The 72,089-nt window shown below is 46.6% G+C and overlaps 1 protein-coding gene across 1 annotated transcript; it reads left to right on the top strand.

The window, feature by feature from the left end:
• Nucleotides 1–33,728: 33,728 nt before the first annotated feature.
• Nucleotides 33,729–71,796, top strand: UBE2QL1 (ubiquitin conjugating enzyme E2 Q family like 1). Its single transcript, XM_037154371.2, has 2 exons — nt 33,729–35,030; nt 70,469–71,796. The coding sequence occupies exons 1-2, from the start codon at nt 34,254–34,256 to the stop codon at nt 70,598–70,600; spliced, it is 909 nt and encodes a 302-aa protein (XP_037010266.1). The 5' UTR covers nt 33,729–34,253; the 3' UTR covers nt 70,601–71,796.
• The last annotated feature ends 293 nt before the right edge of the window (nt 71,797–72,089 follow it).

The following is a 72,089-nucleotide window of genomic DNA, read 5'->3' as shown; positions in this document are numbered from 1 at the left end:
GGTTTTTTTCCACCAAAAATAGTGTCTTTGTCCCCTATATTAGCTCTGTTTACTTTGGTTTATTTCTCTTTCTGTTCATATAGTTAATCTCTCTAGTCACTAGCAGGGCTTTCCCCATCAACTGGTTATTCTCAGCAAAGAGCAAAGCTGCCTGTAAGCTCAGTATGTGTAGATGGAACTAGTTCACTTTGCTGGGTTGGAAATGGTCGGACGCAACCATGCTTGAGGGCCCTGAAATGCAAGAAGGCAGTGTGTCGATTGAGAAGCCAGTTACCACAACTAGCTACTTGAGTTCTCTGACGACCTTTCATTCAATGTCTTCAGAAAATAATTCTACTTTAGGGAAGGGAGGTGGATGGAGTTATGGGGATTGTTTGTGTTTGCTGTTGTTATTGTTGTTTTCGCTGGGAAATAAACCCCTGGTGATTGGATAATCCCCTCTTTGGGAAGACGAAGAACTAGCTGGTCATTTAAAAAAATATATAGCATACCCTGCAACCATGTCAAAATCCCTTACAGTAATGAATGAAGGACTTGAATTAGATATTTCTGATAAATCCACAAAACCAGTGGAATTCAAACACGTACTGAGAACTGGCCTGGCCTTCTCAGGTTATGATGATGTTGAAACTGCTGTGACATCCCCGATGAGTGCAAAACGACAGTGCCTTCTGGCATGTTAAGGTTGAACCCAAATGAAAAAGAACTCTTCAATCTTATAAAAATAAGAGTATGGTCTGTCCTCAAATGCACATTTCTACTATTCATGGCTTTCCCTGGCTTCTTAACTCAGCTCCTCAAACTGTGAATGAACCCTGATAGTTTTGTTTCCTAGTGTGCAATCTTAAAAGGAGACTGCCTTACTAATCACCAGGGATAAGTTCCAATTTTAAAGACAAAGAAGCTGAAGCCTAAAAAATTTTGGAGTGCAATATCAAAGGTCATACAACTAGCTGGTGAGATGATAAAATATGGGGCATGGGATTGGAGTAAGAGGGTCTGGGGCAGGCTCTAGTTTTGCTGGTTCAGACTGGCCGACATACTGGCTAGGATATGTTTCTGGTGGGTTCATATGAGAATACGAGTTCTTGTAGCAAAAATGTTGGGCATTCTAAATTCTAGCAAATCCTATAAGATATCAAAATTATCTGAGAAATGTAAGCTTAGTGTCTGGTTGGCAGAGAAGACACCCCTGACCACATTTGCCTAAATCCATTCTAGCCATTATTGTCTGAATGTTTAGGTAAGTTTTTTGGAAAGCCAAATGGTTTTCCTGCATCCCATGAGGCTCTCAGAACCAGTTGAGAAGGGTCTAAAGAGGGTCAGAGATTTGAATAATTATTAGGTTTTAAGATTCCTAACAGGCCTTGGAATTATCCGTTCTAATGCCTTCATTTTATGGGTAAAGAACAGAATGTGTAAGTAGCTTAACCAAATTAACATAGTAAGTTAAATGGCAGAGGCCACAAGAGCCATGCACTGGGGCCTCCCAGTCCAGTATTTTTCTGATCACTATGTCACATGACCAGCAGAACCACACCCACAAACCAGTCTTGTGGGTTTCAAACTGTGAGAAATGAGATGAGTGAACCAGCAAACACTCACTGACACACTCCCCAAGACTGTTTAGTCCAGATGCACGTGGACCATTAAAAGAAATAGAATCATGAATGGCCAGGATATCTCTGTGTGATTAACATGCTTATAAAGAAAATATATGGCTATACCCTAACTAACAATTTTTAACGTAATTCTGTAGTAATAAGCCTCTACAAGTGCTTCTTAAGATCTTTAAAGATGGAAATTTCCTCAAATAGCTGCTTTGAGAAATTATGCTCATACCATTTTCTCAGAAATACCTACTGCAGATTCCAAAGCTTTACGTATACTTTAAAAATTATTTCTATACAGTTTTTAAGTTTCTTCAATTTGTTTTGCAGTGATATTAAGCAAGGAAACAAAAGACGATGCTTCCAGGCTTTAGTTTACTTTGGGTACAACATCTTTTCTTTGGGTGTTTTAATGGGACCATAGAGTGTACATTTACATGGGCATTTGTTCCACTCATAAATGTTTGAAACTTTGTTGGCTTTTAATAAGTGCTCCTCGGGATACAGAATGTCAATGGTAAATACTGGCTTATCAGACCAACTGGCACAAATCAGTTCCTGTTTCCAGTGACCTGGCATCTTCCCATTGTGTTGTTTTGACACAGGGGCGGAGGGGGGGGGGGAGGTTGGACAGGACAGTATCACCTGAATGTCATGGAATTAAAAGCTGTTCATCAAAAAAGAAAAAGGACTCATGGACATGGACAAGAGTGTGTGATCGCCTGGGGGAGGGAGGCATAGGGGGACAAAATGTAATGGAAAAAATATAATAAAGATTAAGTAAAAAAATAAAAACAACAAAAGGTAAAATAAAATAAAAGCTGCTCATGATAATGGATCTTTAACTGTCCTATGTAATTTATTTCTGTCCAGCATTCTAGGAAGTAACTAGATATTGACAAACTATGAGATGGAAATTTCAAGATCTAAGAAAAGAACTTGGAGAATAACAAGGTTTGTGGTTACCGGTGGGGGTCCAGACCATCCAGATGTGATTCCTGAGGCCAGTAGAGGCCTGCATCCCCCTAAAAAACAGTGAACACCCCCTAGGGATTGCCCCAGCCCCAGCATTCCATGTTGCTATGTAGCAAACAAAAATGTATTTTCTGTGGAGTGTGGTTCAGGAACCAGCCACTTAAAACTCCCTCTCTGGCTCTAGCTGCAGAGTTCTTAACTGAAAACTACAGAGTTCTTTACCAATGTGCGATGTATTTCAGATCGCACAAAAGTTGAAAATTCTACATGCCTTGGTGCGAAGTGCACTGAAAATCTTTTGAAAACATTCATGTCAACCTCAGAATTCCTATGGCCTAGAGTCATATTTATCATGAATTATGATGTTGATATTGAATTTATAAATACCAGATGTGTGAATACGCACGTCCAGTTACATAATACAAATGGATAATCTTATTTAGATAAGTAAGTTTAATTAAAAAAACTTCATGCATGACCCATGGACATTCATATCAGCACTTTGAAATTGATATGATGACTCATTTTTGTGGCACAAGCAGCGTGAGCAGGAAATGTCTATAATAAACCCAATTCCTCCTTGACCAAGGCCCCACTGACAGACAGCCTGTCTCTGTCGTCCTTAGAGTTGATCATGTGACAGCTGACTTACTAAATGCAGGATATAACTTGTAGACAAAGCTCACTCCCTGGGGACTGGGCACCTGGCCCTCCTCTCGGGGTCGCATAACTGTGGTCACCTCTGCTCTCAGCAAGGACACTCAAAGAGACATTCTGGCCCCTGGCCTCCTGCCCCCTCATAATTCCAGAAGCTTCAGGAATGCCAGTACTATGCCAAAAGCTTCCCTGGAAAAACACACGTTAAACCAAAGCGAGCTGCTATGTGGGCAATGACCTGATTCACCTTAATGACAAAGGCAAAGTCAGGCAGGGGCGGGTGTTGAAAACAGAGAGCGATGGCCTCCCTTCTTTCTCTGCATCTTCTAAGTCTCCCTGGACTCTAATTTAGCTTTAGTCGTAGAGTTCTGTTTTAAAGAAGGAAATGGAGTCTAAAATGAAAAGCGTTGTTTACTTTAACATCAGTACAGAAAACTTTCGGGCACGAGCTTCTGGTCATTAGGAAGGAGGTGTGTGTTTTTAGGTGAAGAAATGAGTACAATTCTGAGCACAGATTTCTGAACCTCACCTACAGCCTGCCCTAGTCAGCTGAACCTCAGAGCCTTGGACCCTCCAGCCTGCCCAGCAGCCACAGGGCCCAGAGCCACTCTGCTCAACCAGCTCCCAGGACAAAGCAACGCCGCTGGTGGGGAGGGAGGCAGGGGAGCCCGTCTGCTTCCTGATGAAATGGGAGGAGAGAGTGATAAAGAAACCCTGGAAATGAAAACCCCTGAACTTTGAGTATTTGGAAGATCTCACCAAAAAGTTCATTTTTCTACCCCATCAGGACAGACCTTTGGAGAATTTCATATAATCTTATCTAAAATGAATTCTCAATATTCTAAGTCCAGAGCAACCTGACTTGAGAAAAAGAAATCCACCCAGACCCACGGAGATAACCAAGCAGGAATGAACAGAGCCACCATGCTGGTTTCCTGATGACCGTGATTGGTGAGGAGATGCCCACACTGTCCACAGCCCTGAGCACATCAAAGCACAAACCCCACCTCTTGTCTTTGGGACAGCACCACCTCGCCATGAGAGGAAATGCCAGCTCAGTCCTGGGCTAACCCTCCCAAGTGAATACAGGCCTTATTTCCTTTTGCCTTCTAGAATTATGGGCCCAGCTCTGGCCACATGGATCCATTGGAATAAGAAGTGCTTTCTCTCCTATAAAGAGATTCAACAATAAAGGAAGACTATAAGTAATGGTGCTGCATTGAGAGATTTTCTATCAGAGAAATAAAAGCCGAGGCTCTCTGGGCAGAGCTCACTTAATAATGTCCAGGCTCCGGTCCATTTTTTTTTATAACACTATCGATATCCCCATGAAAATAACCTAAAGGGAAAAAAACCCATCCCCAAAGTTGTATTTCAACAAGATTATCCCCAGCATGGGTAACTGAAATAATTGTTATATATTGGATTTGCTTTCCATTGGACTATCAAACTCTACCCCATCTTTCTAGACCTAGAAATCCCTTTAAAGATGTAAGGCTCTGCCAGTAAAAGGTAAAGGCATAAAAATGATCTGTGCAGCAGGTATCTGAAAGTGACAACCAAGATCTAAGAGGAAGTTTAACAATATGCTTGTGACAGGTAAGTTTGAACATGCCGAATGAGACAGATAACAGTTCTCAGCCGCTTCTTTAATTACAGCTTTGAAAGAGGAGGTTGTCAGTTCCACCTTCATTTGGGAAACTGTCTTGTGATGTCTCCATTAATTATTGCTATGTACTGTCAAGGAGGTTGCCAGTTCCCTGCCCTTGGGGTGTGTGGGTCTCGGGCTGGGGCAGAACCTTATCCATGGGTGGTCAGTGCATTTCTCCAAAGGAAGACAAGATCAACGGACCACGTACTCAGACTCGTGCAGCCCCAGCTGCCTTTGACAAGAAGTCCCATCAGCACAAGTGCCACACCACCTACACAGCACTGGCCCCCGGGCTCCTAGCACCAACATCCTTCATGGTCACTAACATTGCTGACGAGAGTTGTCTGAGTCATTGATTGTTTCTGTTATCTGTGGTTTGCAACAGGGTAAGTTCAGGAAACAATTGCACCCACCTGTCAAAACAACTCACTCCCAAACAACACATGTAAATAGCAGGAACCATCCAGGTCAAGAGGGTGGCACTTAGCACCACCTCTGCCCCCTCGAGTATGAACTTGACTTCATGACTGGTTTCAAAGGACAGAGCATAGAAAGGGGAGAGAGAAATGCTATGGTGGAGAAATTTGGCAGACTCCACCTGAACCAATTGGTCAAGGTTATCATACCCAGAAATGTTGCATCACATCACGTGCCCCTGTTATGATGTTATGCAAAAGGACCTTAACCTCTGAAGTATTCTTTCCAAAAGGTCCCCAGGCCCCCAGTGTAAACATGGAAAAAACCTCAGAGAAGCCAAATTGAAGGACATTCTCCAAAATACACGACCAGCCCTTCTCAAAGTTTCAAGGTCATCAAAAACAACAGTGAAAGGCTGAGAAGCCATCACAGACAAGAAGAGCCCAAGGACGCACGAAATGCAACATGCTGCCCTGGACAGGGGGGTCCTGGACCAAAAAACAGCATGAGTGGGAAAACTAGAACAATCCAAAGTCTGCTATTTAGTAAACAGTAATGTTAATCTCTTAATCCTGGTAAGTGCACCTGGACATGCAGGACTTTAACACCAGGGAAACTGGGGGAGGGGGTGCATGGGAACAGGCTGGGACGGGGCACAGGCGAGCAAGGCACCTGGGGTGCAAATTTAGGGAGTCCCTCACTCTTGGAATTGCACGTGCACAGCCAAGGGGGACCCTTTGTGGGAATTTTTCTGCAATCTCTGCAACTTTTCTGGAAACCTAAAATTATTTCAAAATAAAAATTTGAGAATTTTTGGAAAAGAAAAAGGCATTGGTTGAAATCTTGTCATATCCTCATTAGGATATTCCTGGAATAGTGATACTGCTGGAGAAGGAGGGAGAATCTGGCACAGTGACCAGACAGGGTCCACTCTGCTTCAAGCCCCTGAGTGTTGTTGGGGTCAGCACGGGGACCAGCGGCATAAGGTGTAGCACAGAGGGACCGTGACATCAGACAGTCCCAGCAACCCAACTTGGGCATAATACCCATCAGGAAGTCCTCAGTAGTATTCATGCTTAACAATACCCAAAGGGACTCCTTAACTCGGGGCTTTATAAACCCATCCAAAGTATCTGTTGAGCATGCTAGCCCACGTGCCATTGGACATGTATTAATGGACTATGCTTACTGTTCGTGGGGTTGATCAAGTGTGGATTCTGATAAGAATCCCTAAAAACCTGATTACAGAACAAAATCAGGATAAATGGTGTCCATTGGGTCCTGACCTGTGAGACCCATGGGATTCTGGCCACATACGGTCTGGACTTGTTGGAATGGAACTGTTGTCCGGAGGCCCCGTGGCCAGCAGCTCTCAGCCTTTCTCTTACCCTGGACATTCTGTGACGTTGAGTCCACTGAAGGATGGATGTTTTCATTGGCTTCGTCCTTGATAGATGGCAAGCAGGCATAGGGCAGGGTGGAGGGAGGTGGGTAGATTCAAATTCTTCTAGGGAGAAGAGTCACCTCCTACTTGAGAGCTAAAAAGCAGTCCTGCCGTTTGTGCTGTGTCACGTAATTTCCGCTGCACTGCCACAGAACACCCACTCGTGGAGCACTGATGCCAGCTCTTCCTCCCCCACTGCCCAGTGCCAGGGGAGAGCCAAGGGGAGCCAGCCACCTCTACAGGCAGCTGATGATGAGGTGGCTACCACGGTGAAGAAGAAGCATTGTTTAAAACTGACAAAGGGGAAAAAAGACTTGGGGTTGGGGAATCTTGCCTGAGGAATATCCGAATGTCACTGAGGAGAAAGAACACTGCATAAACCCAAAATATGTTTTCAGGAAGTCCTGGACGTGCCTTCTGCGTAACATTATCTCTCTCTGCTAGAACTGCCAATTTTGAGTTTCTCACTATTTTTATTTTCTCGAGAAATGATCGTTTTTATAAATAGCTTTTTAAATGTCAAACTAACCGGTTGAAAATTTTATTTCTATTTTTTGTGCTGCATAACTTAACCCTTCCTTAGTTTTCTTGCGTGTGTCTAAAGGATTAGGAGAAAGGGGTTAGCTGGAAGGTCACCTTTGTAATGTGCCATCAGCTCTGACTACTCACCAGCCACAACTCCAACCGAGGTCATTTAAGATAGATCAAAACTACCAAGAAGCCACAAGCCAGAGGCCTTGGGGGAGCATCCCTGTAGCTACAGCAAGACCTTGACCCTCACTCCTCAACCAGCAGGAGGCCACTGCCTATCATCTGCCCCAGCTGGGGCACTGTGGACACTTGTTCTCTAGAATGGCTCTGGGCTATGCTGTCAGGGCAAACCAAGCTGGAGAGACCAGGATGTTTCTCTTGGCCTAGAACGTTGTTCTCCAAGGCCATGCCAGCAGCATCAGGGTCATGTTCTTAGAATGTGTTAGAAATTCACATTCTTGCCCTCCCCCAAACCTACTGAATTGTGCACTTGGGATGAGGAGAGGGAAGTGCCCCTCGAGTTAACATGTCCTCTGGGTCACTCTTATGCTCCGTCAATTGTGAGGACCTTGATCTACAACCATAGTTCTCCAACCCAGCCATACATTTAAAAGAAAAAAATTGGCACCAGATCACCAGAGCTCAGGGCTCCACTGATGGGGTGTGGTATGGACATTGGGATTGTCAAGGCTCCTTGGGTGATTCTGATACACAGCAAAGTTAGAGAAACGCCAGTCAGTTCTGAGTCTAGGTCTTTGCCCTACTTGGCGCACTCTGGGAACCCGACTCTTATGAAAAAATCCATTTCTTTCACTGCAGGCGAGTCTAGAGCAGGGTTCACTGATCTGGTTGCACATTAGAATCTGGAGAGGTCACAGAAGTTCTCATTTTATTGTTTTTAAAATTATCCCATTATTATTTCTCAGGTAACTCTCGTGTCCAACCAGGGTTAAGAATCAAGGGCCAAGAACCCATGCCCCAATTTCATTTCGGTAGAATTTCTTCTTTCCCCACAAGACCTTGAACGATTTCAGAGATGGGATTGGGGTGGTGTGATACTGTGATTTCCAAGGAGAAATGCATATTTGGTTTTCACCCACTGTTGGCACAGATCTCCTAAAACCCTTGGAATTTCCTGTGATGGGAGCTATAAGAGTGTCTTTTGAGAAGACAAAGGTTAATGAGGTAACTTTGGAAAGCACCTAACAGTGGAGGCTGGTTGCCAGGAGTACCAACCAGGTGATTAGAGGGTTGGAACTTTCAGTCCCTCCCCTGATTTCCAGGGAGGGGAGAGGGGCTGGAGGTTGAATCAATTGCTAATAGTCAAAGATTTAATCAATCATTCCTACATCATGAGGCCTCCATAAAAGGGGGGGCTGAGTTAGTAGAGCTCTGGGTTGGTGAACACAGACTGGGGAGAGCGGTGCCTCTATAGAAGCCCACACCCCACCTCACCTACGTATCCCTATGCACCCCTTCCATCTGTCAGTTCCTGGGCTATATCCTTTTATGATAAACCTGTAACCTAGTGAGTGAGACACTTCTCTAAGTTCTGTGAGAGGCTCCAGAAAAGTAATCAAACCCAAAGAGGGGACTGTTGGCACCTTCCATTTGTAGTCAGTCCATCAGAAACACAAGTGACAACTTAGACCTCTGATTGGGGTCTAAAGTTGGGGGGAAGGGCAGTCTCCTGGGGCTGAGCCCCTCAACTGTAGGATCTGATGCTATGTCAGGTAGTGTTTGAGTTGAGTTGAATTGTAGGACACCCAGCTGGTGTGGGAGAATTGTTCAATGTGGGAAAACCACGCATTGGAATTGGGTGTCAGAATCTTAAAGTGGGAACTCCCACCAAAACACTCTGGGTCAAAATTGACATTTATTCTTTGTAGTGGTTTGAAAGAGTTCAGTTCTTAGTTGTTCAGAGACCACCACTCCTGAGTGACATTTAAGAGAAGCCTCAGAATCCTTCACCTGTCCCGGGACTTTGGGTCACAGCAAACCAAAGACCCCATGACAAACACCTTCCTCAACATCAGCATCCTGGCCTGGCCACTCCTGCAAAGCCCTTCAATTCATGGCCTCCTCGTTTCTGTAAGGACAGGAGAACAATTCCTCTCTCCCTTTAATGCTTCTTGCTTTTATTCAGGGGCTTCCATAATAAGGGAAATTTTATTAAAGTCCTTAAAATAAATAATCCCAAATTGCATTTTAACATAGCCAGTTTCACTGTAATTAAAGTGCTCTGGCAGATGAGAATCACCCAGAGGAAATCAAGGCCTCCATTTCAATTTCTAAAACAAGCATGAAAATTAGTACTTGAAAAGAATCTCAGCCCAGCTGTCACTTTCTCCAGGAAGCCCTCTCTGACCTCCCCCAAAGGAGATAAAACCCCAGGTCCAGGGCCTTCCTAGCTCCATAGACTTTCTCTCCCTGTCATCAAGAGTCTGCGGCCATTAATTCCAGGGTCATTTGATTCCCCTCTGTCCAGCAAGGACACGGCCAGGGGGGCCTAGGGGATCCCCAGGATTTTGCCCAGTGGCTGGCACAGTCACTGAGTAAACACAGGGCTGTTTCTCCTACTCCAAAGAGCTTGTGTCCTTTCTTGCTCCTTGGCAGCCTCCTCCAAAAAGGTGGAACACACTGCACAGGGAATCACGAAGGACAAGGGAAGTTCAGCACCTGACAGGGAGGCTTCAAATCGGAGGGGAAGGAAAGCGGCCATTTCGGGGGAGTCCAGCTGCACAGCCCATGGGGCCGTTTGGTCCTGCTCTGCTCCACTTGGGGTGGCTTTTGCTCAAGATGATCAAACACAAACCAGGGAAAATGCCACAGTTTTGGGATCCAGATAGCGCCCAGCAAGACCTTATTTAAAGAGGATGAAAGCTCATTCTTCTGATTCCCTGTGATTGATTGTACCTTGAAAATTCCTTGACAAAATTATAATCTCAGCATTTTTCAGGGACTGACTTGTGTTCCCAAAATTCGTAAGTTGAAGCCCTAGCCCTCAATAGGACTATATTTGGAGACGGGGCCTGTATGGAGGTAAGTAAAGACATATGAGGTCATAAGAGTGGGGTCCTAATCAAGCAGGACTGGTGTCCTTATAAGAAGAGACACAAGATCTCTCTCTCTCTCCCCGCCCCTGCCCCTCCGCATGGAGAAAAGCCACGTGAGGACACAGTCAAATGGTGGCATCTGCAAGCTGAGAAAAAAAAGCTAATGCTGATCTTGGAATTCCAGCCTCCAGAATTGTGAAAGAATGAATGTCTGTTGTTTATGCTGCCCTACCTGTGTTTTGTAGTTACGGCAGCCCTAGCAAAGGGCTGATACAGCTTTATCAATACCATATGCTTGATTTCATCATATAAACCTGGAAAAATAAACAAGATGACTGACTCCAGAAAGTGGAACTGCCGGCAATAAAGTGTGGACTTGCTCTTGCCAGCCCTCCAGCTCCAGGCATCGTGTGTTAGCAGCAGAGAGTTCACTCGGTTGTCCTTAACTCTTCTCTCCTTGCATAACTTCTACCCGCTTCCTGTAACCAGGTGCTTCTCAGCTGGGGGCAAGGTTGTCCCCACCAAGGGTCCCTTGACAGTGTCCAGAGACATTTTTGTTGTCATAACAAGTGAGGTTACTGGTGGCATCTAGTAGATAGGGGACAGGGATGTCTGCTAAACATCTTGCAGTGCACAGGACAAAGATGACCCTGTCTCAGTGTTAATGGTGCCAGGGCTCAGAAACCAGTTTACGCCCCCACAGACTCAGGTTCTAAGTTGTTACAATGTTTTCAAGCTCCAGATTCATTCTGCTAAGCCGTCTTTGTTAGCTGAAGTATATAAATAGTCTCTAAATAGTCATATTATACAGACCCAAAGAAAGTCGCGGGGGGAAAGTACAAAGGGAGGAAATAGGTAGTCATTAACATTCCAGCTGATGTTCATTAAAATTGAACAATCAATCTCATCACACCATAGCAAATGAAATATTAGGTACCATATGAGTGTTCTTTTCCACACTGACTTTGTCACCTTGGAGTGTTTTCTGACGTGCCTCACATTAATAACAATGGCAACAGCCCAGGTGACATCACCCTGTAAATACAATGGCAGCCAAAGGAGACGCACATAATTAGACCCAGAGGAAACCCAGTTTTCTCAAGTTCATGTTTTCCCAGCTTCACATTGTACAATTTGATACTATCTCATGTAATTGTACAGTGTTGCCGCATATCATGTCTCGGATGCACTCAAAACTCTCCTTTTGGGGGGTTTTCCAGTGGCTGTGCTGCACCCAAATGCTTCCCAGTCTTTACAACGTCCTGGCTTTTTATAGCTCTAACTAATAAATATAGAGGAGTCACAAGGCCACTGCCAATACGGGCACCATTATCTTGGATGTTTGTGTCCTCGCTGTCCTGAGTGTCCTGGTATTTAAGGTGGTGCTTACCTTGCTGTACAATTCATGTGAATTGTATCGTGAAAACAGTCCCCAGCTCGGGTGACACAAGCTACATCTGTGCACTGACCGAGCCCTGCTTTTGTCACACCCAACCCCTGCATATGCGTTTCTTGGGGCCGCTGTACCTAAGTATAAAGAACTGGGTGGTTTGAACAGCAGAAATGCACCGCTCACGGGACTGGAGGCCAGCAGTCTGAGCTGAGGTGCGGCAGGGCTGTGCTTCTTCTGAAGGTGCTGGGGAGGGCTCTGTCCCACGCTTCGTCCCAAGGCCTGTAGCTGACCACCTTTCCCTCATGTGTCTGTCTCAGCATCTAAACTTCTTCTTTTTGTGAGGACAGCAGTCGTGAGTGATTAGAACCCACCCTCATGACCTCCTGCTGTGGACTGAATGCCTGAAGCCAAAATCCCTAGTTGATGGTGTTAGGAGGCGGGGCCTGTGGCAGGTGCTTAGCCCATGACGCTATTGCCCTCGAGCTTGGGTTACTGTCCTTATAAGAAGAGACAGGAAAGAGTTTGGTTCCCCTTTCTGCTCTCCACTGTGTGAGGACACAGCGAGAAGGCTGTCATCTGCAAGCTGGTCCCAACCAGACACCGCTCTGCTGGCACCTTGCTCTTGGACTCCCAGCCTCCAGAACTGTGGTAAATAAATACCTGTAGCTCAAGCCACCAAGTCTGTGATCGTATCTTATGGAAGCCCACGCTGACAGGGTATCTCGCTTCATTACCTCTGTAAAGACCTGTCTCCAAGTAAGATCACAGTGTGAAGTACAGGAGTATAGCACTTGAACATATCTTTCTAGGGGAACACAATTTTCAAACCTCAACACATTGCTCTTATTGGTTTGTTCCCAGATAGTTGTGCCGTGGGAGACCCATTTGCTGAGGGCCTCCTCAGCATCACACACCACACAAAGTCCTTTGTGCTCATTCCCAGACTTAATCTCTCCTCAAATTTATACCCACTTGTATGAAGTGCCTGAGAGGATGTTGAATGATCTGATCTGTTTACACAGCAGGACGTCTTAGAATCAGGCTTAGCAACTGGTCCAACCAATTCTACAGGCTGTGCCCTTGCCCAGTCCAACCCGCTGCTTCCAATTGCTTCTTTTTATCCTTGTAATTAACTTCAATTAGCTTTAATTGAGCTCTTATAAGTATCTAAGAGCCCAAGAGAACACCTTCTGTGTCACAAACGTGTCATTGGGAAACTTGAGTCTATGATTTTATATTTGCAATGGAGGGGACAAGTACAGCCTTTCAGCTTTGTAGAGGTTTTTTAGTCTCGTTATTAATGCACTGGAGATCCTGTGTCTGATATCTGTTTTCTATTTTTTCTTTCAATGCAGAATGTCTTGCCTTTGAAGCAGGAAGTTGCACTGCACACCTGAACTCCAAGAGGAAAGTCAAGCTGTGACAGTGATGAGGGCAGCTCCAGGGCAGTGCCACCCTCACAGGACCTCAGATGAATGGGGTCCCATAGGACCCTGACTTGGAAGCAAGCACCTGAAGTCAGAACTCCAGATGATGTCATTGTTCTTCCTTCACAGTCTTTGCTCGCCTTGACCCAGTTCCACTTTGCAGTGCAACCAGAATTGGAAGACCAGACTGTGTACTTTGCCCCACAATTTAAGACATTCAAATTCCGTCCATTTAAATTATATTCATAAAATAGCACCATATTTACAGGTGGGAAACCACTGTCATGGGAATTTGAGCACATTTAATAAGATAGCACAGCACCCAGAAGGCTTGAGAGACCGTCAGTGTGGGCATACATACACAAAGGTCTGTCCAGTAAGTACCCAGCCATGTACTGTGAAAAATAGAGACGTTCATTGAAGAAGATACAAGATACAAGAAACATTGTACACAGGACAATGACACCTCAGTCTTCTTCAAAGTAGGCACCTTGGGACCTTGCACAGTTCTCCTGGCATCACTTCCTCTGTTCAAAACACTCTGCAAAATCCTTTGTTGGAATCACCATCAGCTGCCTCATTGTATTTTCCTGAATCTCACTGAAGGTCTGAAATTTCTTCCCTTTCAAAGGTGATTTCAGTTTTGGGAAAAGCCAGAAGTCACAGAGCACCAAAACTGGGCTGTAGTGGGGCTGAGTCACCTGGGTGGTTTGATGTTCCATCAAAAAACTGAGTTGTGATGCATGAGCAGGCACATTTTCATGGTGAAGCTGTCAATCACCAGTTGCTCACAGCGGCCATTTTCATCACGTTGCATCTTTCAACCAATGAAGAACATTGAGGTAGCACTCCTTATTAATTGTTTGGCCTGAAGAGGTGTACTCATGATAGACAGCACTTTCCCAATCAAAAAACACAGTTGACATGGTTTTAATCTTGCTGTGACTTTGCCACACCTTCTTCAGGCCTGGAGAACCAGGTGATTTCCATTGAGATAACTGGGCCTTCATTTCCAGATCATAGTGTAGACCCACAATTCATCTCCGGTTATTAACTTCTTGAGGAAATGTGGTTCATTGGTAGCAATTTGAATCAAGTCATTAGAAACTGCAGCACAATGTTCCTTCTGTTCTGGTAGCAGATGCTATGGAACAAAATTTATCATGACATGTTTCATGCCAAGATCCTGTGTCAAAAATCTAAGACACAGTAGTTTTTGGAATCCCCAGATCAGCTTCTAGTTCTCACACTGTCAGTCACTGATCTTTGTTTATTGCAGCCTGTACACATTCAACATTCTCTGGTGTTCTGCTTGTTGCAGGGCTTCCAGAATGTGGGTCGCTTTCAACAGATTCTTGACCATCTTTGTAGCATTTGTGCCACACTTTTATTTGTGCTGCACTCATGGCATCATCCCTGAAAAACCTTCTGAATCATCCGAATAGTTTCCTCAGAGGAATGTTCAAACTTAATGAAAAATTTGATGCAGATTCATTGCTCTCCTTGCTCGGTCATTTTGAATGCAATGGCCACACAGTACACATACTCACTCAATGGCATCTAATGCCCCCACTGACTAGTACAGTGAAGTCGCCGTTGTTCACACATGCGCATCCCTTGTCTTACTCTCCTTGGCTGCCAGGTTGTACTGATGTCATGCAAACAATTCTTGTTATATTAACAATGGCTGGACTTTTTTCCAGGCAGAATTCGTGTATAAGGCAAAGGGTACTTCCTGGCCTCCATACTTTCTTCACCATCATTGCCATCTTTCTTACTACTTCATTCACTGTTTGCCACCTTCCATACAAGCATGGTCTTGCATTTTCTCTCACTTGTTATGGGTTGAACGGTGTCCTCAGAAAAGCTATGTAGAAGTCCTAACCCTTGCGAATAAGCTCTTTTACTGATGAAGTTGAGTTAGGAGGAAGTCATTAGTGTGGGTCCTGACCCAAAGGCTAGTGTCCTTACAAGACAAGGAAACACCACATGGAGGCAGAGGCACCCAGGGAGGCCACTATGTGCTAACAGGCAGATTGGAGCCATGCACCTGCAAACCCAGGAAGCCAAAGTCTGTGGGCATGACCAGAAGCCACGTAGGAGGCACAGAAGGATTCTACCTGGAGTTTCTGAAGGACCATGGCCCTGCCCGCACCTTGATTTCTGGTGTCTGCCCTCCAGAACTTAAAAACAATACGCTTCTGTTGCTTTTAAGCTCCCTTCCCCCCGAGTTTGTGGTGCTCTGCCACAGCACCCCACAGGATGGATGCAGCTCCTTTTAGTCAGTCACTTTCCATGTTAGGATTCAGCAGGTCCATAGCTGAGGCACATCTTTCCACCCACCTGTTTGGTCCAGAGTTGGGACTTGATGTGAGCACACCTGATGTTAGGGCACACAGACAGCAGTAAAAACACAGGGCAGAATTGGGAGAACAGCAGGTGCCACCAGCATGGCAGTGGATGCCTTCATCACCTCTTAACACCAGATGCAATAGTCACAGGCAAAATCCTTACCACTGAATGTATATGGTCCCTACAGGGATGTTTCTCTGTACAAACAGCCCCCCACCCCAGAATACTTTGGACCCCACAGTCCTAGAAAGGACTACTTTTACAGAACAGGTGCATATCTATCAATCTTCTTTAACAATGAGAATTAATGCACCAAAAGTTTCAACCTAGAGAAAACAAAGGAAGGAGGGTGTGCTCATTAATTCTGTTTCTAAGCAGGCATCTAAACTGTGACTATGGACTGCCACTCTGCAGCCTCTGTGGGATTCTGGACTCAAGTCCAAGATCATGGGCATCAATTTTGGACAGCTCACTGCACTGTTCCAGCTGGATCGAGGCAGGCAGGAGACCCTCTCTGCCCATCTAGGGTGCTTGTGTCTGGCTCAGCACTGAGGCCCAGAGTATAGACCTCCTAGCACCCACGTCTTACAGGACTGTGGTGCTTAGCAACACAGGTTACTCTCTTAGAACCTTCCCGAGCCAATGTTTGGCACCAGAGGGGAGCACTGTCCACATCCAGACAGGCTTTGTTCTGTCCACTCAACGGCCCCACCTTACATGACACCGTCTACAGCATGTCCGTGGATTTAGGAATGATTGTTGGGAGGGCTGCTGCTCACATGCATGCTCATGCCACACATGAGTCATGCCACACAGGTAGAACCATGTTTCCTCCTGCAGGGCTGGCACTGAGTTGGAGCACTCCACACAGCAGGAGGTTCATTCACCGTCTCACCAGGCCAATGATCCTAACCTTGTTACATGTTACACCAGGAGAGACTTTCAAATCGCCCGTGTCTGAGCCTTACCCAAGAGGTTGTATTTAATTGGCCCTCAGGGAGCAGGCATCAGTTTTTCCTAAGACAGCTCTATACCACCCTCTCCCCCAGGTGCGTCTGTGTGGCCAGGAGGAGGTTGCTGAACTAGAATATAAAGCCCTGAAGTCCTTGGTATTGCATTCTATTCTTTCCTTTCTTTCTTTAAAAGCCTAGCACGGTCTATCACGTTTAACAAATGTTTCGAGAATGAATGAATTAATGAATGAATGAATGAAACCTTCATGTGACTTCCAGGTTAAGAGGAAGATCTGTGGGTTCTGACTATGTAAGGATGAAGGTTACTTTCCTGTTACATTTTGATTCACTAGAATTTGTCATCTGATAGGAAAGGGGAAAAGCTATATGAAAAGTGAGCGATATTTTTTTCACACCTGCAAAATTGGCTAACAGCAGACCTCATTTGAGTCAAATAAGCCTGGAGTAATTTGACTTTGGAATTAGATTAAGTACAGTGAGTTGCAGACAAAAGCCACAACTTGTGAAAATGAGAAGCAAATGAAAATTGGTGAGTGAAAGGGGATTCCTAATGAAATGGCTTGTGAGTGTAGCCGTGCCGCGGGCTGTGCTGCGGCAGTGCTGGGCCTTATTAAACTTCCCGTTCTTTGCACAGTAGAAACCCTGGGTAAACAACATCTTATTTATCCAACTTCAAACAAACAACATCGTATCAAATTCAACCCACTGGACTCAAACATTTACACAGTAGGGAAAAACAAGCCTTCAGACAAGCAAGAGGTTAAGAAATAATTTTGAAAATATCTAAGTCATGAAGGAAAGTAGGAATAAGTTAGATGATAACAACCAATGTGCAAGAGTCCCAAATTCCCATGGAATGAGATCTAGCAGAAAGGTCTAATCATAGGTAGAAAGGCAAGCCCTTTGTCAGTGGGTAAACAGAGACTGAGCATGGTGAAATCATTACCTGGAAGAATGTAGGGAAATAGGTTCCCATGAGAAACACAGTCTGTCTATTACTACTCTATCTTTGTACTTCACAAGAAAATATATATTTAATAATGGTGTAATATTAAGTAAGCTACTTCTTTGCTTAAAATATGCTGCCTATTTCCTTTGCTGTGCTCCATTGAATTTAAATGTCTCTGGTAAAAGGAACTACATGTTCCTTCTTCCTAATGTGCACGTTTTATGCCTGATGCCATTTTATGCGGAACATATGTCTAGAGAATCTTATTCTAATTATATCATTTACAATAATATATGTATGTATGTATGTATAAATAGTAGTGTGTAATATACTACACATTGTAACTACGCTTACACATGACTATTTCTGTTATATTTAATTATATACAATAATCATAATTTTATATTATAATTACCTACAATTATTACATGTATATATGTAATCTTTTAAAATTTGTTATATTGGAAACTCTAAAGTCTCTCTGTGCTTGACTAAGACACGTTTAGCCTTTCTCCTTTTTAGATAGGTTGTTCCTAAAACTCTTTGACAAGTGGATAGATGGATGGATGGGGAAAAGAATTGATGGGTAGATGGTAGAATAATGGATGGACGGATCAATGGATTCATTGACATACACACATGTATCTTGAATCAAATGACACTTGTGATATAGAAGCAATATGTAATATAGAAGTGACCATGCTTGGTACAGCTACAGTTTATACAATTAATTTAACATTTCTCTGGAAGCAGACTGTGGTTGGCCAGAGGAATTAAGGATCCAGCAAATTCCCAGTATACATTGTTTACTTTAGGGATAGTCATAGCCTCCAAATCACATGTTTTTATCTAAATTTCTAACTTAACACTATGCAGTCACAAAGTAATTCTGGGCAGGGTGTCTTTTCCGTGCTAAGCACCCATTCCTCAAAGACAAGCTCACATAGAGACAAGGTGGGGAACTGCAGATACGGCATCTGGAGATTTCTCTGGGCTTCTGCAGGCCTGAAATATCATAACTAGAAACTCAATCCTTCTGAGTTAAAGCAGTGGTCTCAACCAGGGGTGAGTTCGCCCCTAGGGGACACTTGACAATATCTGGAGACAATTTTAGTCATCACAACGGAGGTAGGAGTGCTCTTGGCATCTAGTGGGTGGAGACCACCCCTCCCCCACTAAACATTCTAGAATGTACAGGACGGCCCTTACAACAAAGATTTATTTGGCCCAAAATGTTAACTGTGTCAAAGTTGAAAAACCCTGGGTTAAATCAATGAAGTTTTAGACCTCTGAAATGAAAATAAAGCTAAAAAGGAGCATTACTGATGTCTTTTAGATCACTAAAGGAGGGTACATGAATATAAATGGAATGACTGACTAATAGTCCCTGAAAACTTGGAAAATCTATTAATTCTAATACTTATCACAATTATTGGGAAGTAGGTATTATCTTCATTTTATTGATCAGTTTCACAAAACTAAAATAACTTGCCTAAGTTAAGTAACTCATGATGGTATCCATAAAATCAACCCAACAGACTATTCACCAAATGCCTCTACTTATCAAATGAAAAAAAAAACTTCATCAAAGTATGAAAGATACAAGTTTAAGACTAAGAGAAGGACAGCCTCACATGGCTGTGAGTGAACTTATGGAATTACATACTCACAAAAGATAGTACAAGCTACATAAATTTATTTAAAACATTAATATGAATGCATTAATAACATTATTCATGGCATTCTTATGGGAAAGTAAATGTGCTTAGGGCACATTTCTGAAACTGACATCAGGAAGGATAATCATATCCTTCCAGAAACTACCTTCAAACTAGGTTCAATCCTGTGTCTCTACCTCAATAGTCGCTCAGCAATTGCTTGTCAAATTAATCTGAAACTTTGGTTCTCTGGTCAAAGACAAAATTTAATTGAATGGATTATGGACTTTTTTAGGCTTGATAGTTTCTTTTTAGCGGAGAGAAAGGAAGGAAGGAAGGAAGGAAGGAAGGAAGGAAGGAAGGAAGGAAGGAAGGAAGGAAGGAAGGAAGGAAGGAAGGAAGGAAGGCTAAACTGATAGCCAATGAGTTCAGCTTAGGAAATCACAAGACATTTAGAAACACATAAACAAGTCTTAGCCACCAGTTCATGGACATCTCTTTGAAGACAGGACAATATTTTTAGTTCAACACTATTTTAATATCTGTATATTTTAATGCTATTCCCAAATCTGAAAAAAAATTTATTTACTACTTTATAAAATTCAGCAAACTTTAGGCATTTAAAAAATATTTTCGCACGTCGTCATGATCTAAGACATGGTGACGTTTGCGAATGGTCATGAGATGGGTCACATTTTCTGCTTGGGCTCAGACCAGTTCCATGTCACAGGCACAGCTTTTGTGTACTGCTTTTAAAAATAGCCTGCTTTGGTTCCACGCCGAGCTGGCTCATTGTTTGCGTCTGCGTTCACTTGGAGAGGCTCCCAGGCAGGAGGGTCTGCGGAGCTGTGTGGGAGCCTGCGGAGCCCCACCAAACCTGACACGGCCCAAGGTTCAGGCACAAGGCAAATCAACCAGAGGCCCAGGGAGCTGTGCTGTTTTCTTCCTCTGAAACATTTTCATGACAGCGATGCCCCTTGGAAGCTTGTCTCTGAAATCCATGGATTGGATGAGATCTTTGTTCTGGGCTCAACCAGATGGAAGCATAGGAGCAAGCAGCTTCTGGCCCACGGAGCTGGCTTTCTACGGCCTGCAGGTGCCAGCCTTAGCTCAGCCGGGGGGACTCCTCTTTCCTGCACTTGTCCTCCCTCCTTGCTTCCCTTACAGAGCCCTCAGGGACTGCCCCTGCCACTTCACTAACAGTGCGGGGGTGGGGGGGGTGGGGGGGGGGGGTGAAGGGGAGGGAAGACAAGGCGTTTTTAGCTCTCTGGGTAAGGTTGCCCAAGGGAGGGCAGGGGAGGGTGGGAGTTCCCCTCTGCCCCCACACCCTCCACTGAGGACCCAGCATCTATCAGCACAGTCCCCAGTGAGCACGTGCAGGTGCCAGGCGCTCTGCTGGACATTGAGGGCTACAGAGGAGAAGGCGAGGGCCCTGCTCACAGGCAGCTCATAACCCACTTGGGGAAAAAAAAGCAAAACCATCTGCTAAAATGATATGCTTTCAAGTGGAGGGCAGCTCCACTCCCCTCTTCCACTCCATACCTGCCCCAGGTCCCTTCAGGGGTCTCTCCCAGTACCCTAGCCCAACACCCTGGGATGAGCCCAAGGGGAGGCTGCCAATGGTAACAGCAGAACAGAAAGCAAGGGAGCCCCCCGGGCTGGAGCGGTGGGTTAATTGTGTGTGTCTGTCTGAGGGGTCGTAAGAGAAGACATAGAATGACTAGAATATAATTCTATATATTAAGGTTTAAAAGACCATTGGTCTGGGTACCTTATCACTGCACATAATACTGTTTTTAGGACAAATACAATTTGCTCTCTAGAAGACTCAAAAATGAGCTTTGGTGACACAGTGCTTCCCAAACTAGCTGTTGAAGAAGGCTAAAAATAGAAGTCACAGCTGTCTAGACGAGGCAAGGAATCCATGCTCAAAGCTATCTCCCCTCTGTATTGCACAGATACAGACTCATCTGAGTCAACAAATTTCTTCCAGAGGGAGTATATTGGTTTACTAGGGCTACCATAACGAAGTTCAGTACTGTCTCGGTTCTGGAGGCTGGAAATATGAGATCAAGGTGTCAGCAGGGTTGGTTTCTTCTGAAGCCTCTCTCCTTGGCTTGTCGATGGTCATCTTCTTCCTGTGTCCTCACAAGCTCTTCCCTCTGTGCATGTCTGTGTCCTAATCACCTCCCCTGAGAACACCGGGCAGGTTGGAGTGGTGCCCCACCCACACAATCTCATTTTACTTTCCTCACATTGGTGAAGGCCCTAACAGTCACATTCTAAGTTATTAGGAGTTAGGACTTCAACATATAAATTGGGAGTAGGGTGTGCAACTCAGCCTGGAGCAGGAGAAAATGGTGCATGTGTGTCTTGGGGAGAGAAGAGATACAGTATTTCCCTCAACCCCCACCCACCCTCAGGTATATGTGATTGAATAATCCAGGTAACTGAGAAAAGTAAGTGAGGCCATTTCTGGCAGCAGCGAGGCTCTGGGGCAAAAATGGAATCATTGTCAAGTACAGAGAACGTAAGTGGGCAGGGGAGGGAACAGGCTGAGCAGAAAGCCTGGAGGAACTGTGCAAGGAGGGACCTGGGCCACTAGCTAGGAATGAAGGCTGGATCCCCCTGCTTCTCAGCAAGCCAAGAACTGGCCCTGGTGGTTGGATTAGGTTCCGGTGGTTGGATTGGGCACCTCATTCAATGTACAGTGACTGAATCAATCAAAAAGGATCCTCACCCAACTTGAGTTGTTCTTTCACCTCTCAGCAAATATATTTCCAAAAATGATCTGTTTTGCAAGATATCATTCTACATTCTAAATTTCTCTATCCAAAACCCAAAACAATGTTTATAAAGTGAGTTTGAAAAAAAATATTAGATGTTCTTCACCAATTCTTATGAAGATATTGTTCTGTTTGAAGACATTCTAATTATAAAACACACAATAAACTTCAATTCCAACCAAGCTACTCTTCCCTATCAGACAAATGTTAATTGCATGCATATATATACATATGCATATACATATACATATACGTATACACACATATACACACATATATGTAGATATATTACATATATATGCATTCCATGGCTTACCTGTTTATCTGTTTTGAGGAAATAATACCTATTTTTTATATTGCCTAATTTTTTTTATTCTGTAGAGGCTAACTCTGAATAAAATCTCTTTTCAAGAAAATATCACTGCCTCGAATTAAAAAATTGAGGATTTTTTTCAGAAAAGGTGAGATCACAGAGTGATAGATTAAGAGGGTGGTCTTACAAGCCTTTGCTTTCAAGCTGCATGTGAAAGCAGAGAACATCTCATCTGGTGTTTTGGCTCTTCTGTGCTCAGGTACACTGGGCCAGGTGGGGTGAGGGCTTGACCATACATATACCCCGGGGGCTAAGGAAGAGAAAGAGGGTGTTCACACCATTCGGGAATAACCTAGTCTTGATTACTCGCACTGTCTTAGAGGACCATTCCCTTTCTTTAACAAATACCTTCATATTGAGCATTCCAGCATAGCCCATTAAACCGACCCATGAGAGGTTTCACTGAGACACACACTTTGTGGGGTGTGGGAGGAAGAGGGAATTATGTTTTCTTAGTGGAAAATGACGTGGGGCAGAATTTTAATACTGCAGGGCAAAGCCTATTTTCTAAAAAATAAACTAATGGAATAGACTAAACTGGATTAGAGTAGGATGAATAAGAAAATAATCACAATGCCTTCCTGGTACAAAGAAAGGGTAAGCATCGCTGGGTAAACCTTTAACCCTTAGAAACTGTATTTAAAATAAACTTTCAAATTTGGCAATGAACAGTAGTACCTCATTTTTTTAAATTATTTTAAGTAGAGGACTAATTTACATATAGTGAAGTGCAGGGGTATTAGCTGAACAACTCAATGGATTTTGAAAAACATATACACCTGTGTAACTTACACTCCAATCAAGATATTTCCATCACTCTAGAAAGTTTCTCCAAGTTTCTTCCAGTCAAGCCCACCCCTCCACCAGATACGCCTTCTGTTCTGATTTCACTTGATCTTAGCTCAAAGACCGAGAAGCAATGTTCTGATTTCTATTACCATAAATTAGTTTTGCTTATTTCTGAATCTCATATCAATGGCATTAGGCAGTATGTACTCTTTTATATCTTGCTTCTCTCAATCAATATTTATTCGGTGTATGATTTCATGGTGAGATTTTTTATGCCTTGTGTGTCAGTCATTTGGGTTTTTTATCAGTAGTGTTCATTGCATAAACATAACACATTCTGTTTATCCACCTTCCCATCCAAGGACATTAGTGTGGCTTTCAGTTTTGTTTTGAATATGGTGATATAGTTTCTATGCATGTCTGAGTCTTTTTGGACACATGTTTTCAATTCTCTGGGTTATGACAAGGACTGACCGGCTACATCAAAGGCTAGGCATCTGCTTAACTTCACAAGAGACTTCTAAACTCTTTTTCAGATGGGAGCATCTTGCACTCCCACTGGTATACCTGCTGGGAAACAAGGAAGAGGATCATCAGTAGATGTGAAGTTTGGAGGGATCCCCAAAGGACAAGAGCATACTGCAGTGAATTCTCGGAGAAATTAATGCAAGGGAGCCACAGCATGCAAGCTCTGCCACAGAGTGGGCGCTGTTTCAGAGGGAGGGAGGTGAAGAACAGGGTGGGTGATCCAGATGGTCGCTAAATGATTCTGGCTGTGCCAGCATAAGCTACACTGGAAGGTACACCCAACCTGAGAAGAAAGCAATGGTGCAGCTGGAGACGCAGGGATAAAATGCGAGCTGCTCACCCAGTTGACCAGCTTCACTTCATTCACTGTGAAGCTGTGCTCCTCACCCTCAGTCACAAAACACCAGAAACTGAGACTCTGCCTCTCCCAAGGGGCAAGCAGGGGTCCCGCAGGAGCACATGCTCAGAGATATCTCTCCACCAAACGTCAGAGAAAAAGCAACTAACATTGAAGGAAACAAAGCTACAAGAATAAAAAGGGAGGTTTTAATATATATAACCAATATGTTCAAGAGCGATGTGAGATACGGTTTTGTCTGCTCTCCGTCAGTGGACGGCATTTTCGAGTGCATTCTTACTGAGTGATGGAATATGCACATAAACGAATTCATCCAGGAATGAGTATTAAACTAGAAAACGCTGTGTCCCGATCAAAGCAATCCCCACCGGTGATGCTGCCTCACCAGAAACAATCTGTGCAGCTTTCCTTGTGCAGAAAGGCAGGCACTGCAGGCAGGGAGGGGCGGTGGTCTCCCATGAGTTGTCATTTTGCCGTTCTGGTTGTAGTGATGTACGGTGCCCACTGTCCTCTCTATTTGCTTTTCATGCAGGGACTGGTTCTCAGTGCCTCTCAGCCCCGGCAGCCTGGGAAATCCCACACTGACGGGAGGGGTGTGACTCACAAAACACGTACGGAACAGACACCAGGATCGCCCCACACTGGAAAGAGTCGTGACTGCTTGTTGGCAGCCAAGGCCATTACAATGCCATAGGGTCACTGAGTTCAAATGTTTCCTCAGAATCCGTGATAGGAGGTTTAGGAAACGGTTTTATCCTTAATGTGTGACAAGACCCCCTTCGACAGAAAATCAGAGGACAAGAGACCCGGCATAAAATTCTTTTAAATATACAGGCAGGGCCGGGAAGGGGGTTGTAGAGAATAACAAGCCAAATCCTACCTTAGCTGAGATTCGTGTTATCTAGGTAAAAAAAGATGGGAAAAGCCAGTGTCACACGTGCAGATGATTCTGATGGAATGCAGAGTCTGTAATTAGGGTGCATGGTGCTACTGTCCCGTCGTGATTTTACAATCTCATAGTATCCCAGGGCCCGAGAGTGTTTGTCTGTCTGGATGAAAGCACCGTGTTGATGATGCTGTGGCATTTTGGGGTTGCTGCTGCTGACTCTGGGTTGCCTCTATGCCTCTAAACCCATGTGTGGATTTCGTTTTGTCCTTTCTCTGGTATCAAGTGTAAATTTTAATTATAAACATTTGTGTGAGAAATCCATGTGTTGGACATATGAGATCTGTGGGTGGGTTATAACATACACGTGCACGGTGACATCAAAATCCATGGTAATTCGTCAGGAGTAAATGGACCCTTTTGGGAAATGTCTAAAATGCCCCATTTTCTTGTTTGAAAAGATGGTATGTTTTAGCGCACATTGATATTGTGACGATCCTTTCTCTTGGCCTCAGACTTTTATCTCTCTACTAAAACCAGCTCTTGAGTCAACAAACAAGATCAGACGTTTCGTCCTGTGTGTCCGGTAGCGTGCCAGCCGAGGGAGAGCGAAGCAATGACACTTGCCAGTCTAAGTCAGCTCCCAACTCTTCTGGGGCTTGTTGACTTAGTGTAAATGGCTTAGGGGCCAGGTTAACTATTTCTGCCTGTGGATCGGTGACTGGAGAGTGAGCATCTAGAATAAAGTGTCATGTAACCCATAAGAGCAGAATGACCTTTACTGTTTTATACAGCTGCTAAGATAAATAGCAAAAAGGCTCAAAAGATTCCATTATATTCTCACACTTTAAAATGCATACGATAACTATAATACATGTTCTCACTTTCAACTAATTATAATATTTCACTCACCACCCCTCAGCTGTGCCAGGAAGCAGAGATGACTTTCCTTTCTTTCTCTTTGGACCTATATTTAGACCTAATATTTAAGGTAGCATTGAATAGAGATGCCACCTTGACACACAATATCAACTGTCATTTCACACTTCCACACAACCGGAAAGTAACTGTCTTTGCCTGGAGCAAAGATGAAAAGGACAGGGAAAATTAGATGATTATCTCTGGAAATCTCCTTAGGACCAGGCAGTTTCTTCTTCAGAAATGAATGCGTGACTCATCTCATCACTCAAGCATTCCTTCGACTGCCAGAGAAAATCTATATTCCATAATTACAAAAGCCATCTCAGGTCCTTTCTTCCCTGTTCCAAAAGCTAAGTATAGCCCAAGAGGAACCCTTCCGAGACTGTCACGGTTCACACAGGCCCTCCGGGTGGTTAGTCCACACGCCAACCGGAGGTTGGATTGGACCCCCTGACTTCAGCAGGTCACAAATGAACAGAGGAGCTAAGAGGTCGTCTAGCCCCCGGCAGGCGCTGCAGTGACAGCGGAGGTGAAGCAGCTGCAGGCAGAGGCAGGCCCTGCAGGGTGCAGTTCCGGCACCGACAGCAGCCCCAGATATAGGCCCCTGCACTCCAGCTCTGCAAGGGGGACGCACCACTTTCCTCGGACTTCTTCAGCACCCTGTTTCTTTTTTTATTTTTCAAATACTTCAGTGCCTTAATAACCATCTATCTGTGGAAACATTTAGCATATCTGTGTGTTATGGACTAGACCCTGACTAGTACAGTGCTTGGAATCGGGAGTGGGTTTGAAAGCTGGAATGACTATCTAACGTCTCTGACCTTGAGCACACTGATGGCCTCAAGGCCCGTGGAAAGTGGAGAATTGGTAGTGAGTATAAAGGAGAAGCATCACAATTCTATGTTCCACACCACCTGTGGTTCCCTGAGATGAAGGCCACACCTCGGGGAAGTTTTGGGACAGCAAATAACCGCTGCCCTTGACCACTGACTGCGATGGGAGTGATGGTGATAAGGGCAGAGCACAGGAGGGGCAGCTTCTCACTGCAGTGGAGAGAGAGCTTGCAGAGGACAAACGGCAAAGCTCGGGGACTGGAACTCTTAGCTCAAGAAGAGTCAGAGCAGGCAGAACACGCCAGGATGGCCCTAAAGACGGTCACAACTCTTAGAGCTGCAGGACTGGTACTGCGGAGAATCAGTCCCAAAATCTGGTGCTTGAGGTTGCAGAATTATAAATACGTTGAATTCACAGCTGTGCCAGCCCTCTGGGAAATCGGGGCATCGATTGTAAAGAAGGAGCAACCTGGCAATTGGAATGACTCTGTTTGGGTTGACTCAGAAAGCTTTGAGAAAACTACCCCTCAAAAATCCCTGAGTATCCTTTGCCAGAAGAAATAGTTTACCTCACCTGAATAAGAACACCAGCCTGCTTTACCTGAAGACCCCGTACTACCTGACCCAAGGAAGTCGCCTTTCAAGGGAAGAATCAGCACTCACCTCCCCATTGCCACCAGCTCAGAGCCCAGTTCACCCCCAGGGGACAAATGCCATGTCTTACCCAATAGAAGAAAGTGTATACTCCAAAGGAATTGCAAGACAGTGTTGATTTTGCTGGTGGAAACCTGTGTCCCAAACTGAAGGACAGAGCGGAGAATTGCTCAGGTGCAGACAAGAGGGATGCCTAATAAAGACTGCATGTGTGTGTGACCCGAAATCCTTCGTTTTACAGTTTTACTCCCTTAAACTGAGCTGTTAAAAAAAACACTGAAGAAAGTAAATGTGACGAGGACTTCTAACTGATCCCCAGTGTCCATACTCTCTGTTTCTTTCTAGTGAGTTTAAGCTGGCACCTGCTTTCAGGAAAAGCTACATCTCCCAGACCTTTGGAGCTGGGTATGGAATGGGACGAGGGAGGGCGGTATATGTAACTTACAGGGCATTTAGTTGCAGTTACTTCCACAATGAGCAAAAAGCAGCAGCTAAAGCCACCATGGAAGCCACGTGGTACCTGCCCTGTCCCATTGCATTCAAGAGAAATAAACTTCTTAGCTGAGCCTTTGCATTACCTTTTGAAGGCAAACTCACCAATGCTGTACCTAATACAAAGTATATTGTTGTAAAATATAAATACTCCTAGGGAGCTATGCGTTACCTAAAAATTCACATGAATGACTTTAACCAAGGTGTTTTCTCCCAGAATCCTTGCAGTTAAGTCAGAGACCGCCCAGTATTTGGAATGCGGCTCACCCAGCACTTACAGAAGACAGTCGTAATTGATGTCCACATTCCTTTCTCAATCCAACACTTATCCTTCAAAACACCACTGGCAGCTTCTACTACTTGGTCCAAGTTGGCAAAGAGATAAAACCCTCTTGCCATCTTGAGTTAGGTTCATACAGGAAATGGCAAACTGAAGTGAAGGCTTTGAGAACTGAGAGCAGTGGAGGGCCCTGAGTTAGGGAGTGGCGGATGGTACACAGTGAAAGGTGTCGTGGAGCTGGGGCTCTGGACGGGCACTGTTTCCAGCAAAGGCAGTTTCAGTTGGATAGAGGCTGTATAAACCAGAGGTCTTGCTCACAAACGACAGCATTCATCCACCAAAAAGAATAGGTAGATGTCATTTGAAGAATCTCCAGGGTGCTCAGAAATTTGATTTGAAGACTACACAACTGAAACACCAAGATTATATCACTGACCCACCAGGGAGACCCTTCTGTTCTAGGCAGGGCACAAGCATGTAGGTAGAACCACCCACTCTGAGCTGCAAAGCCCCAGGAAGAGTGTCTGCTGCCTCTGAAAGCTGGATCACCAGGTGCACTCACCAGGACCAATCATCGTTGGGCCTGCACCTTGTAACCTGAAGTTTCACTCTGGTTCACTGGATTGTCTGAGACCAAATCACATGCCTGAGTCTGGCTGCGAGGGAGTCTAGGAAATCAAGCCTCTGGCTGCAAGGAGGTGAGCATCGTCAGGAGCTGTATTGATTATCTATTGTTGCATAACACATGGTCCCAAAATGTGATGGCCTAAGTGAATAATCTTCTTTCCTACCTCCAAAGTTTCTTTGGATGGAGAACTCAGTCAGGGCATAGTCCAGATGGCCTATTTTTGCTCCCCAATGTCTGGGGTCTCAGCTGGAAGTCTCAAAGGCTAAGGCCAGAATCCTCTGAAGACAAGATCATGCATATGTCCCGTGGGTGCTGCTGGCTGTCTGCAAAGACCTCAGCTGGGCTGAAGGCTGGACTGTGTCCACCTGGCCTCTTTTAGCAGCTTGGGCTTCCACACAATATGGTGGCTAAATTACCCTGAGAGAAAGCATTCAGAGCCTGCTTTTCTTTATGGCCCAGACTCAGAAGGGACATGACTTCACTGCATGCTCCTACTCAGTTGACCAGAGCACTCACAACTCCACCTGCTCAGACTCAGTCAGAGGGAACACAGCACCCATCTTTCTGTGAGAAGAGGGAGTCAGTAGTAAAAAGAATATGTGGGATGGGATCAACATATGCCGGCTTTGGGAAATCCAATCTGCCACAGGAGGAAAAGTCTCCAAACATAGAAAGGGTATGCTGAAGTGCTGGTGGACAAAACAAGAGGGAAGTCCTTCACCGGCTATTTCAGACTGGCAGTGCTTGCCTCGTGCTCTACCTTCTTCCTTTGTCTTTACCCACCTTCCTCTCCTCCCTCTCCTCCTTTTCTCCTGCTCTTCACCTGTGCCATGTGGCCCCATGAGGATAAGAGAGCCTAAGACAAGGCATCATCAGTACTGGGCTCCCTCTCCCACCCGCTCTTGGGTGAGTTTGGGCAAGATCCTAACAGTAGTGAATTCAGATGTCTGCGTTGTAAAGTGAAAGATTGATTTTCCAATTAAACAGCAAAAAACCTGTGTTGTGCATTGTGTGGCTTGAGCAAATGCAGAGGTGAGTATGGGATGTTTCTTTGTGTCCTCAAGCTCTTTCCTTTAGTGACTGCTGGAGCATCTTTCTATGGAGGGCTTCGAGGGTGCTAAGGATGTCCTCCTGAGGACCTCCCCTCCAGGAAGATGGGACTTCCTCCCCTGCTGTCTCCATAGTGACTGTATGCAGTAAGTGCTCACAGAGCAATGGTAACAGCACCATCTGGAACCAAAGATGTCTAGTTTGGAAACCAGGCTCTGCTGACCCCGATGCCTTGGTTTACTCATACCTAAAGAGGAGATAAACGTGGCACCTACCCAATAAGAGTTGTTACAAAGATTGCACGGGGAGGCATTTGAACTACAGCAAGTGTCTTCTAAGGGCTAGCTTTGATGATCAATACATGAACGGCATAATAGGTTATGTGACCTGATAACATCAGAGAGCCACACTGTACTACTCTGCAGTGAATTCTTTTGGCAGAAAATGTTTTGTTTTGTTTTTCATTTTCACTGTGATCTTTACACCTTCATTCAGAAGAATAAACCATGTACATGAGTTGAGGGCAGGTCTTCTGAGGTGGTCTGGTTGATGCCTTGGTGACTCTATGAGATTGGGGCTCACAAGGAAACAGGGCCAATTGGGGAAATTGTCCTTTGAGGCAGAGAATAAATGAGTGAATGGCAGACCTGCATCTTTTTACAAAAACAGCCCCTGGAGGCAGCTGGCCCCTGACTCAAATGCTCTTGGGAGAGTCATTGGCAGTCACAGTGCAATTCCCCAGAAAATCAGCAACCGTGATAACCAGAGTCCCCTCCTCCCTCCCTTTCTACCTTTCTTAGCAGATGGGCCCAAGGTCCCCCGCAGACGTTCAGTAACCATCCTTCTCCCCACCTCATCATTACTTGTGAACAGAGGAGGAGCCACAGACCCACTGTCGTCCTCAGGGATTGTTATTTAACTAAGTGTTCTCAATTCGTCTGTCCTAATGTTGTAAATGTAATCTTCAATAAGCTCATTTTTAAAGTTTGCTAAAAAATTTCATCATAATTGTAATATATTCCTTTTCAGGGTCCTTGAAGATCAAATAGAATAACTAGAGCAAAAAAATACAACTTCTATGCTTTGTTGTGCTAGTGAACTGAAACTTTCTAGAATCTTCTGGGATTGGAGAAGGAAGTGGATTTACAAACCACACGGGCTCTTCCCCCCACCCTGCTCTACCATTACGTCATGGAAGCAAAGGTCTGGACCCCGGGACTAGAGCGGTGGCTTTCACCTCATGCCACACATAAACTGATTGCCGAAATTCTGTGGCTCACCAAAAATATACTTTTGCCCATCTGACAAAAAATTAGGTATAATGTTGATTCCTTCACACCAGATGGCTATTGTTGTGTTGACTTATTGCTGTATTGTTGTGTTAGATTGTCATTTTTCATTTGACAATCCAGGGGAAAGAGGTCAGTGCCCCTAACTAAACAGTCAGGTGTTGCACTTTCTGGAACTTCTTGCAGCGCACCAGGCTGCCGTGGCGCACCGCGTGAACACCGCTGCACTGGAGGACTAACGGGAATACGCGGACAGTGTGACTGTTACCATTGAAACGTTTTTCCTTCTAGTCTTTTCCCTACACATAGTTTTACGTAGTTGCAGCCACAGTGTGGATATAATTTTGCACTCTGCCTTCTCACCCAAAATTATTATGTAGGTGGTAAATATTTTCATTTGCTATATAATTGTTATAACTATAAAATTATTGCTGCATAATACATCCCCAAGTGGACTAGGTATAATTTACTGAACACTTTCTCTCTGATTGTAACTTATGGTTGTTTCTGATTTTTAAACAATATATGGCTTTAGTCCTTTAAAGAGTTGATTGGAGATTAGGTGTGACAGATGAAAATTAAGATAAGAGCCATCTCATGTGTTGGCCAGTGCTGCTTTGGCCTCTTGTCCCAACATCTGTATTAATTGTGATTCTTGTTTCCTCAAAGAGAAATCTGCATTCAGACGATGAATTATGTGATCACCCTGCCAATAGTTCCATTCAAAAACAAAGGCCTTATAAACAGCTCCTCAGGGTTTTAGTTAAACCATTCTCAAACCAACCGGATGACACCCCTCAGCCTCGCCCCCGATCTGCTGGCTCTGTGACATTGACTGTCACACCTGTGGAGGCTTTCTCACCCGCACCTCGGGGGCCAGGGCTGATAGCCCTACCAGGTCACGGACCTGCTCATGCAGTGCTGAGGCAGCTGGTCAACCTGCAGCACAGTGTCCAGAGGCACAGGGACCAGCGTGTAAATCCAAGTACATGGCTGAGCCGGGGCAGCTGCTGAGCCTCTTCGAAACTCAGTTTCTTCACTAATAAAAGGGGACCGTCCAATTCCCTTCTTCTCCTGGGTTAAGTAAACTCACGGTACTTAAGAGACAGGCATTTTCATCTTCCTTCTCAACCTATCCTTTTAAAGTAGAACTAGATAGAACAAAGTCGTGGAAAAAGCCCATAGACCCAGACAAATAGACCTTCAGGGGGGTTGGAGCTGGGATTCCAACACCAGCCACTGGTCTCACCCGGGACACTGCACTGCCCAGTTCCACCCACCTGAAAACAGCCTCTATAAAAATGCAACTTTGGTACAGACCCCTCTCCAGGGAACAGCACTCCAGGGTGCAGGTGCCCCTGGGCGCCTGCCACAGCTCCTGAGGATTATGCCGACACCTAGCTCTCCCAGCAGATAACCCCAGAAAACCGAACCCCGGGCCGGTACAGTGGCCTGAGAGTTATTTTTCACAGCGAAACTCTTAAATATGTTGGAAAAGGTGAAAATGATAAAGGCGGTTTTAAAAAAATCATGGTGGCAACAAAATGAACACATTCATTCTGATGAACTTAGAGGCTTCCCAAGTTGAAATCCAACCAGGCACAGCGGCGAAGTTTAGAGTTCTGAGCCATTCAGGTCTGCGTGGTAATTTTTCCTGTATTTCACAGGTTACCTCTGCCTCTCCCCATTGCAGAGCTGGACCGAACACCCTAGACCCTGCAAGGCAGCGCGCGTCCTGCAAGCCCTGAAGCTTCGCCAGTTCCCAGGTTGTTTCAGCCTCTGACGCTCTCTGAACATGCATTTTACTTGAAATTTTCACGGATAAAAATATGTTTCAAGAGTTAAAGACAGAAAGGGAGAGGAAGAAGGGAAGCCTTCAGGCTGAAGGAGGTTCTCCTCTTCCGCGGGCAGTCCTGGGGTCAGCCAGGGGCACAGAAGACTCCAGGGTCTCAAAGCGGCCTGCCTCGCGCCCTGAGCGCCCGCGGGCAGCAGCGTGGGACGCGTTTTCGCGTAGCCTTTGGGAAAGGAATCAGAAGCCAGTGCTCGGCGGTCGCCTCCTCCCGGGACCCCTTTTCAGAATGCAGGAACCTTCCTGCCTGCTGGACCACAGAGGAGCCCACCCGGGCAGAGGGGTTAATTAGCATAACATTAACCCTTTAAGGTTAACTTCAGGGGCTTCGGGAGGATTGCGGCGGGCGCGATTCCACATCCTCCTCCCCCGGCCAGGATTCTTCGATCAGTCTTTAAGAAAGCGTCGCCCTAGTCCCGGCCCCTGTCCAATCAGGACGGCTGTCCAGGACGCCGGGTCCATCTGGTCCCAGGGAATTGGTCATCGGGCTGCTTTCCGGGCTTCCCCGAACCTCTCCCTTTCGGGTTGTCTTATCCAGGTTAGGTGAGGTAGGAGGCTCCGGCCTGGGCGAGGGGTGGGAAGTCGCCGCGAGCGCGGATACCGGGGGGACGAACCGGAGCCTGCGACAACCCCACTACCGCTCTCACAAACCCCTTCCTCAGCTAGTCCCCACCCTTGTCCCCGCTTCTCGGACCTGTTCAGCCTCGCGTGCTGAGACCCCACAGCCCGCACGCCGCCAGCCCTGCGCGCCGCTGTCTCCCCCCAGCGGCCGAGCGCGTGTCGCCGCGGGAGACGGGCAGCGGGAGGGCGGCGGGGCTGCACGGCTCTGGCGAGCCCGCGGCTCCGCCCCGCGCCTCCCCTCCCCGCCGGCAGAGCCGCCCCCTCCGCAGCAAGCTTGGCTCAGACGGAGCAGCCGCCTCTGCAATGTCAGCAGCCGCAGCGGCGGCAGCGACGCGAGCGGCAGCGGCCGGGGCCCCGCGGTAGCGGCCAACGCCGCACGGCCCGGCGGGCGCGCACCGCGCCAGGCAGCGGCCACCTTGCTGCCCTAGGGGCTCCGTGGGCGACTCTGCGCGCACCCGCGCAGCGTTCGGACGTCAGGCCAGCCCGGCTGCGGCCACGCACAAAGGACCGCAGACATCGGGCTCCGGGGACTGCGCCCAGGAAACAGCCCGGGGACAGCCAGCCACGCAGCCAACCCTCCTCGCCTCCGCTCCCCGGGCGGCCGGAGCCCGAGCCAAAGCGGGGCCCGTCATATGACAGCAGCGATACCGCGGCTGCGGAGCGCACTTGCTGCCCGCTCCTCTGCGCCACGACCGCTGGCACCCGGGGTGACCCGCGCCACGTCCCGCTGAGTAGTCGGCCGGTCCCCGCCGCCCCGTGCCTCGGCTGTCGAGCTCCCGGGGCAGGAGCCGAGGGAACCCCCAAGCCGGCGCCGAGCCTAAAATGGCCACGCTGCTCCGCAAAATCGGGCTCATCCGCCTGCACAACCGGGACACCGAAGACCCCAAGCACCACCACAACCATCGCGGCGGCGGCGGCCAACAGAGCGCGTCGCTGCGCGGCAAGAGCGGCACCAAGAGCAGCGGCCACAAGCAGCAGCAGCACCCCCCCGGGGGCGCGGGCGACTCCAGCCCCGGCCCGGGCAAAGGCAAGGGCAAGCGCGCGCCGGAGCTGGCCCCGCGCGACAAGCCGCCGCAGCCCGCAGCGGGGGCGGCCGGCGCGGCAGGCACCGGGGGCCCCCGGGATCAGGCGGCGGGCGCCAGGGCGGGGCCCGGCCCTGCTGGGGCGGCGGCGGCGGCGGCGGGCGGCAGCCTGGTGCCCGCCGCGCGCCAGCAGCACTGCACGCAGGTGCGTAGCCGGCGGCTCATGAAGGAGCTGCAGGACATCGCGCGCCTCAGCGACCGCTTCATCTCCGTGGAGCTGGTGGACGAGAGCCTCTTCGACTGGAACGTGAAGCTGCACCAGGTGGACAAGGACTCGGTGCTGTGGCAGGACATGAAGGAGACCAACACCGAGTTCATCCTGCTCAACCTCACCTTCCCCGACAACTTTCCCTTCTCGCCGCCCTTCATGCGGGTGCTCAGCCCGCGCCTGGAGAACGGCTACGTGCTGGACGGCGGTGCCATCTGCATGGAGCTGCTCACGCCCCGCGGCTGGTCCAGCGCCTACACGGTGGAGGCCGTGATGCGCCAGTTTGCTGCCAGCCTGGTTAAGGGCCAGGTAAGTGGGAAGGGGCAGTGGCGAGCGCCAGCGATCCTACCCGCTGGGCTGGCCGGGCTGGCCATCTTGTTCTGAGTTCGGGCTGCTCCTGTGCTCGGGGCTCCAACCCGCAGACTCCGGAGACGTCCCGGAGCCTCCGCTTCTTTTCCCAAAGCGTTTTCTTCATTCCCTACTTTTCCACCTCGTCTCTCCCTGTCCCCCAGCCTGTCTCCTCTGGTTTATTCACTCGACCCTTGTCTCTCCATAATTCTCACGCTTTCCCCGGTCCTACCCTCTTCTCCATTTTCTCCATTTTCTCCTCTGCCTCTCTTCCCACTTACCCCCTCCCCTGGCGTCCCTCAGCCCTACCCTTCTCCCGTCTGCCCTTTATCCTCTTCTCCATTCCCCCATCCACTCCTCTCTTTCCTGCCCTCCACCTCCCTCATCTCTCCCTCCCTCTGTCTTTCCTCCTCCTCCATCCCCGGTCTCCTCCATTCTCCTCTTCCTTCCCTCACCCATTCCCTCCCTCACCCCTGCCACCTGCTTCTTTTATCTCCTTTCCCCATAACGTCTGTAAAGGTGGAACTTTAAGTGTAACTCCAACCTAGTTTAGCACCAAATGTCCAACCTAGTTACTGCCATGCATACACAAACACACATAGCTTTCCTCCCCAACTTCCCAGGTGGGTGCTTGGCCGGTGGGGTGCTCTGCAGAGGCTGCCCGAGCTGGTGAATCTGCTCCCCAACCCTGCATGCTTTTCCTGAGCAGCAGCTAGGGTAAAGGTAAAAATTTCACTCTTGAGAAATTTCACTGGCAAGGCAGAGGCGTGGCGTGAATGCCTCCTTAGTGACAAGGCCGGACTCGGTCAGGGAAATGCCCGGCACCTGCGCCTTCCAGGACCCTCACCTCTGGGGTAGATAGACAGACAGACATTCAAGGCCTTGGTCTCTTTCAGACCTGTTTCTTCCTTTGGTCTCCTGGTGCCCAGTGGTTCAATACTTTATCAGAGCTAAAGATTTTTTTCTAAATAGTGAAATAAGGGGCAAGTTTGACACTTGAGTCTCCTCGCCTACTGCACCAGATGGCAGCTCTACTGAAAAGAAACCACATAGGACTTGAGAGCAGAGAATGAATGAAATCTCCTGAAATATGTTCCCACCTGGCTGCAGACAGGTGCATGAAGGTTTTCTCTTCCCACGTTATGTGCTCTCGATTGTGTCCAAGTTGGCGGATATTTTCCCAAGTCAATATTAAACATTACTTAATGAAATCATATTTTTATATGGGCATCTTTCAGATTTACAAAGAATAATTGTTTTGTTTAAAAGACTGAACGGCCTCGATTTGGTCTTTCTACAGCCAGCATATCAGAAGCCATCAGTCCCCTGTCACCTGCCATTGTCCTTTTCACTGCAAGATCTTTCACGCTCATCAAATAAGGCTTGTTCTGCCAGTTCACTAGAGCTGGAGCCCCTGGGATACCAAGCAAATAGCATTCTACCTCCAGTGGGGGGCACTTAATTCTTGACTGAGGTCTGGTGTTACCAAGTAACTATACTGCTAGAGTATCTTTTCTGGGGTTTAGGTTCCACTTAGTTCTTGAGTTAGGAAGAGGATGGATGTGACCAGTCTGGAAAAACACCTCTAACTGAGTGAGGTTTAACTCTTTAACGTGAGAGGAATCTGCATCTCTGTAGTTCAATGCTGGCTTTAATGTAAGGTGCCTGTGAGCTGATACAAGACACAGGGATGAAAGGGGAGTCTCAGTGTATTTTTCAAACAGTGTATACAAAGGATATGGATGGATATTTCACAGAAATGAGCTTGTTATTTGGTTCTGCAGTCATTGCTAATCAGAAGTCTCTGGAGATGTCTCTTACCTTTTTTCATTCTTCATGGTGAAGATGACTTGTGGGATCAGGGGAGAAAAAATGTCATTTATTTTATATAGGATCACAGGATCACAGCATTTTAGACTTGGACACGATCCTAGAGGTCACCCAGACTGCAGCCTCCATTTCTAAATATTCAGGAAAATAAAGATCTCAAATGAGAACGAAGAAAGTTCTTTTTTAAAGGCTATGTCTTAGTACATTGAGTGCTTTCCATGTTTACATTAATGTTATGAATAATTAATTGTTCTGATAGTGCCCATGTACTTCTGTTAAAATAGGCACACCCTTGTATCTGTATGCCTTTTTGTTGTAATTAAATTGAGAGTCTTGCATACAGCTTGCAACTTAGAGACCTCAGTGATGAAAGTAATTATCAGTAAAATTTCACTTATTCATTCCCAAACCTTACCTAATTGAACTCAGGGTCCTCCACCTAGCATGTTGTTATATCACCTGTCCTAAATTCTGGTGCATAAAGTATCTGAAATGAAGGTGAGAACTCATCAAGTTATTTAAATGCCAATTCAATTTCTTTGCGTTTAACATCCAAAAGAGAGGAATGCAGGGTGTGCTTGAACTATTGGAAATGCAATGTAAGAGTAGGAAATGAAGCCAACCACGCAGGATTCTGTGCCCAAGGGCGGTTCAGGAATCTGAGCAGCACTGCGCCTTTCGCACCGTGACGAACACCCTACCCACAGACGCTCACTGCAGCACTGAAGTTACCAAGTGATTTCCACAGTGAAAGGGACGAGGCTTCGGGGAGGCACCCAGAACACCTGACTGTGTGTTCCAAGAGACACAGGACTGCCATCCAACGAGGAATGACTCTGAAAGAATGAACCATTCGTTCTAGTACATTCCTCCATCTGTTGTCATTTCTTTTTAGGATTCGTTTTTCTTAAGTGACAAAGTCAGAAAAGGCTCCCTTTTTTTCTTTCTTTCATAATTGCTCAGCTTAACTTTCTGAACTGAGGACACACCAAGTTAATTTTGTTTCTATACCTTTAGAGAAATTGAAAACTAATATTAAGGGGTCCGTTAGCAATACTGTGAACAGACCAGCTTAATCGTTTTATGGACAAAATGAAAGTTGGTGTTTCTCATGTAGGATCAGTTCAGTCCTTTCTCCAGGCCTTTCCCTGACTCTTCGGCCCATGTCATCAAAATCTCAGGTGCTGCTTCGCGGACCGTGGCTGCTTCCAACAAATCAGTGAGAATGTCTTGTTCACTATATTCTATGTGGAGACAGTGACATGCTGGTTTATTTGCCTACAATCCAGGACAAAGCTTCCTTTGACTAACAGAAATATTTTAGAGGACTCTTTTGCTTCTCGACAATTGGAAGAAAATCCCTGTACTTTTTAAATGAGCTGGTGACTGAGTTCAAAGTTTAAATCGTTACTTACGCCCTTTGTCATTTACTGAACCCAAAGGAGACAGCACACAGCTCCCGTGCGGGACTTCTGAGGTTGGAATGTTAGAAGTTGGTCTTGAAAGTTACATCCCGTGCACTGTCAGCGTAGTGCGTACACCTAGCAGGCAGCCTTGGGTAGCAACCACTGTGGACAGAGTTTGTGACCCTGACACGGGAGGGTCCTGCCCGAAGTGCTCAGAGCTTACAGGCTTGTTGTCCAGGGTAGAGTCTGGGATAACTGGAGGACTGGGAAGAGACCCTCTTCTTGCAGTTGTATGAGCAGAAGGGTCCCCAAAATCTGCTTGAGGAACCACTAACTCAGGGTTCTGTTTCCATACCTGCTCATCTCCCAAGTGTCCCCCTAGGCATGGCCAGGGGCAAGGGACCAGATGGCACTCCTCTATCCCCTCAGAGCCAGCCGCAGGACTGGGCCCACCGTGACGATCATAGCGGCAGCGGCCAACATCTGCGTGCTCTCTCTAGGGCATGTTCTGGGCCAGCTAAGAACTAGGCTATCACTTGGTTCTACTGTTTTAATGGTCACTGTACAGGTGAGGAAACTGCCACTCCACACAGTCAAGTGACATTGATACAACCTCATGTTCTAAGACCGGCAATGAGAGGCAAGGCTGTGCAAATCAACCCACCCGAGCAAAAGCTGTCAGGAATGGCAGCCGAGCCCACCCACCCAAGCACCTTGCACTTACCAGGCAGTCCTCTGTCCTGTGACCTGCACCATAAGCCTTTGTGTCCCCAGAACACAGATGTTCAGCCAGCTGTCAGCAGAAGACTGAGAACAACACTGAAACAGCCTCAGATCTTAGCGTTTGAACTAAAAATTGGTCAGCCGGGCCGGGATGGTTGCATTTGCCTGACAGACAGCACAAGTTCCTGGGGATTTTGCATAAAGAAAACTTGGCAGGTGTGGCCACTTGTCAGAATGTGATGAGGAGATAAAGGGCTCTACAGATCAACCTTGGTTGTAGCGTGCTTCTCTGAGGTTCACTTTAGGCCTTAAAGGGGGGCTGTACCAAGGGTGTCGCTGGGAATCATGTGTGTGAGCACATCCGCACACACACACAAAGTCATCTTCAAAGCTTCTTCCAAAGTATGAGCCCTAGAAACAGCACGTTACTTATGACTGCAACATTTCTAGGTCTTATCAAAAAAGTGGTGAATGCAAACAGCACTTTGGGTTCTTAAGATGTACAGGCTTCTAAACTTTGTAACTGACACATGCTTTAAAAGCCCTGTATTAGTTTGCTAGAGCTGCTAAAACAAAATAGCACAGACTGATGGCCTTAACCAGCAGAAATTTAATGTCTCAATTCTGGAGGGCAAAAGTCTGAGATCAAGGTGCCAGCAGGGTTGGTCCCTTCCCGAGGAGCGACAGAGAAGCTGCTCCCGGCCTCTCCTTGGCGTGCGGATGGCTGTCTTCTCCCTGTTTCGCTTCACATCTTCTACCTTCTATTTGTGTCCTGATCTCTTCTCATAAGGACTTGGGTCATATTGGATTAGAGCCTACCCTAATGACCCCAGTTTCACTTGATTGCCTCCAGATCCTGAGGTGCTAGGAGTAGGACCCCAATGTGAATTTGGTTAGGACACAGTGCAGCCCAGAAGGAGTCCAAACAGGAACTCCTTAAACAATTTAACCTCTGGTTTCTCTAGGGCCTGTGCTGGTTTGCAAAGTAATGTAAGTGAAGGCAGTCATGTGAACACAGAGAAACTGAGGAAGGTCAGGAGGGCCAGCCCGGAGTACACCTGGGAACAGAGCTGTGGCAGTCCCTTCAGGGGGAGGCTGGAGAACCCGGAGCGGAATCAGTGATAACCTGGGGTGGGTAACGCACGTGCTCACCCAAGCAGAGTGGACTTGCAGGGGAGGGGTTCTGTGAGTCAGTGCGGTTTTGTTTTGTGCCATGTGTAGGTGATGGAGAGATTTACCCACCAGGATGACTCTGCGGCTTGAGGTATCCAGGTGCTTGACTATTCAGAGGAAAAAAATAGCTCATTCTGCTATCAAGTAGGGCAGGCAGGAGGATGCAGACAGGACTCTACATCCTAAAAATAGTCCCACACCAACTTGGCAGCCCCGCAGCTCTGCTCCCTGGCACTGCGCTCCTCCCGGGGCTGGTGGGACAGTTAATAATAACAGCAACTTTCTTGGCCCCGAGTTGTCGACTTCTGAGAATCTAAACTTGCAAGAAGAGGATGCAAATGCATTTCTGTTTGATTTCCTGGTTTATACTAGGGATACGAGAGGTTTATTTTTCTTTTCAAGGAGCAGCATAGTTTGGGGGCTTATGTGTGTTTTTGTTAATGGAGGATACCAAGGTGGACAATGAGTCGAAGTTCACAGTAAAGTCTGAGAGCCACAACCCAATGTGCCCTTTCTCACCCCCGGGAACAGGTGTGTGTGAATTCAGTGAGGCAGCCTCGGGTACCATTGGGGATGGCTAATTTATTTTCTTCTTTAAAAAAAAAAAGCAGCTAGTGACAGTGATCTCTTTGAGCCACATTTCAAATGGGAATCCTAGAATTTTGCTAGGTTCATGAGGTAGTTGGGAGGGAGAAGGAGGACAGGTGACAGGTATGACTGCTTTCCTCTCTGTCAGTGGTCCTCACCTGCTCGTAACTTTGATGCCCTGGGGAGTGTTTAAATTATTCCAGTGCCAGGGCCCCACCCTCGGAGATTCAGACTTCCTGGAGAGGCTTGTTGGAAAAGCTCCTATGTGATTCTACTGGGCAGCCAGGGTGGGAAAAGCCACCTGGACCAGTAATTCTTCATCGTCCCCAGGTCCACCCATCTGTGCCAGCAGCCACAGCAGGGAGCCTCAGAAGATGGTGGGTGTACTCAGCCCCCCAACCTCCCCCCTTTTACCTTGATTGGAGCCAGTGTCCTATGTCGACCCTGACGGAGCCCCCTGGAAGCCCTGCTGTCATGAAACCAAGTCCTTCCTCCCCAGGTAGCAGGGGTAGACCAAGACGGGGTGTGAACCCTGCAAAAGGACATGTGCCTGAGACAGGTGTCTCACTCTTCATGAGACGCAGCTGGGAGGACTCGAGTATGGACCAGGCAGAACTATGGATGGTCGGCTAATCCGCACGGCGCGGGTGTGGAGCTCTAGGCACACGGGGCGAACAGAGACACGTAAAGTGCTTGACACACGGGAATGCTTCTCCGGTGGCAATAATGCAAGCCCACTTGTATGTCTTCGACATGGCAGGCAGCTTCACAGTTATACTTGCTCGATATTTAGGTAAGTGCACATTTTTAAAATATATGTGGGCTGTGTGTGCACTGGGGGCTTGGGAGAGGTGGGGTCTGGGGTCAGCAGCATCTTCAAACTTCTGTGTGACTTTCCCAGAGGGAACACTCTCCTTACGGGTGAGTGAGACTTGACTCTGATGTTGGGGGCTGGCCTAGTTTTGAACACTGTTTTGTTGCTAATAAATGGAAAGATAAGGCATTTCTCAAAACACACAAAGCAGTTGTTGTAACAGCAGAAATATTTCTAGTAATGGCTACGCTCTCCTACCTGGGAGTCAGCAAACTAGATAAGGTTTTGTTCCTTTCCCCCCTCATTGTCACACATTTCATTCGTTCATATATTCATTCACATTCAGCACCCATTTGCCGAGGGCCTAGGGTGACTTGCCTGCCACAGCCAGATCACCCTTGGCATTCCCAGGGTGACTCCCATTTACTCTGCCATTTCATCCTCTTGGCCATCTCTCAAGTCGGCTATTGAGCTGAGCAAGAGGACTGAGACCCTAGAATGAGAAGGTGGGGGGATGAAGCAGATCTGGGACCAATGATGCGGCAAAGAACCGAAAGAGGAGGGCAGGGTGTGGGGACCAAGCGAGGCTGTCCCCGCCCAGCAGGGAGCAGGTTTCAGTGGGACTCTCCCATTTGTGATCATCCAGCCCAGCTTTCCTGTCTGGCCTTTGCTCCTGCCCCAGTCGATGCTGTGACCTCCACTTGGACTTCTGCACTGCTCCCATTCCGTCTCTCCGACTCCTTCCATCCTCCCCACTGCCACCATCCTGGTTCCTCTAAAATGCAGACCTGGCATTCTCACACCCTCACTGTGACCTTTACAGCGCAGAGCCCAAGCCCCCAATGCTGCCCGCCCACGGTGGCGCTCCTCCACCGCAGTGGCCTCCATGGGGGTCCCTCTCCCACCAATCCCTTCCAGCCATTAGAACACTCACACTAGCTGGTTCTCTCCTCCCCTGCTTAGCTCACAGGTGTGTCCCCACCTGGAAAGCCCTTTCCCCCCATACACCGGGGGAGCCCCTGACTATCCTTCAAAACCCTATCGAGATACTGCAACCCCTCTGCAAACAGCCCCTCAAACATTCCTGCAATAAAGCAATAGGTCCCTCCTTTGAACCACCGCTGCATGTTCTGGAAGACATTTATTTCTATGCTTATCCTGCTATATTACATTTACATATTTAAATGATATTTCCCCTTCCCCTCAAACAATGCCTGGCACATCATTTGTGCCAAAAAAGGTGTGTATTTTGAAATCGGGGGTCTGAGCGTACACCCCATCCTTTAGCTTTGACCCCTCCTGCAGTGTGACATCATATGATGAATGTTATCAGGTCTTGTACCAAAAGCTGTATGGGTCATTTGGTGAAATCCTTGCAGCAGCCTGTGAGATGAGTGCTGTTGCAATTCCCATCTTACAGAGGAGGAAACTGAGGCATGCCCAAAGCACATGGCTGGTAAAGGACAGAGCTGAGTTTCCACAAAGCAGTCCAGTGCCAGAGCCACCTAGTTCTGATGGGCCATGGCATTGGCAAGTGGCAGCCAGCCCACCAAGTAGCACATGCAGCTCGGTTGTACCCCGCAGCCACTGTGCAACTTAAGGGGGCCTTGGCAATGATACTGTTCTTGGGTTTGCTGCAACACCCAGAATTGACCCACAAGAGAAGAGATCATATATCCATCCAATCCAACATGGTACTGAGTTATCAGCAAAGCTGGACACCTAGAATGCTTCGAATTCACCATAAGCTGTTGTTTCTATTATGCAAAAAGGAGTAATATTTTACTTCTTTCAAACTGTTGGAGGAAGATAATTATTTGCTGCTTTGTTTCTTCAATACACAAAAAGAAAAGGCGTTTTAAAGATTCTGAAAATAATTCAAGAAAGAAATGCCTTTTTCACATAACGGTTACATTGGTGGAAACCACTCAGATTGGAGATGTTCCTTCTTTAAAAAATAATTTCTGTAAACTAGTTACTAATTCTCTGTCACAATATTTGGCAAGCATTCTCAATATTTTTTAATCAAGAGTTCTTTGATGAGAGTGATTATACTTGAAGTGTATTCCTCTTACTTGGAAATTGAAGGAAGAATTTCCAGACAAATATTGTTAGGGGGGTGCTTGGCACCTTGTGATTGTGAAATTCCTATATTTCCAAAACTCAGAACATGGAGTTATGGGATTGATTGTCATTGGTTATCATAGAAAGCAGTTATTACTAGTGCATAAAGTCGAATGTGATTATCAGAACTGTTAGTGTTGCCTTACTGCTGCACGTGAGGACGATTAGGGCGATTTTGTGTGTCAAGCTAGGCACCCACTTTGCTTCCCAGGGCACAGCAGTCAGGAATGGAAAGTAACTGTACAAAATAAATTTAAATTACTGCAAGGGTACATCTGTGCTGATGTCTTTTGCATTTTATGACATATCCTCTTTCACTCCGCTTCCCAACCAGAGAAAAGTACAAACATCATGGAGAAAACTTCAACTGAACTTGTTACAAGCTTAAATTAACTGTAGCTAGCTGACTTATTGTGAGCCTTTAAAATGTCACTTTTAAAAACTCAACAAAATACTAAATCGATCATAACTTCTTCAGTCTCACTTTGTGGGAAGGGGACTGTTTCTCAGAGAAGCTTCTTGTGTTGCCCGTGGGGGGGGGGGGGAACTCTCCCCTGGGGCCAGAGCCGCCCTGCAGCACGGACTGGGGAAGGCAGAGCCCAGCCAGGCTCCAGGGAGGGCCCCCGGGGGAGACCCCTCCGTCCAGTGTGAAGATGGCCTGAAGCTGGTGCAGAGGAGCTGCCCAGGGTGACTGCTGCCATCTTGCCCCTCACAGACCTCCTTGTTTTCCCTTGGATTCATTTTTAATGTATATTTTGGAAAAGTCTTGGAGAGCTCATAAAAGATAGTTTCTCTAACTGTAGAATTAGCCAGTAAAATTACATACAGCTTAAAGAAAATAATTTCAATTCATAAATAAAACTAATCTAACAAGAAGTGACTTTGAACACTGCTGGATTGAATTAAGGTGATTTATTTTTCATAACTCTACTTAAAAGAGGATCCTGGCATCTGCCTTTTCATAGATAAGAGAGAAGGAGGCCTCTTGTTGATTATTCTTCAGGATCAGGAGGCGCCAGAACCCCTCCCTGCCACCTCTGGCCCCCACCAGCCCACATGGAGGACTGCACAGCCCCCAGGCCTCCGGAGCGCCTGTGGACTTCTCCTCAGAGTACTGCTTTTAAATGCATAAGATAAAATTTATAAAATTTCCAAATGTAGTTATAGTAGTTTGCCCTTATTCACAGTTGCAATCAACCTCCATCTGAAAATATTAAATGGAAAACTCCAGAAATGCACAGTTCATAAGTTTTCTATTGCGTGCCGTTCTGAGCAGCGTGATGAAATCTTGCTCCATCCCCCTCCCTCACACCTGGAACGTGAGTCATCCCTGTCTGTCTTTAGTCTCCCTGCTGTAGGCGGTCAGTCACCTAATAGCCATCTTGGGCATCACATCAGCTGTCCTGGTGTCGTAAGTGCTTGTGTTCAAGTCACCCTGACTTAAAATGTCCCCAAAGTGCAAGGGTAGTGATGCTGGTGATTCAGCCGTGCCAGAGAACTGCCATAAATTGCCTCCTTTTAAGTGAAAAGGTGAATAGAGTACAACAAGATATGGTGAGCAAGACCACACTCGCATAACACTTATTTCAGTGTATTGTTATAATTGTTCTATTTTACTATTAGTTATCATTGTTAATCACTCACTGTGCCTAATTTGTAAATTAAATTTCATCACAGCTATACATGTATAGGAAAATTATAACCTGTAGAGGGTTTAGTACTATTCACAGTTTCAGGCGTCCACTGGCGGTGCTGGAACATATTCCCCATGGGTAAGAGAGGACCACTGTGTGCTAAAATACAATTATAATTTGTTTTAAAAACATGATGAACTAAATTATGAGATTAAAAAGTATATCTTTGTTGAATTTCAAGATCGAGAGGCAGGTCCAACAACTCTCCTAATTAGACATAGTAACAAGTACTGGTGACATTTCAAGATACCTACAACTATAATGTGATTTTTTTTTGGGGGTTTTTTTTTTGTGTGGTGGGGGGGGGGGGGGGGGGGGGGGGCGAGTTTTGTGTGTCTTTTTTTAATCTGAAAGTTCTCTATTGGTAACCAAGTCAAGGCATTGCTGATACTGCTATAGTTTGTCACTTTCCATCATAATTAAACGAGGTGCTAAATTGCAGTTAGGAGTTAACGAAAGCAAAGACATTTTCCCCACCTGAGTTTATACATCCTTGGGAGTCTGTGGACCCCAGGTTAAGAACTCCAGCTAGTTGTGAAGGCAGAGCCAGAATCACTGGCAATAAGATTGAAGAGCCCAATCGATGACTCAAGTTTCAGCATTGTTCTTCTTGGGAGGGGTTAGGATAAAGCCGTGGGCCTGCAGGCAGAGGCAGGGCTTCAACACCAAGTCTCCCCTGGGCTCGCTTCCCTGCTGCATGGGTAGAAACCTCCCCAAGCCTTAGGCACCTCCCTCAAAGATGAACAGAAACCCCTTCACAGGTGAATCACGGTGCTAAAAAAATGATGCGCAAAGAGTCAGGCATAAAGGAGGTGATCAACAAATATTCCTTCCTTAAGTGGAATTGTTACTGAAATAAATACACAGGAAAAGGATGACCAAAGACCCGGAATCTGGCTGCCATTCAACGCCAATGACACAAAGGGTTCCACTTTCGTAACTCTCAGTACTTCAGGGCAATACTGACATCCGGTTGGCTCCAATTTTTTCAGACTTGACCATAATGTTACAAATATTCACAAAAATGACAGGAGAGCTTGTGCCCTCTCCTTATGGACTGTGGTCACTGCCTCTGTCAGCTTTCCATCATCAAGTCATTTTGCATCAGGAGGAGTTGATTTCTGATGATGACACTGATCGTATTAGCATCTGGCCACAGCTTTTTCTCCTTTGCAACTTCCCTCTCTCAAGAGTTTTGTTAGCGGTATTTTTAAACTAAAGGAAATCCAGAGATTTCCTTTGGTGCTCCTATGTTAGAAAACTACATGGGAAAATACTGTTATTTAAAGCATTTGCCTCTATCATCTCGAAATGCATACAGTGTCTTCGATAAATATTGTTGAGATTCTTTCTTCATTACAGAATGCCATGTCCACTTGAAAAGCTCTGTGGGTACCAGTTTGTTTCAGGGTGGAAAGCTGGTTCAGAAGTTGAATTTAAAATTTAGTAAACTGCTGTGGGCTCCAACAATTACTGCCTCAGCACAACTGAAAGAGAATCCTGCTACAGCGAATCCTTCCATTTAATGAAATTCAAGAGAAATCTCCTTGAAATGTTCCAGAAACTACTGAATTTTCTCAGAAATCTCTGGGATATTGTATTATATATGACATTAAAACAAATGGAGAGTAATTAATAATGGAATACCAGTGCCTGCCTCCCTTGTCTTTATAACTCATTCGGGCCCTGGGCATTCGGCCCCACATCTACGGTAAGGTCTCCTACGTTGGTAGGAGAGTGACTAGATGTCTCTAGCAGTTTTTTCAACTCTTAGGACTCGGAGGGGTAGAACACCATTCTCACAAGCAGAAGGAATGGTATACAGCTCATTGATCCTCCAGAATTTTTATGCTGTTTTTGTTGTGCTCACAATGACTTTTTCATAGTTTAGCAATATTGAAATCTGAAATCCAACATCTGAAATCATTAGAGGCACAGAGCGTCCTGTCCCCAGTGTTTCTTAGCCTGCAGAACAGATCATTCTAAGAAGGGATGTTATCGTCTGTGTGGAAGGGAGGCTGTAACACTTTGTAAAGCAGTGTATGGGCCTGGCTGTTGTTGCCATAACTACCCTTGAGGTTTGTAATGTTTTTAGCATCATAGTGGGCAAATGGGAACAGGTCTACCCAGCATTGCTCAGATTGTTTTATGTCTCTTTCTCTCTCCTGCAAGCTAATTATTAACTGTCATCAAATCTTTTGTCTGAGGTCATTTCAGTTGCCCTATCCTAAGAGAAATATTAAGGGCCCTCAAGCCGCACCTTGGCATTAACCAGGCTCCATTCGGAGTCTCTGAGGCTGCCAGTCTCCCCATTGGATAAGTCAGTGGGCTTAGTTGGAAAGAAGGAACCCAGCAGGCTCTGTTAGTCAGCACTTGAGTCTATTGCCCTTGAGGGGCCAGTAGACTGCATAAGAGCAGGTGGCTGTTGTTTAACACTTTGAGATCTGTTGAAAAGAAGATAGATGGTGCTACCCAGTCACCATGGCCAGAAGACCCTCAGAGAGTTCACAACTTGGCAATGGTCAGCACCCAACCAGGAGACACCCGAGGCCCAGGACTCAAAACCTGAATGTGGGAGGAGGTGTGCGAAGAACACAGCCAGCAGGCAGACCTAAGATGTTTGGGTCTGCTTGGAGAAAGGAGTGAGTATTCTGCTAACAGGTGCCAGCTGGGGGCCTGAGAATGCTCAGCTCGCTTTATCTAGGAGTCTTGTGGACAGTCCCATAAATCCAATGGAAACTTGCATCCTGTACCATTAAATTAAGTTTCCCCCAAAATATTGAGGGTAATGTTAAGAATTCTACCAAACCTAAAAGGGGCCTGCCCACCTGATGTGCAGCAGTTGTGAACTCTGGACACTGAATTTTGCCATGGAGAAATTAAAGCAGTTTATTGGCAGGAAACCAATCCAGGAGAACAGGAAGTTATCAATTAAAACCTGAACTACCCGATGGTTTTAGCCAAGGGTGTTTAAAGGGAAAGATTGAGGGTTAGGGGCAACACTAATCACTCTGACTGGTTAGCTCTTGTCTAAGTGGTTTTCCTTTGTCTGATTAATTTAGTTCCTGATGTCATCTTGTCTGGAGCCCTCCTCACTGTGGTCAGTGATCTAACTGGGCTGAGGAACCAAGATTCTGCAACACTTTGCATGACTGTAGATCAGTGATGTTATCTTTAAAGCAAAAGGCAGACGCTTAACATCTTGTGACCATTGTTATTGTTTCAACTGTCTTTGCTCTGTGCTTAACTAGCTGCATTTTTCTATTATCTCAAGCAAAGTATACTTTTAAACATTTCTTTTTTAGAACTTGGTTTATAGGCAGGCCTCCAGGACATGACCAACTTATTTTCTTAATCTTTGACTATCATCGACTTGACAACAAAAGCAATGGAAACATTTAGTTGAAGCCTATACCTACATCTGTAGAGTCTGTGATCCAACACATGCTTACTGGCAACTGTTGGTTGCCAAGATCTCAGTCACGAGGAAATGCTCTCTGACATTTCTGCTTCCTAAACCTACAGTGGAAGATGGCTCTTTGGCCACTTGTTTGGTCTTTAAGAAGAATAATGCAGTGATATTAACTAGCCTTGTAAGGCAAGTATAGTTTGAGTGAGGGATAGAAGGGTTAGTTTTTCATTAGCAATCTTACCTTTCGAAAGTTTGAATGTCTAACTCAACCATCATTTGCTACTTGATATTTTCCTTTTCATGTTATTTTTCTCTATATAATTTCAGTGACTATTGGTACCTTGTACACAATCTTTCTTTTCTTCATCTCCTACCAGTCTCATCCATTTCACTACCTTCTGCTAACCTAAGTCAGTAAGTCACAATCTTGACAGATAGGTAGTGTTGTAAAAGAAGTACTTCACAATACCCTAGAAGATTTCACTCTGAGGTTGGGTAAGTCCTTTAAAATTTATTTCTTGGAAACCTCTGCTCCCCATCCTCCCCCCTGCTCTCTGTCCTCTCGTCTACTCCCTCCCCACCTGCCTCTGGTCCCTGGACAGCAGGGGGCAGAAAGTGGCGAGGGCCCTGACTGTTACTGGGGAAATCAGCTCTTGGTGTCCTAGCAGCCGGTCTACCCATTCCCTTTCCTCCCTATTTCCTCTTCTGAAAATGGAAGCAAGCGTGCATCCACCTGGCATTCTGGTGAGGACTTAGTGAGCTGCTCAGATTTTAGCTGCCTCCTCAGTACCCCAAGGTCCAGTCCCCTGTTGGAATCCCACCCACCAGGCCCATCTCTAGGTTTCATCCTCCTTGCAGCCGCTGCTCCTCCATCTGCCCAGGCTCCCTGTGTAACCCCCGAGCACCCTGCTCCCAGCTGGCCGTGGCAGGTGCTTCCTCTTGGGAGCTGTGCTGTGTCTCCCCACCCAGCTGGGCTGGACATTCCTCATGGGGGGACTAACTCCCCACAGGAGAAGCAGTTTGGTGGGACTCCAACAGGAGAGCATTTGCGGCCCGTGGGGACTAGCCCAAACCTTGCACCAAGCGGGCCCTCAAGCCTTGCTGAGTGAAGTTGAGTTGATGACTTTCGGGTACCGCAAAGTAATGAATCATCAAAGAAAAATTACAGGTGTTGAGTGCACTGTAATTACGGTGTCAAGAAAGTGGACATTTTTAGCAACAAAACGCACTGGGTCAAGAAGGCATTGTCTGGTTGATGCCGGGTGCCAAACTAGTTTCACCTGCAGGACCACGTGCGTCCCGTGTGATTTGAACTTTCTGTTTTTCTCTAAACACTGAATGTATTGATCACCTGTTAGTAAACATGAGAATTAGTGTTATGAGTTCTTGTTTTTAATCATGTGCCCTGGAAATGTCACATCCTATTTGCCAGAAAATAAACAAGGCAGACACTGAGTGGAGGCTTCTGTTCAGGGTCCAAGGGTTCAGGGATAGTCGGTGGGGGACCCTGCTCCCAGTCCCCAGGTCACCAATCAGCATGTTAGGGTTTGGAGTTCATTTTATAATTTCAGTGTGGAGGGTGTTATTTAAAGAATGTGTCTGCAAACATCTTCTCTTTGGTATCTCTGTGGTGTTTTTCTGGTTGGAGGTTTCTGTGCTACTGGGTTTTCTCTGTCTCTCTCTCACCCCCTCTCTCCCCTCCCCTCCCTTCCTTCCATCCATTCAGCTGTTGTTTCTCTCACTGCAGCCTGAACGAGCCTGTAGTACTACTGGAAGGCTGCTGGGATCACAAGGAAATACAGGCAGGGTACTTTAAACAACAGAAATTCACTTCCTCACAGTTCTGGAGGCTGGAAGTCCAAGATCAATGTGTCGGCAGGGTTGCTTCTTCTGAAGTATTTCCCCTCGACATGTACACAGTCATCTGCTCCTTACATCCTCACGAGGTCTCCCCTCAGCTTGTGTGTCCTAATCACCTCCGCTACAAGGACACCAGTCCGTTCAGATCAGGGTCCACCCAGTGACTTCATTCCTCCCTGATAACCTCTGCAAAGACACATCTCCCGGCACAGTCACATTCTCGGTGCCTGCAGAGAGAGAAGAACTGGGGCAAAGCCGGGGTGCAGAGAAGGTGCCCCAGAGCAGGCAGTGTGGACATTCCGGGTGAACCAAAAGGGGGAGGGTTGGTGATGAATTCAAACAACAGCTTGAGGGTCGGCGATCCTGGAAGGGACGCATGAGCAAACCAACTGAGGTCCAAATAATTGTGAATATGTTCTAATCCAATTGGTTTTTATGCCAGTATACCCAAATTGATGCATTTTTTTAATCCGAAGTTATGTTTAAACAATTTAGATGATCTTACCAAACTTAGGTGTAAGATGCTTTCTGAAAGCCCTTAATTTCATTTTTATGGTAATTTTACTCATTCCATTTATAGTTACATCAGAAAAAAACTCTTGGTCATTTTATTGATCACACTGTTTAAAACAAGCACTTAACAAGACTCACCGCAAGACTTATTGAGGAGAACGATTTTGCTTAGCCATTTGTGCATTGCGTGAATTCAAAAGAAGAGGAATTCATTCAAATATCCCCAGACTCCTCCGCCAGCCTGCCAGCTGGACCTGGGGACAGGCTGGCACAGCCCTGCTCAGTGGTTTCTGGGGAACCTAACATCACGTGTGAGCACAGCCGTCCCCTTCTCCCGTCACCCAGGGACACCCCCGTTCACCTGTGGTCGTCCCTCCTGAATCCTGTTTCCTGGGACCTTGAACTCTGTAGAGCAAGGACTTGGTTTTACCACCAGGGCTAACAGAGGGCAGCAACACTGTCTGAGCCCTCCCTGCCTCTCCTTCATCACAGTTATGTTACTTCTGTGTGTCTGGACACAAAGCTGAGCCGATGACACTCTGCGTGTTTCCCATGTTTCATCGCCAAGGCCTTCTGGCCTTGGCAAATATCAGAGGCTAACAGAACTTGACAAATATCAGAGGCTAACAGAATGTCATGAGACTGGGTACTACTATATATAACCCAAGACTTTTTGTAAAATAAATATAATATTTAAAGTATTTATATAATTCTCCTACTCAAACACACTTAAATGTTTGCATTTTAATTGTGTTTCCCTGACTTTCACAATGCCATAATTTGACTTTCACAATGCCATAATTAAAATGATCTGTAGGGATTTTTCTTCCACTGAATGCACTGAGCACCCCCCCCATCAAAAAGAAGCCAATTAATTAAATGAAAAATAACAAATGGATTTTATTTGTTACTACCGACTTTGATCTGCCCTCATGATGATAATAATTTATTAGAGTAGTAAACTGCTCTAATTCAGTTTAATTAAATAACAGTTACTGCGTTGGAGTCAGATGTCCGCTTGCAGTGAAAGTGAAAATGGGAGACACTTTAGGGTAGGAACTCAGACAAGTGGGCTGCCACAGTCAGGGGCCAAGTTGCGGTCTCCTTCTGTGCATCCCCGATGAGTCCAAATACCCTGTACTTAGGAGACTGAATAGGGTGTGGTGACTTTGTCCTCGAACGAAAGATGGGCCCCTCAGAAGATCTGTCCTTCTCAGGTGTGGCGGTGCCATGTGAGCAGCTTCCCTCTTACAAAGACCCTGCAAGGGCCACCGGCACATCAGGTTTCCACACTTGGGCCTCTGCCTGCAGACAAAACCACCAGAAGTTAGTTACTGGATCCAAGGGTATGGACACTCCATGTATAGATTGGGTGCACATTGTCAAATCACTGTCCATGAAGGTCATGTCAGGTCACACTCCCGTCAGCTGCGTGACCAAAACGCCCACCCAGGTACCTCCAGCTACTGCTCTGTTTGGTCCTGCCTGCTCTTATTTACAGAAAAGATTTTATTTTTAAGCTCACGTATATCTTATTGAGGCATAGCATCTGCATCTGCAGGGCTGTCCCAACAGTACCACAGACCAGGTGGCTTAAATGACAGAATTTTATTTCTCACAGTTTGGGAGGCTGAAAGCCTGAGATCAAGATTCTGGCAGGGCCGGTTTCTTCTGAGCTCTCTCTCCTGGGCTTGCAGGTGGTTCGTTTCTGTCCGTCCTCACAGGGCCTTTCCTCTGTGTTGGCGTCCGCGTCCTCGTTCTACACAGACACCAAACCCGTAGGATGAGGCCCCACCCTAATGGCCTCTGTTCCTGAGATTTCTCTACTTTTCTTTGGGTTTCCTGGTTGTCTGGCTTTTTCTTGTCAATTTTCATGAATCCTTTTGATTTTCCAATATTAATTCCTTGTGTAGGTTTTAGACATTTCAAATATTTTCTCCCAATATATTCTCTCTCTTTCACTGAAAAAAAATCTGATTTTGAATTAGTTCCATTTATGCGTGTTTTCAGACTGAAAACTATATGTGAAGAGCTATTTCTCCCCATTATATCACAAGATAAGCTCCCTTTCTCTCCCATTTTGCATTCTAAGTTTAATCTGTTTCTTGTGCATTCTGTGAGGTAGAAGTCCAGCTTCTTTCTCCCCACGTAGTGAGGAGTGAGCAGGTCTCCTCCGCCCTGTCCACTGAGCCACCTGGCCCTTTTCTGCTGCCTTTTATTTTTTGTCATTTTTATCATGTGCAAGGCCCATATTAATTTGATTCTCTCCAGTTCCACTCATCTATCTGCCTGCTTCTGTACAAATATTCTGTACACAGAACCACTTTTAGGAACACAACCTCCTGGTCTGTCAAACATCAGAGAGGCCAAGTCCTCCTCTGTGCTCCGCCTTAGCTTTAAAAATCGTCTTAGCTTTTCGTAGATCATTAATGTTCCATGCACATTTTGCAAATTCTTGTCAGTAATTTTGCTCAGAGCAGTGGGCCCTAGTTTCCACAACCAAGTGCACCCTGAAGTCTCAGCAATGAGTGTGTCTTTTGCAAACACTGTCTGACGTGGTCTGCTTTTCCAGTATTAATTCCCCACCTTGAACATGTGGCCCCTAAGTTCACAGCAACCAGAGGTAAGAATGAGAGAGCACAGCGGTTCATAAAGGCCCCCACTCAGAAAGAACACGCATCCCTTCTGCCCACAGCCCACTGGCCGGAACTGGCCACAGGGCCACATCTGATTGGCAGGGAGGCGGGAGATGCAGGGAAGCTCATGGCTATCTGCGGGTCACCAACACTCTCTGCCTCATCGGTCCCTCAAAAACAGCCACAGCTGAGCTCATCTAGTCGCACTCATAACATGTGCTTAGCTCTTTGTATGTGGTCTGACCTCAAGAAAAGTGGTTTAAGAAAATATGTGAGACTTTAGGATTGTCGAGGTAGGAAATTCTATCATCTACAAATAATAAAATCAACAGAATATTGCATTCTAGTAGCACAGAAAAATTCTTAATACTATGAGAGGCAGGGAAACAAAGCTAGAACAAACTGTTATTTTTTCCACCTCCAATATGAAACTTAATTTTTGTATCTTTGAATCTTAATGTCAGCCAACATAAATATTACAAAGCCAAGACAATTAATGTGTATAATTGTTCTTATGATATTTAAACTATTCCTGCAAAACATACCTGGAATTAACAATTCCATTACTAGGGAAAAGGCAGTTTGGGTGATTCACTACTTTACTCCCTTGACATCTAATTAGCGTTCTTCGCAGTAGGCATGTGGTGGAATCCGGAAAACTATGGCTTCGTAGCTGGGATACCTCAGAAGGAATGTTTAGGGTTGTGACTGTGTTCCGGTTCGAATCCTGACTCCAGCGTTTCCTAGCGGGGTGACCATGTTGCCCACCTGCCAGCATCAGTTTCCCCTCCTGGATCAGGGAAGATGACAGTTGCTCTGTCTGCCACACCAAGGAGTGAGATGCAGATGCGAAAAGCAATTTGGAAAAGATGCAAAAACAATAGGAAGCTCTGCAAGGATGATAATCAAGCTGTAAAATGCAGCTCCTTTACACAGCCTTGGAAAGGCTGGTAACCCACAAGTGGAGCAGAAGTAAGCCTGACAGTCCCATCTCCGTGGTAATGCCCGCGCTGGTGCTTACCACACTCATTCACAACGCAGATGTGTGACACCTGTCCCTTCAGGGTCTCGTGCCTTCTCAGCACTCACGTGTTTTGATGAAAGATAAGACCCCCCTTCAAGTCATTATCTTCACAGAGGAGACTAGAGGAGCAGAAAAACTTCCTCCTCTGTCCCCAAAGCACAAAGCCCTTGTACAAAAGAGGAAAATGAATTTGGGGAATGACCAAATGAATCAACTATAATCCTGACAGGGAGGCTGGGTCTAGGAAACGATCCAGTAATCTGAAATGTAAAGAAATAAAGTGACTTCTTTCCCTCCAGAAGGGTCTGGCACAATTCGATATATTATTGCTTAAAAATCTGCTTAGTATTTAAATACAGTTGTGAAATGCTCCATTAACAACTGTATCGATGTTGATAATCAAGGCCCATTGGGTGTGGGTCATGGTGGTGGGCTCACACCTACCTTCACCACTTGCTGTTACCTTTGCCAGCACAGCAGAGCGGTCAAGAGCAGGAACTCCGGAACCCAGCTTTGTGAGTTCCCATTCCCCCTACCTGCCACGTGAACTGGGGCACCTGAACCCTGGGCCGCAGCGCCGCAGTTTCCTCACCAGGAATGAGGTTGTAGCAGTCCCTCCCCAGTGGGGACTGAGCTCACTTATACTTGTAAAGCCCTTGGAACAGTAACTGGGACACACTTTACCTGCATTGTATTGTAAAGTATGTGTTGTTTGAAGATTCCCTATGATGTTTATAAAAATCACTGACCGAATTCTTATCTCTACTTATAATTCGTAGTCAAAAAGAAAAGGCTCTGTAGCAACTTCCTTACACAAATAATAAAGTCGAAGTCACAGCATCCCCAAAGTAGTGACCTCAAAGTAATAATAGCCATCCCAGTTGCTTATAGAAAATCACTTCTTAATTTTTATTAGGTCAGACAAAATCAGTCCCTTGGTTTTCTAAGCTTTTCACTCAGAGACTAGAACTCTGAATTTAGGACCAACTTCCTTTCTCGATAACAATCTTAGGACTCTGTTGTGGTAACAGAACACCGTGTTGTCCAGAGACACCCCCACCCCCTTGCTTTCTCAGCCCCAAGCAAGCTGTTCTATGCCGTTTCTTGGCCCTGCATTTTCTTGCAAAGAGAAAAGGCATGTGCTGGGTCCCGGCTGCACTGGAACCATCCTCTGTGTGACACCAGCAGATGTGGGAGGAGGGATGACGGTGTGTAGCTCTGCAGTCACTGGAGTCCGCTTTCATCCAGTCATTCCTGGCACACGGCCAGGTGGACTCTCTGTGTTCAGAGTTCTTGATTTAACAAGAAACCAGTGTAGGTGCACGGTGTGAGGGATTGGAAGGCAGGGTCTGTGGGTGATGGAGGGGTGGGAGCAAGGAGGGAACCAGAGGAGACAGGGGTGGGATACAGGGGGAAGTAACACAAGCCATGGAAGCGAAATGCTGGCGTGCTGCCTGCAGCACATGCCCCCGGTACAGAAATGAGCTGGCTTTCCAGAGCAGCCCTTCTTACGGGAGCTGAGTTCCACCCCTAGACCCTCCAGAAAGCTGTTTTACGGTGCACTTAGTGTTTAAAGGGAAGTGCATTCGGACTGGCTGAGATAGGATAAGCCATTGCACTCCTGAAATGGCCTGGAACATGGAGGTCGAGGCAGTGCCTGCTATAGTGTAGGTGAAGGTCTGGAAATCTCCAGGGCAGAGGGCTGCCTTCAGGATCACATTCCGCTCCTTGCTGCTGCTCCTCATCTTCCCACCTTCTCAGCAGGTGGGGCCTCTGATTTCTGTGCAGAGCAGTGCCTCCCCCAGCATCTTTCCACCCTGGCACCTCATTAGCGCCTCATTAGCAGCTGGTGCACAAAACAACCAAAAGTGTTTTCTCAGGCAAATGTACCAGGCACTGTGAAGTTTATTATAAGGCGTTTGTTATTCAAAGTTTTCAGCACACAGAGGGCTAGTTTTCCCACAGGGGGAGCATCAGATTGGAAGATGCTGTTGGGCTGCTCCTGCTGGGCTAGCTTGGCTGCGGGCAGAGCTTGGGTAGGGCCCCAGTGACTCGTTATGGATGGTCTCACGAAGTGGAGAGAGACTCTGGGTGCGGCTGGGGGGCTGTGAAAGAATCACACACAGCCTTCCCTGAGTGTGCCAAATCAGGCCGTGACAGTTTTTATGAAAGGGAGGCAGGAAGCAGAAATACATGGTGAATGCATAGCCTGCTCCGGGGGATGCCTTCCGGTTCTTTCATGCGTGGTGTGACCTTCGGTCATATGCTGTTCACCATGCCCACTTTTTAATTAGATTCCTCAGCAGGAAAACAGTCTTCGGATTTGTAAAACCAAACCACCATTGTCTTCCCTGGACACTGGTTGCCACCAATGGTGTGCTCACATGGCAGGAGCAACCCCCATTTGGGGTAGAAATGAAAACCACTGAACCCAACTCCAGGGACTCAGAAATAGCAGTGTCCACTCGTCCTCACCCAGGTGGCCTGACCCATGAGCTCTGAGACCACTAGCGCACATCAGTGTTGTAGGTCAGTGGTCACATGAAGGTACCCAGTTCCCCGGGGAGGACAGAGCGAACAGGGCACACCCGGCACACACACCCTCCACACACACCCTCACAGCCTCTGCCTCAGACTAACCGGGCATCCACCGAGACTCACAAGCAGAGCTTGGTTCCAGTCTGTGAACTTCCTCCAGTCAAACTGATGTAGGGGGGCTGCCATCTCAGGCCAAGCTCACGATTTCAGCCGTGCCAGAGGCTCCTGGTGCCTTGTACCCACACCCACCCTCACGCTGGAGGCAGCCTGCTGAGGTCTGCTGCAGGTACGATGGGCTTAGAGGGGGACTAGTGGGAAGCTGTCCCACTTTCTCCTCCACCTGGACAGGTGGGACTGGAGTCCCCATTGACTACCACCCCCAGTTTTGAAATAGGAGGGACTGGTTCCTGCCAGCAGGTATCTTTGGCTGAGGGCCTCTTGGTGTTGTTCCAGACTTTGAAGAAATGGTTGACTCTAGGTTTGGTGGGCTTTGTTCAAAATGGGAAAGCAAAAGGGAAACTCTTTGGGGGAAAAGGTGATGAGTTTTATCCTAACCGTGTCCACACAGAGTCGGCAATGGCTGACCTGGTGAAAGTGACTGGCAGGAAGGGGACTGACATTAGGGAGTGAGGTGGAGGATGATGGTGAGAATTCCAGGGTCCCCACCTGGGCACAGGTGAACCAAAGATAGAGTGGACTGATGACCTGGACCATGCGGTTCTTTGAAGATGAACTGAGTGTTCAGGGCTGTTCCAGGAGGCTTCGTCCATGTCCTCATTACAGTGGGTTCCAACTTTACTCAGCACTGCAAGAAGGAAGACCAAGTCAAAGAAGGACAGGTCTTGACCTCTGCTCAGACCTATCCTACCCAAACAACGTGAAAGGCAGGAGGGGCATCTCCAGTGGCCAGAAATAAAATGTCACATCCTTATGAGCATTGCTTCTTTATTAAGAATCAAAAAAGTGATAGAGAAAGTAAATAATCCACATAGAGTCTTTGTGATTGCCGTATTTCTTTTTTAAATATATTTTATCAATTATGCTATTTCAGTTGTCCCAATTTTCCCCCTTTATGCCCCTCTACCCAGTGCCCCCATTTCCTCCAGCATTCCCCCTCCCTTAGTTCATGTCCATGGGTTGTGCATATAAATTCTTTGGTTTCTCCATTTCCTATATGATTCTTAACATCCCCCTGTCTATTTTGTACCTACCAATTATGCTTCTTATTCCCTGTACCTTTTCTTTCATTCTTCCCATTCCCCCTCCCAACTGATAATGCTTCAGATGATCTCCATATCTATAATTTGTCCCCATTCTGGTGGTTTGCTTAGTTTGTTTTTTTAGATTTGGTTGTTGATAGTTGTGAATTTCTCGCCATTTTGATGTCCATAGTTTTGATCTTCTTCTTTTTCTTAAATAAGTCCATTTAACATTTCATGTAATAATGGCTTGGTGATGATGAACTCCTTTAGCTTTACCTTGCCTGGGAAGCACTTTATCTGTCCTTCCATTCTAAATGATAGCTTTGCTGGATTGAATAACCTAGGTTGTAGGTCCTTGCTTTTCGTCACTTTGAATACTTCTTGCCAGTTCCTTCTTACCTACAAAATTTCTTTTGAGAAATCAGCTGACAGTCTAATGGAAACTCCTTTGTAGGTAACTCCCTGCTTTTCTCTTGCTGCTTTTAAGATCCTCTCTTTATCTTTAACCTTTTGCATTTTAATTATGACGTGTCTTCATGTGGTCCTCTGTGTGTCCAACTTGTTTGGGACTCTCTGTGCTTCCTGGACTTGTCCGTATATTTCCTTCACCAAATTAGGGAAGTTTTCTTTCATTATTTTTTCAAATAAGTTTTTAATTTCTTGCTCTTCCTCTTCTCCTTCTGGCATCCCTATGATCTGGACTTTGGCCTGTTTGGACATGTCCCAGAGGTTCCTAAGTTTATCCTTGTTTTTTTGAATTCGTGTTTCTTCTTTCTGTTCTGATTGAATGCTTATTTCTTCCTTATGTTCCCAATCTTTTATTTGAATCATGGCTTCATCCTCACTGCTGTTGTTTCCCTATAGATTTTTCTTTATTTCACCTAGTGTAGCCTTCACTTCTTCCTTTTTGTTGTTGCTGTACTCCGTGAGTTCTTTGAGCATCCTGACCACCAGTGTTTTGAACTCTGCATCTGATAGGTTGGTTGTTTCCATTTCATTTAGTTCTTTTTCTGGGGTTTTATTCTATTCTTTCATTTGGGATGTATTTCTTTGCCTCCTTAATTCAGCAGCCTCCCTGTGTTTGTTCCTGTGTATTAGGGAGAGCTGCTTTGACTTCCTGTCTTGGTAGCATGGCGTATCATAGAAAAGACCCCTGTAAATTGTGTGAGGTGGAGCCTTAGGTAGCTGCCAGGACAGGGCCCACTTCACTGCTTTGTGGTTCTGTGCTGGGGGAGACTTGGAGAGGAGATAGTGCTGCTGCCTGGCTTCTTAAGATTTGCCCGGCACTCACCCTGTGGAATGGGTGCCTTGGTGCTCAGTCCCACAGGGGATGGGTCTATATGCACTTGAAGTCCTTGCAACCCCTTTAAGTGGAGGCTTATGGAAATCTGGCAGTTTCTTCCACCACCCCAACCCCCACTGGTTTTTAAACCCAGAAGTTACAGGGATTTATCTTCCTTGAACTGGAACCCTGGCCTGTGTGGTCTGGCCTGAGGTTGGAATCGGTCGCTCCCAAGGTATCACTCCCAATTTTCATCCACCACCTGTGACTGTGGGACCTTCCCATTCTGCCACCACCTCTCTGTGCCGCACCTCATCTCCGTGCCTCTCTGCACGTCCCCATCCGTCCTCGCATCTCCACCCCTCCTGCCCGTCTGGGTTCATGTGACTTCTTTAAATCCTTGGTTGTCAGACTTCCACACAGCCTAATTTTCTGGTGGTTCTGGATTTTATTTCATTTGACATCTACTTGTAATTCTTTTGTGGTTGTGCAAGGAGGAGAAGTGTCCTTCACCTCCATATTGACCAGAAGTCTTGTTACTGCTGTATTTCTATAACCAAACAGCCCCTTCTCAAAAGTAATATATATCTTAGATAACTTGTACCCATATTATAACATTTTTATGAGGAAGGACACAAAAATATTGGAATTATCTTTCAGAGGGAGGCCCCCTTGTAATACAGGCTTCCCAGCTAGGTGAGGGTTCTAGGAAACTTACCTGTATTAGTGCGCTACCTGGCATTGTTGTGAGAGGCTGCGTTCGGCTTTCAGTGAAAAATTTTTTAGGACTCTTTCACACATTTGCCCGTTTCATGATTGTTAATTTATGCACACACCTGCCCACAGCGCACTGAACATTCAGCAGTTTTTGACCAAAATGGCATGACCCTTGTGAAGAAAAATGTCCTCAAAGGGAAACGTTTTGCTGACAGGAAGAAGGTGAGACGAAAAATGACAGAAGCACTAAGAGGCATCAAAATCGAGTTCAAAAACTGTTTTGAGCAGTGGAAAAAATCTCAATAGGTGCATTGCATCAGATGCAGAATGCTTTGATGGTGACTGAAGTTGAAACATGTAAGAATAAATACAGAATTTTATAAATAAATTCCAGGGGTTTTGGGGTCTTCCTCTTGTACATTTGAATTTTTCCCACAAAATCTATTGTAAGACTTCCAATGATTCCAAAAAAATCTCATCAGCTTTATTTATTTAATGTTGTAGAATTTTCTTTCGTATCTTGAACTTCCTGTGTTACTGTGTTGTGGTGTCAACATTCTCTGTCATCACAAGTCCTGCCATTTGGGAAAGATAGTGAGGCTGTGAAATGTCACCGTTAAGTCGCACAGACAGACACGACTCCTGAAACTACAAGCCTTCTTGAGGGTGAAGACATGATGCTGACGTTACCTTGGTTCTCTGTGGAAATCTTGTGTTACCTGATGCAATTTTTCCAGAACAACCAAGTGTGGGATTATTTTTTTCAAATGCATGAAGCCCCTGCTTAGCAGAGGCTAAGGGTGGAAAGCCTCTGTTTTGACAGGTTAGTTCCCAGCGCTGATTCCTGCCCTGGGTTCTGGTGACAGTGTGGGTCTCCATCCTGTCTTTGGAGCTCCCTCCCGTGGCATTCCATCACTGTTGTCTGTGCCGCCCCAGAAACGCGTGTCTGCGGGAATGGGCCACGGAGAGTGCCGGGATCACCTGGTTACAGAGGGTGGTAAAATCAACAGTGAGCCTGGGGGAGGGGCACCCGAGTGGAGGCAGATGGCCCCTCAAGCGTGTGGGGTGAAGCTGTCGGGAGTGAGTGACCCTTGTCAACAAGCTGCTTTCTGTGGGGAAGTGAGCAGAAGGCAGGAGGTGTGGGCAGCAGGCAGTTTGTCTCTCGGGCAGCTGTCAGCTCTACTGGTTCGTCCTGACTGCCCAGGGCCTCTGCCCTCCCTGGAAGAGAGGAAGACCCAGGTTCTCCCACCCCGCACATCCCTTCTTTTATTCTGACTCCCTGCAGCAGGAAGTCCAGAGTGCCCCGGGCTTGATTAAGGCCCGGTGGCCAGTGGGAGGCAGCCTCAAGCATCGCAGTGGCTGAGGTCAGCAGAGTCCCCCCCACAGAACAGGAGGACTGCAGTGACGATTCAGTCGTTGAGAATGAGTGGGTCCATCGAAAACCCAGTGGGGTGCTGTGGGGACAAATCTTGCTTCTCATTCTTTTAAAAATGTGTTCCAAGAAGAACAGGAAATGTGGTTCCCTAAGAAAGTTCATGTGTGTAAAGAAGTGGTTTGGCCTGGATTCCAACCTAAGAGGTCAAGTTGGCTGGGAAAACACCACCGTTGGCTGCCAATCTCTCACTGAGTGTAGAGCAGAGGCAGAGAGGTCCCCAGAAGAGAGGCTGGGTTGCTGAGGCCAGTGAGGTGAGCACGTGTTTTTCCAGTGGAGCCAGGCCCACTGTCTGGCGGTCCGGTGAGCCCGCCTGCAGTAGCAGGGGCAGAGGGTATGCCCATGAGGCTTTTCTGAGCCCTACGCAGGGGCAGCTGGAATTAGCTTGTACGTGGAAAACACAGAAGTGGCTCTTTTGCACTAAAGTGTTTTAACCCTGAAAATGGAACACAGTGTCCTTGGCTTGGCCTGTCAAAAGCAGCATTCTATGTCTAGCAAAAACAGAACCCCAGATTGCCAGTGGTCTGCAGAAATAAGGACTGTGAGTGAGCGAGCACCTCACGAGGCAGGTTCACCCACTCCGGTCACACAGGAACCAATGCCGAGGAGGGTCCACACGCCTGGGGCAGGAAGACCGGGCTCTTGGCGGTAGAGACAGATTCGATGCACTGATCAGCTCAGCACTTCAACAGCCCTGTGGGGAACAGGGGATGGAGGCCAGGAGCTCCTTGTTGAAAAGAGGGTGTGGAGGGCCAGAGCGGGCTCAGTGTCCATGACTCATCTTTTGTCCAGTAGGGGAAAGCCAGGGCGGGCAGACTTTGTGGAATGAATGGTCAGCATCTCGTTTTTCTTCTCTTATTTCCTCAATCCTTCTCCATGTTCCCGTGAGCCAGGTGGGCCTTGGGTTCAGAGCGTGGCCTCCGGCCCTGGGCTGGAATCCTCTGTGACTTGGAGCGCATTATTGACCTTCCCATGTGTGTTTCCTCATCCATAAATCAAGGCTGAGCCCACTTGGCGGGGTTTCAGCGAGGTTTTAATGAAGGTGTTCAAGCCCCGTCCGGGCTCACAGCAAGCACTAGTCAGAGCGCCACGAGTGCCTTTGATAAGTAGGTCTGGCTGTCGCGTCCTGAACTCCAGTGCAGCTAATGAAACCCACTGGGACCCAGCTGCTTGAGCAGAAGTGTAAGGATTAGTAGAATCTCAAAAAAAATATTTTGGAAATGATTATTGGATGTTTAAATTTTCAGCAGAAAGTTCCTTTTTCACTGTTTGCTTCTGCCAAGGAAATACAATATATCTCAAAACAGAATCAATAATTGCCAGAACTCCCTTTGAAATGTAGAAGGAAGAGATACTTATATCTTGCATCAAAAATATCCAAGAACTGTGCCCCTGGTGCTGCCAGTGTCTTGAGGATTTTTTAATGATAAAGTTGAATATTATGCAAGTTCTCATAATAAAACGGATGCTGGCTTTTTTGTTATCTTGAGAATTTTCATAAATTTAAGAGCAAATATCTGAACATGTTTACTACCTAATACTTGAGAAAATATTTTAGAGGCTTTAATAGAGAGCCTGTGGTTACATAATGTTTCTCAATGGAAAATTTTAGAAGGTTCCACTAAGGCAGCTTCCCTTCTTGAGTGGAGTGGTTTTGCATCGTGGGCGTTAGTCTTGTACTTTGTCCTGCTAAGAGTCACTGCCACAGTTGAGCTGGTCTGGGGCCCTGACAAGGGAGCGAGCTGGAATCTGGCCAGTGGCACTCATTCACTTACTCATTCATTCATTTATTCAGTCACCCACTGCCACCACCCACCAGGCCCCCAGCTAAGCCCTGGGTCACCTGGGCTCACTGGGTTCTCCAGCAATGCGCACAAGGTCCGCTGGGTGGCAAGCACTTAATTAATCCATGGGAAATACAGAGTGCTATCTTGGGACTTTTTTATTATTAAGCTGCACTTTTCTAAAGAACCAGATTTTTCTTTCATGTGCAAAGATCACTTTAAAAAATAAGGTCAAGAAGAGTTTATAAAGTTCTGATTTTATCATAAACCAAGCAACATCACGCTTCCAAGACTACTGTTTTCTCCCGAAGGCTGGCACCAGTGCTTTCTGGGCACCTGGCTGCACCCTGTACTCAGACTCCCAGCCACACCCTCTCCGATGCCCCCTGCGGGTCCAGCCCCTGCGCCCTTGGCTTTCTGCTTCCTTTCTTGCCTGATGTTCCCTCCCCCCAACTCCCCAGTCCCCTTTCTGGAGCATCTTCTAAGACAGTGTCACCCACAAGCCATCCCATGTCACTGGTCACACCACCACTGGGCCCGCCTGCCACCCTGCACACCAGCCAGTGATGTATCCTTCTTCAGAGGCTCACCCCACAACACAGGTATCAGTGGGCAGGTGATCAGATGTGGAGACTGAGGCTCAGGGAGGGTGACTTGCTCAAAGCCTGTAGCTAGTGGTCAGAGTGGAGTTCTGGCCTCTTGCATCTCTCTTGGTGGACCCTCCACCATGCCCAATTCCCGTGACATGAGAACACCCAGCGCTACATCAGCAGCCTCCTGCCTGCGTGCCTGGATTTATGATACACAGGCCAAGCCCAGCCCACCCGAAAGGACTCGGTAGCTCGCCCTGAAAACCTGTTTTCTCCCAGGCCAGAACCCCTTCTACCTTAGTCCTGCTGCTTTCCGTGACATGCCTCCCAAGCCCTGCTGACATGGCCTTAACTGGCCCCTTCTCGCCACCTACATTGCCTCTGCCACAGGCCAGGCCTTTGCCCATCTTCTCTGGACTGTGACCATAACCTAACTTGCCAATACCCCGATCTGATGGCCACCCAACTCCCAAGTGACCCATCCCAACAGACAACCTGACTGGGTGCTCTGCTGCCCCCAGGGGAGTCCGGATGCTACAGGAGGCAGTTGAAGACCTATCAACTTTACCTCTTGTAGTGGGGAGAATCGTGTCCCCCAAAAAGACATATTGAAGTCCTACCCCTCCCCCACCCCTGCTGTGAATGTGCCCTTATTTGGGGTCTTTGCAGATGGAAAGTTAAGATGAAGTCATTCTGGATGAGGATGGGCCCTAATGCAATGACTGGTGTCCTGGTAAGAAAAGAGGAATTTGACACAGAAACAGAGAGGCACATAGGGAGAAGGCTGTGGGAAAATGAAGGCAGAGATCCGAGTGACTTGTCTACAAGCCAAGGGATACTGACAATTGCCAACGAACCACAGGGGTTAGGGGGCGGCGTGGAGCAGGTTCTGCCCTAGAGCCTCCTGAAACAGCCCTGCTCACACCTTGGTTTTGGACTTCTGGCCTCTAGAGCTGTGAGAACATTTATTTCTGTTGTTCGAGGCCACCCACTATGATTCTCTGTTCTGACAGCCCCAGGACCTAATGTCCTCCCTTTGCTGCCTGCGCTCCCCCTCTCCTACCAGGAGCACCTGGACACCGATTCCTAGAGCTCCTCCTGGCTGCCGGCATTCTGGCTGGATCATTCCACTTGGCCTTTGAGTCCAGCTCCTGAGCAACCTCCTCCAGGAAGTCTCCCCTGCTGGAGAGGAGCCTAACACACATTCGAAACCCACGTTGTTGCAGGGGTTAGGGTTTGTGAGTGCTAAGTAGACCGATAATTACACTTTCCAAGACTTTGAAAACAAATAGCTACTCTGTAATTCAGTCCAGGAAATGAGTGAAGGAACTTTAGAACTTTGCATGACTTGTCTGGAAGTTCTATTTTGAAAAGAGCAGAAGCCTGTGATTCATAGGTAAATGAAACACAGAAATGAAATGAAGGTGTCTTCGCAAAGGAAAAAAGTAAGAAAAATCTAATTCAGGGAGAAATAGAGAATGAATGCATTTGTGTCAACTTGTTAAAATAGACATTACTTAAAAGGCTGAGAAATTAACCACATAAATTTCAATATTGGATTTGCCTGAAGACATTTTCGTGACAAATAAACTAAGTTGTAATATCCACAACAAAAAAAGAAAATTGTCTGTTTCTTTTCAAAAGGACACAGTGAAACTAACTTTGCCACAGACGACCCTATAGTTTAAAAGACAAAATGCACCATTTATTTTGTCTTGTACCTGGCACTGTGCCAAGCATATCATATGCTTCAGCATATTAAATATTTGTAAAAATCCAGTGTCATATAATACTATTATTATGCTTATTTTATAGATGAGAAAATTAAGATTCAGAGAGGTTAAGTAACTCGCCCAAAGTCACACAGCCAGGAAATGTTGGAGCAGGGATTGTAGGCCAGGTCTGTTGAATGCTGCACCCCATCCAACTCTAACATGCACACATACGCACACACTCACAAGCACATGCACACACCCATACTCTGTGCCCAGCTTTACCAGGAGTCTACCCGTGATTCCCTAAATATAGCCGACTGTTTCAGCCTCTGCTTTGGGACTCCGTATCCACATCATCAGGACCTAGTAAACCCCTACTTGCCCATATTTCAAAGATCGGCTCAAGTGTAATTAGACAAAAAAATCTTCCTGGATGCTCAGACAACTGACACTACCCCTCTCCCCACCTATTCTTTTTCTCTGCCCCATGGTAGACTTTAATCCCCACCCCACAAGCTGTATGAAGACCAGAATCATCTCCACTTTGGATGGTCCTGCAGTCCCAGTAACCGCCACAGTTTCTAATGGAGAAGACTTGTAGCAATTATTTGCCAGAGAATAAACCGACTCCCCCTTGCTTCTGTACACCAGGGGTTGTCATTGCTGGGTGATTTTGCTTGGCAATGTCTGGAGACAATTTAGTTATCCTAATTCAAGGAGGGCTGCTAGGATCTAGTGGGTGGAGGCCAAGGGTACTGCTAAGTATCCCACCATGCACAGGACAGCCCGCCCCCTCACCCACTACAAAGAATTCTCCAGCCCGTGACATCAAAGGAACTGAGGCTGAGCAACCCTGATGTACACCGTCTGTCTCAGCAACTGCAAATACCCAGTTATCCCCATAATGGACTCGAAGCCCCCAAGGGCAGGGGCCTAGATTGTGTCATCTTTTAAGCACCCAACAGAATGAATGAGTGAATGAGGGAGAGAAACTCAGAGTGACAGAGCCAGATGGAAATTCAGTGTGCACATGGAGGTGATGAAAACCCTGTAAGGTCAGCTGGCTGAACTGAGGACCTGAGTCTGGGGAAACGTATTAGCTGTGTAGAAATGTTTTCATGTTGACCGTGGTGCTTGGCTCCCAAAACAGTCAAACCAGAGCACCAGCTAAAGGTTTTGTTCGACAGATGCAGCCCCAGAGAGCTGTATTCTCATCAACGTTGTTGTGCATCCATATTATGGTGAGATTTTTCAGGTTCTTGGGGGAAAATCTTATGTTATTCACAATTGTGCATTTACAGCCTGTGGTTCAGGAGAGCATTTACTTCTCTAACTTCCTAGAGTCAACAGCGCCATCACGGTGGGCTGAGTAAATTGTCACATCCGGGTCTTTCAGCATTAAGCACAAGTAGGAATTTTAGGAAAAATAAGAGTTATTCTCACAAAAATGCCCACAATAGACTGTTTGATTTTTAGTTAAATGGAAGCAGGAAAGGAAGAAATACCTATATTATGAAAAGGAAAATATTTCTTAATTAAGTGTATATAGTTTAAAATTCTTGAAATATTTCCACATTCAGTATCTTCTCAGACATTCATGGGTTACTGTGAGGCAGTTACTGTCCCCACTTTTCAGAGGAAAACACGGAGAGTCAGAGGAGTGAGGCTGAAGGTTTCCTCAAAGCCCAGATTCCAGGTGACCAGACCCTGGAACACCAGGGGACCAGGACGGGTGGAGCCGTCCTCTCCTTCCTGGCGCAGCGGGCACCTTGAGGGCATTTCAGCTAAAAGGCTCAGCCACCGTGGCAGAGCCAGGAAATGGAAGTGGTCATTTTCGAGCTCAGCGTGGCACTGGGTGATACTTAAATAGCCAATCAGCAGAGGGCAGGCAGTCTATGAAAAGGTGTCTGTTAACTGTTGAGTGGGGCGTAGGAAACAGGAGAGGAGAGGAGAGCCCTTTGTGGACAGCTGAGCACGGCCAAGGCGCGGGGACCTCCAACGAGCTGACAGCAGGCTCTGTCTCTCGGCCGCTGAATAGACTGAGTGCTGGCGCTTTATGTTCATAATTCTTCCCGGGGAAAAGGCCACAAAGAGCAGTCTGTTCATCTGGGGTCTTGTCTGTTGTTTCTGGTAACAATTGGGACTTTCACAAAGCATAGGCCACGTATGTGTTCATGCCAAAAGTGACAGAATATTCCAAGATTATCATCAGCCTGTACTTGTCTGGCTGCTGTGAGTACAGAATTCTCAAATCACACCAGAAATTTCCATCATCGTAGAAAAGAATCATAGAGGCGATTCGAATTTGCATTTTATTCAAAAAACGTAGCCGTTAATATTTGTTTTCACTCATGTAGAAATTGATGCCAATATTCCTACACAGACACATTTGCATATTTTTAATGAAGTAACTTTGCATTTTGATCTCAGCCCGTGGTGATGATTATAAATGTATTAGCTTGTGGTGGTCCCCTTTAATCAAGTATAACTACACCAGATAAGCACCATAGGATGTTATAAAATTAATACTGGGCTTCATGTCCTGGTGAGACATGGGGAAGTTTCTAGAAGCCAGTAAGTGGCAGTTTCCTGTCTCCTCTTCCTGTCTCCCTTCACCCTTCTAGCGGCTCACATCACGTGAACCAGGCAGCAAATTCGAAATCAAGGGCAGCAGTGGTGCTGCCCTTGATGGGCAGGTGGACAGATTCATCCAGCGGTGTCCAGAGGTTGGGGGGACAGAGAACAACTGTAACTCTGGATTTCTGACTCCTCGCTGGGGTGCTGGTCTGAGTATCCACTGTTGAAAGGAACCATAAGCACTGAATTTAAGTATGTGGGACACTCTTCCATTCCCAGTTTATAGTGGTCAGCTGCTATTTTCCCTGTGGAATATGAGGCCAGTACAGAGCTATCAGTGGAGTATCAGAGAAACCTAAGACTGGGTGCACCTTGCCCATCATACAAAGCCTGAGTGGTTGCTGCCCTCGGTGCCTGTCCAAGGGAACAGGTTTGCAATGTGACCTAGTGAGGCCTGGCTCTGATTCAGGTCACCATTAGACATAGACGGCACCTGCCCCCAGGTGTGCTAGAACAAAAATATTACTTATCAGGAATGCAGAGGGCCCACTCAGAGATCATTCTTAGTAGACATTTATAAACAACAGGAGAATGTTTATGTGTGCACTTGCTGGTGGAGGAAACTAGCCAAGTCTTTCCAGGGTGTTTCCACACCAGCAGCGAAATGCACACGTGAGACACTCAGAAAGGCCAGGTCTTCCAGGAGGAGCAAAGAGAAGTCAAGTGCAAGAAAATGTGTCCAAGAGGCTCAGAGTGAGCTTCAGTTGATCTGCCATTGAGAGGCGTAATGAAGAATGCCTGAGGCTGGAACCGTGGGAGTAGCAAAAACTCTGTCCGACTGAGGGCCAGGCGCTGCCCAGACTCCTTGCTGTCTTCAGCCTGCTTGTTCTTTCTGAGGGCCAATAAACCTCCTTTCTGGAGGGCTATCTGGAAGGGTGGTGATGGCCCGAGACATGGTCATGTTAGCAGTGTCTCTGGTTCCATGTCTTTTGTGGTCTAGAACCTTCTGTGTGCATCCTAAAATGAATCTGATCTTTTCTTCTACTGCAGACCCAAATGTCCCATCTCCGGACCAGAACATACCTGGTCGCTATAGGTGGGGTGTGGAGCCGTCCCTGGGTGTCCATCTCCAAAGTTTGTGTGAGCAACCACTGGCCCCTCACATTTAGCCCCTCCCTGGGAACTTCAGGGCAGACTTACCCCTCCATGTAAATGGCTCCGCCAACTCCCCAGTGGTGTGACATCTAAGAAATTTATTAATTTCTCCTGAGCTTGAATTTAAAGTCAGGTGTTTTAAGTGTGTGTGTGACTATATAAATATGCTCATCTATGTAGAAATGTAGAAATATTGACTGTGAGAGGAACTAAAAGTCATAACTGAAGGCATGAGTTGGAAGAGCAGGAAGTTTGAAGAGTATCTGCCTTGGGGATGGCACCCTGGGTTCTGCACTGATGCTTTGATGAAGCCAGACCTGCCTCTCGGGGACTGGCAGAGGCTGCTTTCCAGCATCGCAGAAGGGTCAAGTTCAGAGGAAGCCAGTGCCGTGGGTTTGTGAAGACCTGCCTGTCCCCTGCCCTAGAAGCTTGCCAGGCACTGGACTCCCGCCACGTGTCTTGTACCAAAGCTGTAATGCTCAGTATCTCTGTTTACAACACACGGATTCAGACATTAAGAATGACCACAACTTTACCTCTTTGAACACAGATGGTGGAAAACAGGATTCCTACTGAAGTTCTAACCTGGCTTCTTTTTCCTCTCACACAGGGGCGGATCTGTAGAAAAGCTGGCAAATCAAAAAAGTCCTTCAGTCGCAAGGAAGCGGAAGCCACCTTTAAGAGTTTGGTGAAGACGCATGAGAAGTACGGCTGGGTCACCCCTCCCGTTTCTGATGGCTGATGTTTGCACCTCTCCACGCACACAGACACCCGGCATCTCCTCCTCGACGCTGAACATCCTCCATCCTTTTTTACTCCAGCCGGAACTGAATCCTGAATGCCAAGGAGACATTTAAGTTATTTATGAACAGATGTGTTTACAGAGAGAAAGAGGGAGCAAATGCTGTTCGGGATTAAGTTTCGATCATAAATGAATGATCATCTCTAAGTCACTATAGAACAAATGTTGAGATGGCGACATCTCCTGGCCCGCCTGCCCCTCCACCCTGACCACATTGCCCTTAGCTTCTCCCCATGACAGCAGCTCCAAAGGGCAGGCAGGCACCTCGACGCCACCTGCTCGGCCCATTTCCTGTCCGTGGCGCCGTTCGTATTCCATAGGAGTGCCCTGCGTCGCCGGTACGTGTTTGCTGTGCTCTCTCTCTCTCTGTTTCTCTCCCTGGCAGGGCAACATCACTTGAAGACATGTCTTTCTGTGGCCCCATGTGACAACATGTAGACCTCATCTGTGCTATGACCTTTGGCTCATGAAAACAAAATTTTAATATTGCCAGGTTCTAGTGATTTAAAACAACTGCCCTCTTGGTTCAGATGTGCTCTCTATGTTGATGGGGTGGTGCCCACAGAGAAACCAGAGCCCGCAGGCGAAAGGCAGGGCTGCTGTGGCCACAGTGGGGTGCACAGCCCTACGGGCACCAGGTACGCGCTCCCTGGGGCTCAGAGCGAAGGGTGGTGGCATGCGGACCGTCTTTGCCGATATCCTGAGAGGCTCCTCTGACAGCGAGCTTCTGCTCCTGTCTTCTCTCTGCTGGTCACCCCACCACCAAAAACAAAAGACAGTTTTCCACTCAATGACTCATTTTATCATGTGTGCTAGTGACAGGGAATGCCAGAACTGCCAAAGGGTACCAAGTGATCGTTTGACGATTTGCATGACCGGGTTTAATTCTTCACCCTGTAGTCACTTGTGTGTCCCCCGAGGCTGGGATGCGTAAGCACCCCACTGTGATATAAACTTCCCGTTATTTAATCTCCCCACAGTTTCATTTCTCTCCTCTGTTAAGTTACTTAGACCTTTCTAAGAAACTCCATGAAATGAAGAAGTACTGTTTATAATAATATGCGGGAAGAGAAAAGTGTTCACCCCAGGTGGAAAATCTTACTGGACACATTTTAAATAAAATCATGCATACCTGACACACTGCCTCAAGAATCCAGTCATTGTGAGCGACCCTTCTATATAAAACATTTTGTCTGTGTTGACAATGTTTCTATTTCGAACATTAGAACTAGCACAGCAGCATTCTGCAGTGAGACACAGCAGATGAGTCCCAGGAACCCACAGTCTTTACAGACCTCCACTGGGTGGAAATGGTCCCCAGAGACAGCCAGAGAGACGACTAGAAACTGGCACACAAAGGGATGATTTGGCCAAACTTGAATGTTGCCAATGATGTCTTCTTACCACTCCGAAGGAAGAGAAATCTTTG

Source organism: Artibeus jamaicensis, unplaced genomic scaffold (genome assembly GCF_021234435.1).
Source record: "Artibeus jamaicensis isolate MK-2021 breed Jamaican fruit bat unplaced genomic scaffold, CSHL_Jam_final scaffold_369, whole genome shotgun sequence".
Taxonomy (NCBI): domain Eukaryota; kingdom Metazoa; phylum Chordata; class Mammalia; order Chiroptera; family Phyllostomidae; genus Artibeus; species Artibeus jamaicensis.
This window is presented reverse-complemented; position numbering and strand designations above follow the sequence as displayed.

Bases quoted from the DNA above. Each gene is read 5' to 3' on its own strand.
- UBE2QL1 (XM_037154371.2), top strand. From the start codon at position 34,254: ATGGCCACGCTGCTCCGCAAAATCGGGCTCATCCGCCTGCACAACCGG. The intron at 35,031-70,468 runs GTAAGTGGGAAG...CCTCTCACACAG, and splicing joins CCAGCCTGGTTAAGGGCCAG to GGGCGGATCTGTAGAAAAGC.